Source organism: Delphinus delphis, chromosome 12 (assembly GCF_949987515.2).
Source record: "Delphinus delphis chromosome 12, mDelDel1.2, whole genome shotgun sequence".
Lineage (NCBI taxonomy): Eukaryota > Metazoa > Chordata > Mammalia > Artiodactyla > Delphinidae > Delphinus > Delphinus delphis.
This window is the reverse complement of record NC_082694.2, coordinates 27,082,481-27,150,619: the sequence shown is the minus strand read 5'-3', so window position 1 is coordinate 27,150,619 and position 68,139 is coordinate 27,082,481. Positions and strand designations below refer to the sequence as shown.

The following is a 68,139-nucleotide window of genomic DNA, read 5'->3' as shown; positions in this document are numbered from 1 at the left end:
GTCTGTATGACCCGGGAAAGCCCCAGGTTGGCTGTTGGTTTGGAAGGTCCTGAGTGTAACCCAGGTGATTCTGATGCTTGGCATGTATGAATCTCCTTGATGTGTGTTAAATAGACTCTTCCCCTCATCCCCCTTTGGTAGCAAAGCCATTAGATGAAAGAAGAAACCAATACAAGCTAAAAGCATGTGATGTCTGTCCCCCCAGCCCAAACAGCCTTCGGTTCATAAATTCTAGATCAGCAAATAGACTGCTGAGAAGCGAGTCAAGAGGCAGTCTCCATTGGACGTCCCCATGCCCTTCAGAACGGTGTTTCAGAAATTAGGTGGTGCTGTTGCCATGCTCAAGCCCATGCTGATTTTTACACACTACATGTATAACCTACCTCAAATCTCAGTCATTAAATTAGCATGCTTTAGACGTATGTTTAAAAAGTAACTATGCACAGCTCTTTATCGCCCCCCCCTTGCTGCTGAAGGTTTCTTAAAGAGAAAAATCAAATTTTTATTTTTTACTGGCACTATCATTTTTTAAGTCCTAAAGATGATTAACAGACATTTTTATCATGAGAAGAAAAATAAAGCCATTGCAACTAAAGAACCTAACAACATGATCAAGTTTTAATAATAGTATAGCAGCGGAAATGATGGAGTCTTAAGAGTCATCCCCCAGTGTGCCCTGTCCACAGACGCCATCCACATGCAGTGCAGACATTTGGTTCTTCTTTTCTTCTGTTTTCCCTGCCTTTTGCTTGCAAGGAAAGTACTTGCAAAGTTTTGTGCTAAGAGGTTTTTAAAATAAAAATCGCTTTGCGGCAGGTTCTCGCAAAATAACTGGTGCTAGCTCAAGAAACCGTTATCTAACCATCAGAAATCTTGAGTAAGGTGTTTCATGGATTTTGAGGTTTCTTGTTTTTGTTGTTGTTTGGTGTGTTTTTTGGCAGGGCCTAGGTTTCCCACGCTTTGGCTTCGTGGGTACTGCTTTGCTGTCTCACTGAGATGACAGGTATGCATGGAAAGAGATCATACCCACCCCTCTTGGTCCTTTCACCAGCCTCTTTTGGAAACAGTAGTTTGCAGAACAAGGGACTTTTAAAGTGCTAAAGTAAGGAAAGAAAGAGCAGATCTTAATTGCTTTGTACCAGACAGCAGTGGGTGTGCGAGGACGGGTGACAGTGAGTAAGTAGATGGTAACCTGATTCCACTGAGAGAACCCGGCCAGGCTTCATGAAGTTAACCACCGCCAGATCTCACACCAAGGCAGTGCTGTGGAAAATTAAAATGATAGCCCTGACGTGCCTCAACCAATCTCTCTTTCCTTTTGTTACTGAAGTGTGTTTTATGGACTAGGAAGCATTTTTATGAATTGAAATAGTATAAATAAAATGGTGCTATGGTGTTTTAATGTGACTGTCCCTGATCCTGTCCTGCTGAGGTGCTATCAAGGTTCTGAAACCACAACCAACCAAAAACAAGGTGGGCTCCAGTCTCTCTTGGCTTCTCCCCCCCCTCCCCCCTTTTGGTGCTGTCTCCTTAGACCTCTGTTTACGTGCTAGAACCTGCTCTGAGCAGTTTTTCTGTTTTGTTTTATTCTTCCCTTGCTGGCCAAATAGAAAGGCAAGTCTCGAAGGCAGCCAGCCCCCTTACTACGACAGGGGAATGGGCCTTCCTGGCTTGGAGGTGGCGGGGCGCTCTCGTTTCACATCTGTCCTCTTAGGCCTGATAAGAAAGGAGGTGTGAAGGGCTTTTCTTTTTTCTTTTTTTTTTTTTGGAGGAAGGGGAGTTGGGTACTCCTGCCTCTTCTAACGTGGCAGGCATTCTCATAGCCAACACACGTTTTCCTCCTGCAGTCCAGGGTGCCAAGTAGATGTCTCTGAGGGTTCCAAAGGTGCTCTGCATACCAAGGTGGGCCAGATGGGCCTCCTTCCTCACCTAGCACTGGCCAGGACCATGGTGGGCGGGGGTCTCATTCCTTTGCTCCCCACAGCCTTTGCCCCAGCAATGCTTCTGCTTCTCATTGGGAACCCCTCATGTTCAAACTTAAAGGAAGGAGCTTTCTTTGCTCACTCAGTGCCACTGAGGCTCTTTTTAGTTGGTGCTATTCTAAATTTCTTCTTGGGTCCACAAAAGTTGATATTTTAAAAACTCAACAGGAAGCTCCATTTTGTGTCATCCACTGTCACAATAATTTTTTTAAATACCTCAACAACGGGACATCGTGACAACTTTGGTAAAGTAGATTCCGTGAGGGTCTGATACATACAGGTGGTCCATTTGGTGACATACCTGACCTTGAAGAATCTGGGGTCATTTTGTGTTTCATTCTTCAGTTCAAATGGCAGAATGCCTAAAGGAATGACTGTGGTTGACTTTATTTCATTTCCTTTTTTTGCTTTTGAATAAAATGTGAATTTCCCATGCCCATCTCATTGAGCTTTTTCAGTCATCGTTGCTGTCATTTGAAATGACTCCCTCAAAACCTAGTTTTATTAGCCAGTTGCATCTGCTGTAGTACATGGCCAGCTTCAACATACCCTGGACCAAAATGAACATTTTTGGGGGTGCATACCCCCAACATAGGTTATACAGTCCCACACCCACATGTGCAAAGAGTTTTTCCATGTGTGAGGCCCCTGTCTTGGCACTCCCAGCCCTTCCTTCTGCAGAGCTGCCGACAAGAGCAAAGCAATAGGCTTCTTCCCTGAGCAGAGACTGCAGCACAGAAATGCAAAGTCTAAAGTTGCTTTTTGCCTAAGAATCAGTGAGAATTGGCCTACTTCCTTGTTTGCTTCTATTCTGATATCAGGGATGCTTTTTGTAGTGGTATTGTTTGCGCTCTTTTCTCATTTTGACTACCTGTCATTCAGGGATAACTCATCATTATTCACGTGAGGATTTAAAAAATACTATTTGGCTCATTTGAACATCCAAATTTTCTTGGTTCCAGTACTTTTTTTTCTTTTGAGGGGAAAAAGGAGGAGAAAAACAGGAGCGATGTAATTTCTTTTTCACGTATTCTAATTTTAAAAAAAAAGAAACAAGGACAGGTCATATTGTGGCATATTAATGCATTAGACTTCATCTAGAACCCCTGTAGCTTTTTGGTGTGTTTTATTTCTTCTCTCTTTGAATTCCTGTTTGGTTACTTGGCTTCCAATGGAGGTGAACTTAACAACCATACTTGAATATTCCGTCTTGACTTTGTAACTGTGGCTACTTGAAATGAAGTTTATCTGGGGTTGATGGATGAATGGTAGATTTTTGCAATGTCTCAAGGCAATAGGATGTGTATTATTAAACTGTAGATATTCTTAGTACAGTAAATTTATGCTGATAATTTTATTTTGTATAATTTTTACTTTTTTGTTAATATTTTTTCCTCCCACTTTATTGGTTTGCCTCCTGAGCTACCCTCCTTGCCTTCCCTTCTCCCCCAGTGTTTCAGCAGATTTAATTTAGGGTGCCTAGAAATTGCAAGTATGTATCCTTTTTTGATTTGTATTTTATTATAATTTACACAAACAACTGGGTTTGTGAACTGTATTACTCCTGGTATCTTTAAAATATTGTGGGTGTTTTAATAAATTTTATATTTATTTTTTGCACTCAAATTCTGTGTGGCTTCTTCCCCCACCCCACCCACCCCCTTGAATTGGGCCCAGATTGCAGTATTTAAGATTCCCTGTAATCCCACCCTCCCCCTGCAGGTTGTAGGTACACAAAGGAAGCCCTGACTAATAGCCTGTTCCCCTTCCACCTCCCGCATAAGGTGATGTTCAAAGACTGGAAGCTGTTAAAGCTGCTATAAAGGGGGAAAGTAGATGTGGCCTTTTACTCATCTGTTTCTCCTTTTGTTTGTTTTCCCCCTTTGATCTTTTTGTCCCCTCTTTCCATTCAGTTTGGAGACTCCCACCCCCCGCCCCCATTAAGACTGTTCACTTCTGATGTACTGTTTGCTAAGGATTGTTGCATCCTGCTCCATTCTGATGGCCTCAGCAGCACATCCAGTATGAAGGGCCTATCTTTGGAGAGATGAGCTTTCCCATAAGGTCCCATGCCTGGGGCTACCTCTTTTCATTCAGATTGCCAATTCTGTTGATGGCTGAAAAGGGAACTATAAGTTGAAGAAAGGAAAAGACAGAAGGGCAAATGGGAGGAGGAGAAACCATCCCTTCTGCTTGAAGCATCGGACTAAAATGCATTCAGCATCTCTGAGGGACAGCCAACCCCGCAGTCCATTACTCTCTCCAGTTGATGCCAGTATCCCGTTAGGTCACTAGATAGGAAAGCTCCTCTCTGAGGACATTTGCGTGAAAACCCCATCATTGCAATAGGGGTGCCAGATGACAGCCTTGGGGGTTTTCTTCTCTGTTTCAGTTGCAAAGGAACCCTCTGGAAATGCCTGGGCACACCAGGGTCACCAGAGCTTCTCACAGATGTTCGTGTGTTTTATGAAAGCGGAGTCACACTGTGTCTGGTAACCTGCTTTCCACTTGACATCTTTGAGTTGAAAGAGACCTAGTGTCCCCTTTCCCAGCCCCTGTTGTGTTGGCCCCATTTCCAGACCCTGAGGTGAGGGGCTAGGAGATTACTGCTTCAGCAGGGACTGACTCACTACTGGGTAATATAAATATGCTTTCATCTCTTCTTATACAAATTCCGTATTAAATATAGAAAAATTAGAAGACAGGAGTTTTAAAAAATTATTTGAAATCCCACTACAAGAGAACCACATATTATTGGTCGCAAACATTTTCTGACTATTTAAATATAACCATATGTGTGTGTATATATATATATTTTTTTAATGGAATAAAACAATAATACCATGTTGTGATCTTTTTTCACTGAACATATCTTCAAGTATCAGTAATACAGAACTAATACAGAACTATAGTTGACGCTTGAACAACGCGGTGGTTAGGCGCACCAACCCTCTGCACAAAGAGCCCCAGATTAATTACTAGTCCACCCTCTGTATCTGCAGCTCCTTGGTATCTGAGGTTCCACGTCTACCCACTCAACCAACTTGGATCCTGTAGGACTGTAGTATCTACTATTGAAAACGATCTGCATTGGGACTTCCCTGATGGTGCAGTGGTTAAGAATCCACCTGCCAATGCAGGGGACATGCGTTCGATCCCTGGTCCGGGAGGATCCCACATACCACAGAGCAACTAAGCCTGGGTGCCACAACTACTGAGGCCACGTGCCGAGAGCCCGTGCTCTGCAACAAGAGAAGCCACCGAAATGAGAAGCCGGAGCACTGCAATGAAGAGTAGCCCCCACTCGCCCCAACTAGAGAAAGCCCATGTGCAGCAACGAAGACCCAGTGCAGCCAAAAATAAATTTTTAAAGATTAAAAAAAAAAAATCGGCGTATAAGTGAACCTGTGCAGCTCAAACCCGTGTTGTTCAAGGGTCAACTGTACATCTTTTTAAAGAGTTGCCTAGTATTTCATTGTGTGGATTTACTCATTCACACATTACTATTGAACTCTAAGATTCCAACTTGTTGCAGTTATAAACTGAACTAATCTAAATCTGCCTCCATCATATTTCCACTAAATTTCTTTGTACTCCAAGAAGCATCTCAATTCATCCCTCTGAGCCACATGACTGCATCCTTAATTCCCTGAACCTTCTTGTGACCCTATACTACCCCCACCATATCCCTGTTCACACCTAGAGCATCCTTCATTACAGTGGGATCTCTAGAAATGACCAATGTCCCAGATGGGATCTGGCTGGCCTAAACCAAGCACACAGACACCACGGAGTCCCACAACCTGGACACGCCATTTTTATTAACACACACCAAAGTTTATTAGCTTTTTAAGCAGCTGAGTTACACTGAGGGCTGTGTGGCTCAGTGGAAAGAACATGGCTCCCTCACTTCCCAGTTGTGTGACGTGAGATGAGCTGTTTCATCTCCCTGTGTCCTTTTCTTTGTCTGTAAAGCAGGCTAATAACACCACATAATATGGATATGAGGATCAAGAAGAAATACTAGAGGAGTAAAAGTACCAGCCATCTGAGATGTGGCAGGTATAGAAGCTATCGTTATCACTCTGGGCATATACAAAGCTTTAAGTCACTAAAGAGTCCAAGACTCAGTTATGGACCACAGAGCGACCTCTTATGTGAACGACTGCCAAGTCAGGCTACCGAGCTCCAGCCTTTATGCAATTCATCTTGTGTTTTTACTTCTACACACGGCACTTGAACCTTAACCATCCTAAATGGGCTGTTGAACCCATCCTCCCCGCCAGTGTTGAATCTTAATTTTGTCCATATTGTTTAACCCTACATAGCTAGCTATGCAAACTTGTTCAACAACCTTATCACAAGTTCTGCTGATGCTCTTGTAGGCTGCTTAACCTAGGAGAGCTGTTAGTCATTTTATGTCTCCCATTGTACTCTGAAAATAACAGGCACCCATTGTCCTGTAAGAAGAAATGAATTGATACCCTTAGGGAGCGGGGGATCAGCTGAAATACATTAAACACATGTAACAGTGCACGTTCCCGTCAGAGCACACCACAGAAGACACAAGAGGACCACACATAGAAGACATCATAGAAGACATAATCAAAGCTTCATCAAAATCTAGATCCAGGGCTTCCCTGGTGGTGCAGTGGTTGGGAGTCTGCCTGCCAATGCAAGGGACACAGGTTTGAGCCCTGGTCTGGGAAGATCCCACATGCCACGGAGCAACTAGGCCCGTGAGCCACAACTACTGAGCCTGCGTGTCTGGAGCCTGTGCTCCGCAACAAGAGAGGCCGCGATAGTGAGAGGCCCGCGCGCCACGATGAAGAGTGGCCCCCGCTTGCCGCAACTAGAGAAAGCCCTCGCACAGAAACGAAGACCCAACACAGCCAAAAATGAATGAATTAATAAACTCCTACCCCCAACATCTCCTTAAAAAAAAAAAAATCTAGATGCTTCCAATGCTACCCTGACTCCCACCTGCAGAAGCCTTGACAGATACCTGCTCTCTTCCTCTGCCAGCAAGCCCAAACCCAGGCCCAATACCCCTTCCCTACCCTTCAAACATCTTCCCTATTTTGTCTCTTTTCTTCGCACACATTGACTCCTACTCCTTGGGACTACTCCCCTCCCCCCGGACATTTTCTCTTGATTTGCACCCTTTGCTTCCCCTCTGACATGCCTCATCAACTATCCTCTTTCTGCAGCTCCTCCCCTCACCGTGCTCTCAGGACTGTCGGCCTGATCCTGCTCTGCCCTCAAGCTCACCGCCTTTCTCCCTGCTTCCTATCACCACCACGTTTCTGCAGGTGTAGACAACCTCCTGGCTTCAACATCCACACTACTCACTCACTGTGTCTTTGTTCCTCCAGAAAGAACTGTCTTCTAGGCAAATGATTCTGTCTTCACTGATCTCTCAAAACCCTCTACTCCTGGGATGTACCACCAGTGACGTCCCATTATCCCAGAACCTTAAAGCCCTCTGCTCTTCTCATGGCCCCTTTTTGCCCTCATGTCCATTAAACACATATGCCCCCCAGGAGAATAGGCTCAATCCTCACCATGACCTATAGGCTTTCCCTCAGAGGCCTTGCTCAGCCACCAGGCCTCAACCATGACCCTGATGCCAGTGATTTCCAAAGCTGTGTCAAGCCCTGAGACCCTCATGAGTTTGGGCTGCTGGATAGCTCTGGATGGCTGTTTGGCAGGGCCAAAGTCTTAACACACCTAAAATTGACCTCTCAAGTCTCTGCCATATTTTCCTCTGGCTGTTGATGGCCCAATCATTCTACTGGTCACATCCTGACACCAGCCAAGGCTGGATTTTACCCCCTTAGTGTCCTCAATCCTGCCTCCTCTTTTCACTATTATTAGCAGTCCACACTGGGCAGTTGCACAGGATGTGCACTGCACAAGTCTGGGGGGCATCATTCACATAGACTAACATGTGGGCCTTGATCATTGGCATAGATTCCCTGTGGGCAGGAGAGGACCACAGCAGGGCCTTCTAAAGCCAGGGGCCCAGGGAAGAGGCCTCTCATACTTTGGTCTAAAAATGAGAACTTTCTGAAAGATTAAGTGACTTGCCTATGACCATCATCTAGGAAGTGGCAGAATCCGGACTCAAACCAGGTGTGTCTGACACCGAAGCCTGAGCCCTGTCCAAATATACCCCTGCTTCTTCTGCACCTTAAGAGCCATGCATCCAAGGGATACACATTGTTCTCACTGGCAGGAATCTACCCACAAGCTGAGCTTAAGGTATGGCTGGCAGCCTGCAGGTCTATGAGTACAAGAGGCATAGGACAAGGTGGCTCTGCAGGAAGACTTGTGCTTTTTAGAGCTTTTCAAAAGTAACAATATTGGAAAGTCTGCATTCTAGCCCCCATTTTGTCTCTCTGCTCACCTCACCAAAGCTGATCTCCTTACCTAGATAATCTTCCTTAAACCAAAGAGGATGATACTATTTCCCGGTAATACTCCTCACTGCTCTCCATTTGGCACAGCTCTCAGGGTAAGGTGCAACTCCCTAACTCCGTCCGAAGGCCCTGCAGGACATGGCCCCAGTTCACAGCCCATTCGGTGTCCTTGTCCGATGATCTCCTCAGTGCCTGCCCCCACCCCGGCCAGGTGGCTTCTCACATATGAAAGTGCTCTCAGGCTAATGGTAGTGCAAATAATACCCCCAAGAACTCACTCCTTTTAAAATCCATTAAAATATTTACATAAACTATAAAACTACTCCAAATAAATTATCAATAAGAACAAAAAGATCAACAAGATTTTACTCAAGGAAGTATGAATAAACAGGAAGTCGAGTTTTCTGAAACCAAAGAAAAACTTTTACTGCACAAAGAACCTCAAACATTAATTCAGAGACTAGCAATGAATCCTTTGCAAGAAATACAGAAGGTTAGACAGTGATTGCAATCTATTCTCAAAAGAAAAAAGCTACAAGTGTATATTGTACAACACAGGGAATATAGCCAATATTTCATAATAGCTATAAATGGAGTATAACCTTTAAAAATTGTGAATCACTGTACTGTAACCTGTAACTTATATAATATTGTACATCAACTACACTTCAATAATAAATAAATAAATGAATAGATAAATAAAAAGAATATCTCACTCAACAAAAGCAAGATTCCTCGATAATAGACTAAATAGTATCGATGCTGAAAGCACGACTGATATGCTGAGAACAGAATAACTAAGGTATATCAGGAAACAGCTATTTAACACAAAAGATTACATAGGGAGATGCACAAGCCCATAAAAGACTATGAGAACAGAGCAGTGAAATGCCTCTTGAAAATACAGAATTCCCAACATCATTAATCATTAGAGAAATGCAAATCAAAACTACATTCATCTCACACCAGTCAGAATGGCCATCATCAAAAAATCTAGAAACAATAAATGCTGGAGAGGGTGTAGAGAAAAGGGAACACTCTTGCACTACTGGTAGGAATGTGAATTGGTACAGCCACTATGGAGAAGAGTATGGAGGTTCCTTAAAAAACTACAAATAGAACTACCATATGACCCAGCAATCCCACTACTGGGCATATACCCTGAGAAAACCATAATTCAAAAAGAGTTATGTACCAAAATGTTCACTGCAGCTCTATTTACAATAGCCAGGACATGGAAGCAACCTAAGTGTCCATCCACAGATGAATGGATAGAGAAGATGTGGCACATATATACAATGGAATATTACTCAACCATAAAAAGAAATGAAATTGAGCTATTTGTAATGAGGTGAGTAGACCTAGAGTTTGTCATACAGAGTGAAGTAAGTCAGAAAGAGAAAGACAAATACCGTATGCTAACACATATATATGGAATTTAAGAAAAAAAAGTCATGAAGAACCTAGGGGTAAGACAGGAATAAAGACACAGTCCTACTAGAGAATGGACTTGAGGATGTGGAGAGGGGGAAGGGTAAGCTGTGACAAAGCGAGAGAGAGGCATGGACATATATACATTACCAAACGTAAAATAGATAGCTAGTGGGAAGCAGCCGCATAGCACAGGGAGATCAGCTCGGTCCTTTGTGACCGCCTGGAGGGGTGGGATAGGGAGGGTGGGAGGGAGGGAGACGCAAGAGGGAAGAGATATGGGAACATATGTATATGTATAACTGATTCATTTTGTTATAAAGCAGAAACTAACATACCATTATAAAGCAATTATACCCCAATAAAGATGTAAAAAAAAAAATAATACGGAGTTCCCAATAAAGGACACAGAATAAACGGTTCTGAATCAGTAATCAAAGGTCTATGGGAAGGGCTTCCCTGGTGGCGCAGTGGTTGAGAGTCCGCCTGCCGATGCAGGGGACACAGGTTCGTGCCCAGGTCCGGGAAGATCCCACATGCCGCGGAGCGGCGGAGCCCGTGAGCCATGGCCGCTGAGCCTGCGCGTCCAGAGCCTGTGCTCCGCAACGGGAGAGGCCACAACAGTGAGAGGCCCTCGTACCGCGCAAAAAAAAAAAAAGGTCTATGGGAAGAAAAATGTTCTGAATGAGGTCAGGTGGAATTGCTACCTTCAAGGCATTGCAGGCTCATTTGATCAAGAAGTCCAAGTTCTGGAGATTAACCTCCTCCTCATTGGCTGAGGAATCACTTCTGCAAAAACATTTCAACTCTTCAGCCATGTTTACATTCGGAACCCTGAGCAAAAGCTGTAGGCCCACAGCCCACAAGTCTCAGATCCACTCAGTCCATAGCCAGCACCGAACGCCTTGCTCTCAGCAGCTACTGTGCTGGGTGCTGGGCACACACCGCCAGGCCCAGACATCCAAGCAGTTCAGAGCAGAGGACCTCACTGGAGACTAAAATGTCCGGCTGGTTTTTACTGTCCCTATGCATTGGCAATTCTAAACAATGTCATTGCTAAGGCAATAAATGAGGTAAATATTACGGTACAAAAAAGGAAAAGTGAAATAATGCTTTGTTTTAAATTAATAAACTTTATTTGTAGGGCAGTTTTAGGTTTACAGAAAAATTTATTAGTAAGTAGAGAGTTCCCCTATACCCACCCCATCCTCCCCAATTTCCCCTATTACTAACATCTTGCATTAGTGTGGTACATTTGTTATGATAGGTGAGTCAATATTGATACAAAATAATGAACCAAAGTCTATAGTTTACATTAGGGATCACTCTTTGTATTGTACACTCTATGGGTTTTAACAAACGTGTGATGACATGTATCCACCATTGCAGCATCCTACGGAATAGTTTCACTGCCTTAAAAATCCTGTGTGCCACCTTGTTCATCCCTTCCTCCCCTCCAACCCCTGCCAACACTGATCTTTTTTCACTGCCTCCATAGTTCTGCCTTTTCCAGAATGTCATATAGTTGGAATCCCACAGCGTGCAGCCTTTTCGGATTGGCTTCTTTCACTTACAATATTCATTTGAGTTTCCTCATGTGTTTTCGTGGCTTGATAGCTCGTTTCTTTTTATTGCTGGAATTGACACTTTAATTGCATTAACGTGTGTTTTGTCTGCTGGGTGAGCACTGAGAAGCGCAGTGGAGAAACTTCACATCATAGGCGGCCTGGAGTCCCCAGGCTGGGTCTTTGCTTTCAGCGGGCGCTTGCAGATGGCCTCCCCAAGGAGCCCACGTTGTGGGTCTAACAGTTGTTGTGGTTACTGTTTTAACAATAAAGAACCTTCAGATTAGCACTTTTTTTTTAATTATTTTTTTTGATGTTAACATTTCATGTTTTTTTTTAACATCTTTATTGGAGTATAATTGCTTTACAATGGTGTGTCAGTTTCTGCTGTATAACAAAGTGAATCAGCTGTACATATACATATATCCCCATATCTCTTCCCTCTTGCCTCTCCCTCCCAACCTCCCTATCCCACCCCTCTAGGTGGTCACAAAGCACCAAGCTGATCTCCCTGCAGATTAGCACATTTAAAAATTACTCTTTAATAAACATTACATTCTGCAGGTAAATTAGTACCAAGTCAGCCCCTGACACGCAGACTCAGCAGCATGCTTTTTTTTTTTTTAATTATTACTATTATTTGGGTTAAAGTGAGTTTTCCCCTTGGTTTCTGTTTACTTAGCAATTTTTCCAATTTATTTTTTATTGTAAAATGTACATCAAATAAAGTTTACTATTTTAACTATTTACACGTTTACAGTTCAGTGTCATTAATTACATTCACATTGTTGTGCAGTCTCCACCATCCATCCCCAGAACTTTTTCATCATCCCAAACAAAAACTCTGTGCCCACTAAGCAATAACTCCTCATCCTCCCCTCCCGGCCCCTGGCAACCATCTTTTTACTTTCCCTCTCTATGAATTTGACTACCTAGGTACCTCATAGAAGTGGAATCATACAATAGTTGTCCTTCTGCGTCTGGCTTAATTCACTTTGCATTAATGTCTTCAAGATCCATCCATGGAATAGAATGTGTCAAAATTTCACTCCTTTTTTTTTTTTTTTTTTTCCGCCGTACGTGGGCCTCTCACTGTTGTGGCCTCTCCCGTTGCGGAGCACAGGCTCCGGACGCGCAGGCTCAGCGGCCATGGCTCACGGGCCTAGCCGCTCTGCGGCATGTGGGATCTTCCCGGACCGGAGCACGAACCCGTGTCCCCTGCATCGGCAGGCGGACTCTCAACCACTGCACCACCAGGGAAGCCCTTCACTGCTTTTTAAGGCCAAATAATATTCCACTGTATATTTTAAGTTCACATTTCATTAGCCGCCATGTTTTAAGAGTGAATTTGTAAAGGTTCTGAATCTTTGGTTCTGGCTTTTAGCTCCTTAATGCCTCTAATTACTCCCTCCCGCCATACCCTGCTTTAAATTGTACATTTGAAATACAGTCCCCACAATAAAATGTAAGGATGAAGAAATAGACATATTATTTCAATTCCATCATTCTGTGTGGCCACTTTGAATTGTATGTTTAAAACTTTTAACTTGGAGACAAATCAAACCCACTAGAATCAGTCTTGAAAAAAAAAGACAGACATAATTGCAATTTCTGGAATTCATTGTGAAAAGACACTTTTATGAATCTCTGCTGCACTTTGCCTTTTTTTTTTTTTTTTTGGCTGCGTTGGGTCTTCATTGCTGCATGCAGGCTTTCTCTAGTTGTGGTGAGCGGAGGCTACTGTTTGCTGCAGTGCGCGGGCTTCTCATTGGGGTGGCTTCTCTTGTTGTGGAGCACGGACTCTAGGCACGCGGGCTTCAGTAGTTGTGGCACGCGGGCTCAGTAGTTGTGGCTTGCGGGCTCTAGAGCACAGGCTCAGTAGCTGGGGCACATGGGCTTTGTTGCTCTGCGGCATGTGAGATCTTCCCAGACCAGGGCTCGAACCTGTGTCCTCTGCATTGGCAGGTGGATTCTTAACCACTGTGCCACCAGGGAAGTCCTCCATTGATTCTTGTGCGAATCACCTATTAACCATGGTTGTTACAAAAATGGTAATTTTCCAATGTTATAATTCCTACATTTATTGGTTGGCATTCTTCTATTTTAAAAAAGCACTTTTCCTTCTCCCTCCTTTTGTATTATTCGTAGTAATATTAGTAGTACTATGAACTCGTAGATTCTTATTTATAATTGCATGTTTTTAAACTATTCATTTTTGATACACAAGTTGTCTCTACTTTAACCAGTGGCGCCCCTCAAGCTCATGCCTGTGACCTTTGATATGTCCTCATCATTCAAGTGTTTTCTTGTTTTCTGTCACACAATATATTCCAGGCTTATCTCACACTTTCCCTGCCCCAGTCCTGGAATCAGCCATTTCTCCAAGAAGCCCTGGTTCTTTTAAAATGGAAAATATTTAGAAATCAAAATCTGGGAGATATTCATGTCCAGTGCTACTTGGAGTATCGCTTCCCAGCCCTTTCAGTTGACAGATTTAGGAGATACATGAACACATTTTTTTAAAAAATCATGAGCTCAAATAGATAACCCTAATTCCCCTCTAACACCACAGGGCTTTTCCTCTCCATTCTGTGTTCCACATCTGTATTGTAAATTTCCTTCATCAGCTAAAGGCCACCAGGAGCACACCTACAGTTAAACGAAGTTAGATTTATGACCTGTTGCAACAGGGAAACTGCTCAACTTGAGGAGCCATGCGACGTCCCAGGGGGAGGGTGTCAGAAAGGACTTAGCAGGATTTGGGCTTGTGTTGGGTGATTATGGAGGAAGGTTTGAGGGAGTGCACATTGCTCTGGATATGGCTGTAAGGAGGCAGGGCTAACTCTATGGGCAGGTATCTTAATTCTTTTCTAGAAAGAGAGAAGCATGGGAACAAGGCTACCAATCACAGGGTTAGGCCATTTTTGTGGTTTTAAACAATGTTCAAGTTTTTGTCTGTGTTTGGACACGATTATGAGGTGGCCCTCTTTTTATTTGGATCCATCACCATCACAGAGTGGCCTTCCCTGACGTTGGTGTTCTGTGAAATTTTTACTTTTAATAAACACCACAGCCTACCTCCGGTGCCAGGTCAGCTCCCAGCTGTCAGGGGCTAATTCTCTCTCTCAATATCTCTTTTTCCACAGTGAAAACATTCACTCCCAACATTATTGATGTATTTAGTCATTTGCTCAATCCTACAATACACACAAAATAGTTTCAGAGTTGTTACACTTATACCACTACCAACAACAAAAATATCAAGTAAAAGTCAAGATTTCTTTGTAGATTTTTTCTTATTCTCAGAATATGTCCAATTAAAAGGACGGTGTTCAAAGTTACTTGAACTAATCATATTTTTTTCTTCTGTATAAATGAGTTTGTTATCAATTTGACTTTCAACTAGGTTCATTTTTAAATGTTAAGTATTTTCCCCATCCTCATCGATTTATTTTTTGAATATGTAAAATATTAACAGTTAAAAAGTCAACACTATATGAAAAAGATGTATTCAGAAAAGTCTCATTCTTTTCTCTCTTCCTCTCTCTCCATTCCCACCTAGCCCCTCTAGGTAAGCCAGTTTCATTAAATTTCTGGTTTATCTTTCCAATCTTTCCTTTTACAAAAATAAGCAGACACAATATAGACTTTTATTTCCCTTACTTACACAAAAGCCAGCATATGAAATATACTTTCAAACTTTTGTTTTTTAAAAGGAAGGTTTATTGAAGTATGATATATTCACTCCTTTTAAGTGTACAGTTTGATTGATGCTGGCTATCAAACTAGGTAACCACCACCAAAATCAAGATACAGAACATGTCCAGCACCCCAATAAGTTCCCTGTCCCTTTGCAGTCAATCTTCTTCTTCCACTCCCAGCCTCTGGCAAACACAGATTTAATTCCTCTCTCTATTATTTTACCTTTTCTAGACTATCATAGAAATGGAATCAGACAGTATTTAGCCCTTTGTATCATCTGGCCTCTTTCACTTAGCATAATGAAAGTGAGATTCATAACTGTTGTTAAAAGTACTACTTGTTCTTTTCCTTATTATTGTTGTGTACTATTTTGTTGTGTGGCTAGAAAAATTTGTTTATCCCTCTACTGGTTCATGGACATTTGGGTTGCTTCCAGTTGATTGCACTTTTATATCTTAACAACATAAACTGGAAATAATTCCTTATCAATTTATAGATTTCTTTCTTATTCCCTTACCTCCACTTTTATATGGGTTATAAAAGTTAACAGCTTTACTGAGATATAACTCACAAAGAGTAAGGCTCACCCTTTTAAAGTGTACAATTCAGTGGTTTTTAGTATATTCATAAAGTGTGTGTGGATCAACAGTATATAATTCCAGAATATTTTCATCACCTCAGAAAGAAACTCCATACCCATTAGCAGTCACATCTTATCCCTAACCCTATCTACTCTCTTTTTCTAAGAATTTGTCTACTCAGGAATTTTCATGTAAATGGAATCATATAATCTGTGTCTCTGGCTTCTTTCACTTGATAGAATGATTTCAAGGTTCATTCACATTGTCGCATGTATTAGTACTTCATTCATTTTTATGGCTTAATAGTATTCCATTGTATAAATATACCACATTTTGTTTACCCATTCATCAGTTGATGGACATTTGTATTGTTTCTACTTTTTAGCTATTATGAACAAAGCTATGAACATTCATGTACAAGATTTTGTGTCCACATATGTTTTTACTTCTCTTGGGTAGATACCTAGGAGTGGAATTGCTGGGTCATATGGTAACTCTATGTTTAACTGTTTGAGAAACTGTCAGACAGTTTTCCAAAGCAGCTGCACCACCAGCATGTATAAGAGTTCCAATGTCTCCACATTCTCTCCAAACTTGTTATTGTTCATGTTTTTTATTCTAGCAATGCTAGTGGGTGTGAAGTGCAATTTCATGGTAGTTTTGATATTCATTTTCTTAATGGCTAATTCTGCTGAGAATCTTTTCATGTGCTTTTGGCAATTTGTGTATCTTCTTTGGAGATATTCAAATCTTTTGCCTAGTTTTAAATTGGGTTATCTGTATTTATTGTTGGGTTGTATGAATTCTTTATATAAGCTTTCTTCTACTACTTGTGTGATTACATCTTTAACATTTAGACCTCTGATCGTTTGCATATTTTTCTTGTGTATGGTGTGAGACATAGGTCCAGGTCCTTTATTTACAACTTTTTTCTCCCACTTTTGAATTGTATTTTCACTTTCTTGATGGTGTCTTTGAAGCACAAAAGTTTTTCATTTTGATGGATTCCAATTTATTTTTCTTTTCTCACTTGCATTTAGTGTCATATATCAGAAGGCTTTGTCTAACCTAAGGTCACAGAAATTTACTTCCATGTTTTCTTCTAAGAGTTTTATAATTTTAGCTCTTACACTTAGGTCTATGATAGATTTTGAATTAATTTTTCTGTACAGGGTGAGGAAGGGGTCCAACTTTATTATTGTACATCTGGATATCCAGTTGTCCCAGCGATATTTGTTGAAAAGACTATTCTTTCCACCTTGAATTGTCTTGGCACCTTTGCTGAAAATCAAATGACCATAAATGTAAAGGTTTGTTTCTGAACTTTCAATTCTATTCCATTAATCTCTATTTCTATCCTTATACCAGTACCTCATTGTCTTGATTACTGTAGCCTTGTAGTAAGTTTTGAAATTGGGAAGTACAAATTCTCCAACTTATTTTTCAATACTGTTTTGGCTAATCTAGGCCCCTTACATTTCCATATGAATTTTAGAATCAGCTCGTCAATTTCTGCAAAAAAAGGCAGCTGGAATTCTGATAGAGATTGTGTTGCATCTATAGATCAATTTGGAGAGTATTGCCATCTTAACAATATTCTAATCCATGGTGTCTTTCCATTTGTTTAGAACTTCTTCAGTTTCTTTCAATAATGTTTTGTGGTTTTCAGTGTACAAATCCTAAACTCATTTTGGGAAATTTATTCTTAAGTATTTTATTCTTTTTATGCTATTGTATGTGGAATTGTTCTAATTTTATTTTCAGATTATTCACTGTCAGTGTATAGAAGTACAATTGATTTTTGTATATTGATCTTGTATCCTGCAACCTTGCTGAACTCATTTACTAGTTCTAATAGTTCTTTGTGGATCCCTTAGGATTTTTAAAACAGGTTTAATTTTATTAATTAATTTATATTAATTGATATACTTGCTTTGCAAAAGGATTTGGCTATTTCCTTTCATCTTTTAGTTCCTGGAATAATTTGTGTAGTATTAGGCTTGTCTGGTGTTTAAGGATTTGATAGAATTCTCCTATATATGGTGTACTTATTTGATAAATTTCTCTATTATTTTATGGAGATTGGTCTGTTAATGTTTTCTCTCTCCATGAGGGTCAATTTTGGGAAACTGTATTCTCCTCTGAAATTATTGATTTCATCTGTAGTTTGAAATTTATTTGCATAAAGTTGGACAAAGTAGTCTCATATATTTTTTTAGTTTCCTCTGTTTCAATGGTTAATTCCCCTATGCCCCTTTATATTTTGTATTTTTGTGCTTTCTTCCCTTTTTTCTCAATTAGTTTAGCTACTGGTTTGTTGATCTTGTTAATTTTTTCCAAAAGAACCAGCATTTTGATTTATTATTTTCACTATCTTTTGTTTCCTACCTCATTAATTTATGCTTTTATGGTTATCATTTCCTTCCGTGTTCTTTATTTGGTTAATTTTGTAGTTCTTTTTCTGGCTTTTTGAGGAAGCTAAAATTTTAAACAAAAGATAGCTTATAGTCTGCCAACTAATTTTTAGCAAAAAACAAAGGGTTTTTAAAATGTCTATTCAAGCTATGACTCCTAGGAACAAAGTTCCTTCTAGAAAATTTTACTGAAAAATCTCCGTCGTGAATTAAAGTTAATGATAATGATGCAATAGCATGACATGAACATAAACATTTTTTTCATTCCACAAATGTGTAATATAAGGACCACAGGAACGATCTAAGCCTGACACATCTGAGATGTTGTCTGTACAACCCAGTATATAATTTTAAGTTTTTTAGTTGAATTTTTAACCATAAAACATCAGATTACTGACGTTAATTATCTCTGAAGTTAATTCTCAGATGATGGCATTCCATTTTATGCTTGGCTTTGGCTTTGGTCCACCTCTAGCAGAAGAGGGCGAGCAGGTTGGGCGGTACAGTCTGGTTTATGGGTGGTCGAGAGAGAATGGAATGAGGAGGCAGAGGTAAGTCTGGCTTGAGGTGCCAGCGGGAAGACCCAAAAGTGTTCCAGGGGCCCTGTTACCAGAAGCGCTCTGGGACCACCCACGGGCCAACTCCTTTCTTACATGAGAGGGCCTCTTGGACCTCCGGGCTCCTCCCAGGATGCTGCATCCCAGAGACTCGTCGGACCTCCCTCTGGAGCGCTCCATCCTGCTAGGTCCAGGGCCAGGGTAGCGTTGACAGGCGACGTCCGTACCCCTCGGTCTTTCCCTCCGGGCCCGTGCGCCATTCGCCCGGACAAAGCTTGAGCGCGCGCTTCCGGACTCGGGAGAACATCCGGGTCATTTACAAGCTAAAGCACACAAGAGGCCTCGGCGGGCGGTGGGTGGAGCGATCTTAGTGCGGATCTACCCGGGGCGGGGCGGGGCGGGGCGGGGGGGCCGTGGGGGAGACCCAGCAGGACGCGGGCGGCGCGCCCGCCGCGGGGAGCCTCTAACCGCCCCTGCGCCCGGACTGGGGCACCGAGCTCGGGGATCCGTTCGACTTAGGAAAACACAAGCAGTGAGGAGTTGGTATTCTTGAGAAATACATCACATTTGTCAGGGAAACGACAGACTGAACTCAGCTTTACAAAGCAACTCAGGAATCTTTTGAAGAAATACCAACCTAAAAAGAACTGGAAGGAGGAAGAATACAAGTATATTCGTCATGTAAAGCGTTCCTTCCCACCCTGTGAGCGAAATGAGCGGTCACGCTGGGCAACCATGCATTTACCTTGGAGAACTTGACCTCACAGGTCACCGTGGAGTTAGCGGGCTGTGTTCAAGACCAGAGCAGGAGTGGATATCGCACTTTTCGTGATGCACAAAAGAGAGCCACCGATAGACACTTGCTGGAAGCAACGTAAATCAAGTAAACGACGGTATGTGTGAGATTCCAAAAGACTGACAGAACACAGCAGTATTTTGGAAAAAAAAAAAATCACGCTGACATGAGTGTTTAAAAGGTAGGTGTTGAAAAGGCACACCAACAAACTCAAAAGTATCACCAATAGCAGAGGACAGCAAAGCAGATTACTCACCAAGTCTTCAAGAAACTGGACCAGGACCTGCATGCATATTACCATCCTCATATATCCAACATCCTTCAGAAAATACAAGAGATGGAAGAAAGAAGGACAGTGAGAATTGGAGGATCAATGAAGACATGCAGATGTTGATCAACAGGCAATAGTAATCAGTGGGAAATGCTTGGATACCATAGTTAAGTCAGCTGAATCAATGATCAGATAAATGTCATAGTTGGTAACAGAAACTTTCAAGTCAGAGTTTGAGCCTCCTGGAGACATCTGAGGAAGACACTCAGCCAATGAAGTGTACTGTGTCTGATCATCGTGTTTAAAATTCCAGAGTAGACAAAACAGAGGTCAAATCTGATAGCAAATCCAAAGGAAAGTTATGGCTGTTCATAAAAATAAATGTTTCCCACACAGTAAAGGGTACTCATTGCTTCAATGAGTTCATGATCTTCAAACCCCAAATTCACTTTAAAAACCTAAAGCGTGGTGGGGGGGGGCAACACCAGAGGGTTTCAGCAATCTTTCATCTCAACAAAGAAGGAAAAAGCTATATAAAGAAAGTCAATGAATTAAATAAAGAAATCCAGATGGAAATGGATCAGAGATGGTATAACAAAGATGAAGAGTGACTGTCTAATGAATCCTCAAATGGGAGATCCAGCCAGTTTGGGTCACAAATTAACTATATATATATATATAGAGAGAGAGAGAGAGAGAGAGAGAGAGAGAGAGAGAGCGAGAGAGAGAGAGAGAGAGAGAGAGTTTCATATACATATATACATATACGTAGGAAAACTGTGACGAGAGGCCCAGAAACTTGAAGTCTGGCTAGCTGAGGTTGAAGGCAGGCTCTCAGCACCAAGTGAAGAGGCCTGACAACAGAGTGTAATGCATAAAAATCTCAGTCCCAAATAACTGTGCACAAGACTGGAAGAATACAGACACCAGTTACACAGAGGAGCAAAGTCAGGAGAGTGAGGTGCAGGTCTGGTCATGACTTTTAATAATAAATTCGATGACAAGGAACATATTCCCCCCCACAGGGACTTGTAAAATTCTCTACATATTTGAAGGTCAGAATGAAGGAATTCTTTCAGCAGTTGAAGCAGAAACATTGTATGTTATAGAGGAAAATGAAGGTGATTCTGCATTTGGAGAAATGAAGATGAAAAGGGTTATATTCATACTTTATTTGTCAAAGTCTATTTGGACAAAAATGCCAAAGGTGCTAAGATGTATACAGGCATACCCTGGAGACATTGCAAGTTTGGTTCCAGACCACTGCAATAAAGCGAATATGATAATAAAGTCACACGATTTTCTCTGGTTTCCCAGTGCATATAAAAGTTATGTTTACGGGGCTTCCCTGATGGCGCAGTGGTTGAGAGTCCGCCTGCTGATGCAGGGGACACGGGTTCGTGCCCCGGTCCGAGAAGATCCCACATGCCGCAGAGCGGCTGGGCCCGTGAGCCATGGCCGCTGAGCCTGCGCATCCGGAGCCTGTGCTCCGCAATGGGAGAGGCCACAACAGTGAGAGGCCCGCGTACCGCACAAATGAAAAAAAAAAAAGTTATGTTTACGTTATACTATAGTAAGTGTGCAATAGCATTATGTCTGAAAGAACAACATATATAACTTAATTTTTTTTTTTTTTTTGGCTGCCCTGCATGGGATGTGGGATCTTAGTTCCCCAACCAGGGCTCGAACCCCCGCCCCCTGCATTGGAAGCGCAGAGTCTTAACCACTGGACTGCCAGGGAAGTCCCACACCTTTTTTTTTTGTTTCCTCCATGAAAGTCTTGAACCCCTCAAAGTCACCTGTGAGGGTTGGGATCAACTTCTTCCAAACTCCCGTTAATATTGATATTTTGACCTCTTCCCATGAATCATGAATGTTCTTAATGGCATCTAGAATGGTGAATCCTTTCCAATTCAGAGGGTTTTCAACTGACTTCGCCCAGATCCATCAGAGGAATCACTATCTATGGCAGCTATAGCCTTACAAAATGTAATCCTCTTTTTCTATCTGAATTTTAATTTTAATAGCTATTACCAGGTTTCTCTTGTTTAGTTAAAATCAACTATGCCTAACAAAATCCAAAATGTATTTCTTAAGTACTAACACTTGAGAGTCAAAATTACCCCTTGATCCATGGACTGCAGAATGGATGTTGTGTTAGCAGGCATGAAAAAAGCATTAATCTCATTGTACATCTCCCTCAGAGTTCTTGGGTGACCACGTGCATTGTCAATGAATAATAATATTTTGAAAGGAATCTATTTTTTTTAATAGCAGTTGATTTCAACAGTGGGCCTAAAATATTCAGGAAACCATGTAGTAAGTAGCTGTGCTGTCATTCAGGCTTTATTGTTCCACTTGCAGAGCACAGGCAGAGTAGATCTAGCATAATTCTTAAGGACCCTAGGATTTTCAGAATGGTAAATGAGCATTGGTTTCACCATAAAGCCACCAGATACATTAGCCCCTAGCAAGAGAGCTCTGAAACTAGGCATTGATTTCTCCTCTCTAGCTATGGAAGTCCTAAATGGCATCTTCTTCCAATATAAGACTGTTTCATTTACATTGAAAATCTGTTGTTTGGTGTAGCCACCTTCATGAATTAGCTAGATCTGGATAACTTGCTGTAGCTTCTACATCAGCACTTGCTGCTTCCCCTTGCACTTTTATATTATGGAGATGATTTCTTTCCTTAAACCTCCTGAACCAACCTCTGCTAGCTTCAAACTTTTCTTCTGCAGCTTCCTCACTTCTCTCAGCTTTCATAGAATTGAAGACGGTTAGGGCCTTGCTCTGGATTAGGCTTTGGCTTAAGGGAATGTTGTGGCTGGTTTGATCTTCTATCCAGACCACTAGAAGTTTCTCCATATCAGAATAAGTATGTTTCACTTTCTTATCATTTGTGTGTTCACTGGAGTAGCACTTTCAATTTCCTTCAAGAACTTTGCCTTTGCATTCACAACTTGGCTAACTGGCACAAGAGGCCCAGCCTTCAGCCTGTCTTGGGTTTTGACATGTCTTCCTCACTAAACTTAATCATTTCTAGCTTTTGATTTAAAGTGAGAAATGTGTGACTCTGCCTTTCACTTGAACACTTAGAGGCCACCGGAGGGTTATTAACTGGTCTAATTTCAATATTGTTGTGTCTCGGAATAGGGAGGCCCAAGGAGAGGGAGAGAGACAGGGAACAGCTGGTAGGTGGAGCAGTCAGAAGATACACAACATTTAGTTTTTTTAGTTTGCTGTCTTAAATGGGTGCAGTTTGTGGCTCCCCAAAGCAATTACAATAGTAACATCAACTCAACCATAAAAAAGAATGAAATAATGTCATTTGCAGCAACATGGATGGATCTAGAGATTGTCATACTGAGTGAAGTAAGTCAGAAAACCAAATATCATATGATATCGCTTATATGTAGAATCTAAAAAAAAGTGTACAAATGAACTTATTTACAAAACAGAAGTCGAGTAATGGATGTAGAAAACAAACTTATGGTTACCAGGAGGGAAAGGGGGGAGGGATAAATTGGGAGATTGTGATTGAAATACACATACTACTATATAAAATAGATAACTAATAAGGACATACTGTACAGCACAGGGAACTCTTCTCAATACTCTGTAATGACCTATATTGGAAAAGAATTTTTAAAAGAGTGGATATATGTATATCTATAGCTGATTCACTTTGCTGCACAGCAGAAGCTAACACAATATTTTAAATCAACTATAGTCCCAATAAAAATTTTTAAAAAATAGTAACATCAAGGATCACAGTGATCACAGGTCAGCATAACAAATATAGTAATAATGAAAAATTTGAAATATTGCAAGAACTACTAAAATGTGACACAGAGACACAAAGTGAGCAAATGCTGTTAGGGAAATCGTGCCTATAGATTTTCTCAATGCAGGGTTGCCACAAACCTTCAATTTGCTAATAATGCAGTATCTGTGAAGCACAATGAAGTGAAGAGAGATAAAACAAGGTATGCCTGTATTTAATATTACTTTAAAAACTTAAAATAAAAACACCTCAACAACACTGGAGTTTGTTGAAACACAGTTGTTTCTACCCACAACTGTGACTATTACAGGAAGTTCTTCAAAATACTGGATGGTTGGATAGCACCACAATACATATTTTTATACAGCCACATAGTGAGCTTTTAGGCATCATACCCCGAATTTTCCTTGACTTTCCTTTCCTTGAGTTTTGACTTAGTCAAGTTTCTCCTGCTAAGTTGAAGTTTTACATTCAAAGCTGCCAACTACCAATTTACAACTTACAATATTTGAAATCTGATAAACATTTCTTCCTTGGGCAACATCTATAAATAACAAAAAATTTGGATTCTACCTTCTAACCATTATTTCTGAATCAAAAAGCACAGCATCTTGGGGGTGCTTCTGCTCTCTCCTGATCTCTTCTTTTAATTAATTAATTAATTTATTTATTTATTTATTTATTTATTTTGGCTGCGTTGGGTCTTAGTTGCTGCGCGTGGGCTTTTCTCTAGTTGTGGTGAGCGGGGGCTACTTTTCATTGTGGTGTGCGGGCTTCTCATTGCCGGGGTTTCTCTTGCTGTGGAGCACGGGCTCTAGGCACGTGGGCTTCAGTAGTTGTGGCTCGCGGGCTCTAGAGTGCAGGCTCAGTAGTTGTGGCGCACGGGTTTAGTTGCTCCGCGGCATGTGGGATCTTCCCGGACCAGGGCTTGAACCCATGTCCTCTGCATTGGCAGGCGGATTCTCAACCACTGTGCCACCAGGGAAGCCCTGATCTCTTCTTTATATACAGTGTCTGCCACAAATTGAAGCATATTCTAATGTTACATTTTGTAACTTAATAAATTGAACTATGCTAGTTTGTTAAACTTTACCACTATTCACTTAGAGGAAATCATGAACAAAATAAAATCTCACCCTACTTGAGTAAAGAAGTAAAGAAAATACTTACATTGGTACTAAACGCTTAAATGTGGTTAAGATCATGGCTAGTTCATCATGATTATCCCAGCCTGTCTATTTGATCCCAAACCACTAATTGAAATCTATAAAAGTTTGGTCAATTAACCTGTTGATTTTTACATACGGCACCAGCTGAGCTCTCCACCAATTGCAGATCAGATATTCTAGTGCTGTACAGACACACTTACATGAAAACAGCACATGTCCACTTCTCAGTCACCTAGGTTCTGTTTCAGCTGGAGGTTTGGTGGCAGGAGAAGCTGTGTTCAGCTCACACTTCCCCAGGCCGGGCTATAATTTGAATGCAGTGTGGTGATAACTACAGTCATACACAGACTAAGAACGCAGCACACTGTTTCCAAAGGGTAGATTTTTAAATCATTCCCATCTTTAAATCATTCCCATTTTTAAATCATTTCATCTTTACTGAAATTTTTAAAAAGTAGTAAATGTAAGGGCCCACTTCAGAAAATGTGATTAACTTTAGCCAGAATAAAATAAACATTTCTCACCATCTTTAAAGAAATCTGGCCACATAGGATTTGCATTCTTAAATTGGCACTGAAGCGGGAGGATGGATAGTGAAACTGGTCACACGCATAGTCAGCCACCAAATCGAGTGTTTGATTACCCTCAATAAAGACCCAGCTATAAATGGGTCAGAAGGAAGGTGTCAGGTTGAGACATACCCTTTTTTTTTTTTGGCTTTGAAAAATATTTATTCATGTCTTTCCTACATTTAGATAGGAAAATTAGCTTCTTGCCTCTACTTTATGGGCTCATTTCATAAGTTCATATCAGAGGACCAGAAAATGGCAGGAGGGACTCATACTTGTTGCTCTGGATGGCCTGCCTGTGTTTCAAGGTAAGTTAGCTGCAGTCAGCTTACATTTTATACTGGCTACCAAAGTGAGATATAGCAGACTGTACTTAATGACAGCCCAACTTACAACTACATATATAATTTTTTAAATTTTATAATTAAAATTTCTTTTGCATTATTATGCCTTTACTGACATGATATTGATAAAGCCACCTGTCTTGATCCAGACCGCTTCAGGGGATTGTTTCCTTCAGTTCTCCTTTTCAAGTATTGCATCAAGAAAATCAGCTGACCCTTAAGTGAGGGAGATTTGTTTTAATGAGCCGTAATGCTCATTAAACTAGTGGACTAACTGCTTCTGGCATTTAACCAAATGAATGGGAGACCAAAGGTATTATAATCTGACCTTCTCATGTCAGATTATGAGCTCACTTCCAAATTGTTAACTACCAGAAAAAGCCTAGAACAGGCCAAGTCAACATTAGTTTTTAAAAAGCCTGCCTTGAAAAACATCCTGTTTTTTGAAGTTTTTTTATTCTTTAGGACTGTGCAGATTTGATTCAGAAAATAGCTCGATTTGTTTGTATAGAGCAAGTGTTGTGTGCATAAACTTATGATCATTATTTTAAGCCATTGCCTCCACACCAAAAACAGATGGAGATATGGGACATTGACTAAAGAGTTCAAGATATTTTGTAGCTGCAGTTCCTTTAGTCAGTGCCTGAAGTATTAGGAAAGGTATTGAACAATTTCCAAAGCAACAGGAATTTCCTTTTCCACCCAAGATATTCTTTTCTTCCAACAGTTCTCTGTTAAATAAAAGAAGAAGAATCTCAGCCTGATTATAAAGTTTTCTTCCTTTATTTTACAGGTTAATAATAACACACTTATGATAGGGACAGAGTGAAGGGACAAAGTAGGTGATTAAATAGTTAATCCCACTAGGAGACTGTAAGTAGAAAAAAAAAGTATGGGAGACCCCTGTAAGTTAATGATCACTGAAGAAGGCAGGCTTGCTTAGCAACAAAACCATGCAACAGAAGCATGAGACATGCCCCCAAACAATAAAACAATGATGAACTGAGACCCACATCCTGCCCAGTGAGGTCAGTAAGTTAATGATTCCTAGGACATGCTCCTCTGAGCATATTAAAAACAAAAATACAGGGAAAAGATGACATTATACTGAAACCTGAGATGATTTACCATACTTTAGTATATGTTACTGCCTTTTTGCCCATTTCCATTGTGCCATGACAGTCCCAGTTTGACCATGACCATGTAGGGACAAGAAAACTCCCCCGCCTGACATGGAGGAGGAACTGATGACAGAAGCTTGACATCTACTGAAGAATGAGGAAGAAGGTGGTCTTCTTTCTCTCCCCGCTTTTCCTTTGATTATAAAAATGTAGCCCGCCTAGCTTTCGGCGCAGCACTCCCTTGCCTGCCTGCTTGTACCCCTCACAAGGGTCCTAGTCTAATAAACTCTTTCCTTACCTGTCATTCTGCCTCTCACTGAATTCTTTCTGCGTGGAGACAGAAGAACCTATGCTCTACTAAGCCCCGAAGCATGTTCTGCAGTTTCACTTACAGGTTAATAATGTGTGTGTTGAAGTCTTTCCTCCCTAAACTTGTTTATAAATCTACCAAACCTCACCCCAGACAATGCATTTCTTTAAACTCCTCCTGTTTGGGTGAAGCTGTTACTTCCTGAGGTCCAAAACTCAGGGCACTTGTTTTCTTTTTAATAATGCTAGGGCACTTTTTCGGTGTGGTGTCTAACATGTGATTATTTAATGGTTGCCAATATGTTTAGAATAACTTTCAATTGGCCAATTGGGTTATGACTCCTTTTGTGGTTTTGTTTTTGTTTTTAAAAATGCTTTCAATCAAACACATCTATAATTCACCACACAGAATATACTGCTGTTTAAAGAGTCACCAAAAACAAGGAAATTATGAGAAACTGTTTTGAGGGAGAGGGGAGCCTAAGGCGACTGTACGACTAAAAGTAATGTGGTGCTGTGGAGGGGATACCTGGGTAAGACATTATGGAAAACGATGGAAATGTGACTAAACTTTGGGCTTTAATTTGTAATACTGTATCAGTATCGGGGTTTACTAACAAATGTACCATAATAATGTAAGCTGTTAATAATAGGGGAAACTGGGGTACAGAGGAACTCTCCATACTATCTCATTTTTTTCTGTAAATCTAAAGCTGTTCTAAAAACACTTATATTCAATATAAACTGTTCTAAAAACTGCTTATAAAAAACAAAAACCTAAAGTGATTACCGGAACTTCAGTTGTTTTAACTTTTTACTCTTTTATCCATTTGTTTAGCTGATTATTCTCCTCCCTAACGACCTTTTTATTTTCATAACTGCCGGAGAGGCTGCCTGCTGGATGAGACACATGAGACTACTATAGACACTTGGGTTCTGAATAAACTGTGTTTGAATAAAGATCAACATGATTGTTTGTTTTTATTCTTATTCTAAAAGAAATGAAACCATCTGGCACCTTTTACTTGTACCCTCTTATCTGCCTCTTTTATAAGTATTATATTTTCCTCAAAAAATTAAAGTGCATAAATGTTCTTTTAAATTCACAGTGTGCAGTGGTTGAGAATCCGCCTGCCAACGTAGGGGACACATGTTCGAGCCCTGGACCGGGAAGATCCCACATGCCGCGGAGCAACTAAGCCCGTGCGCCACAACTACTGAGCCTGCGCTCTAGAGCCCGGGAGCCACAACTACTGAAGCCCGCGCGCCTAGAGTCCGTGCTCCGCAACGAGAGAAGCCACAGCAATGAGAAGCCCGCGCAGCGCAATGAAGAGTAGCCCTGACTCGCTGCAACTAGAGAAAGCCCAAGCCCGCGCGCAGCAACGAAGACCCAATGCAGCCGAAAATAAATAATTTAAAAAAATAAATCCACAGTGTCAGGGTATTTTACCACAGCCTAAGAGCTCACTTCCGTGAAATGAGGTGCCTAACGGCAGACTTCACCCCCACAACAAATGCAAATAAAAAGGCGTCCAAAGCGTGGCTCGGCGGGCGAGCAGCAGAGACCCCGCCGGCCGGGCGAGGGGCGCCGGGAGCCCCGCAGAGGTTGGGGTGGAGGGAGCTGGGTCTTCGGCGGCGCGGAGCCGTGGCCACGGACCCCAGCCCGAGTCTCCGCCGCGCGCCGGCCGGCGTGTCTGAGTCGTCGCAAGGAAGCGCAGGGCGGGAAGGCGGCCGGCTCTGCTCCCCCGAGACCGTCGCGGCTGGTGGAGGCCCTGCTCTTTGGCCTGGTTCCCGGGTCGGATCCCGCCCAGGGCAGCGTGCCCTCGGCCCAGGTTAGGTCGGAGCTGCACCTGGCTGGGGGGCGTCGCGCACTGCCACGCTTTACTCTGCGCAATTAGGGGCCTGGGGGTGGCTCCCCCTAGACGGTGGGGGCGGAGGTGAGCTGGCCACCTGCCCTCTGTGCAGCAGCTCCCTAGAGGGAAAAGGGGCTGGGCAGGGCAGGCCTCACCCGTCTGGGGGGCAGAGGTGAGGGATCTAGGGTAGGGGGTGGGTCCCGACTCCTGGGCCACTAAGGGAGTCTGTCTTAAACTTGGGCTCTGGAATCCACTCTCCCCACCCCTCGCTAGCTGGTCTCTTAGACCTGGCAGGGACCAGGTATGGGGATTTTTAAAATACCCGAGGTAGTTGTGACTTGCAGTAGGTTGAGAATCGCTGTCTTTATTTCCTAGTGTTGACTTTCTCTTAACTTGGACTTGCCACTGCCCCTCATGACAGCTCCCAGGCCGGTTTTTTTTCAACTTCCGCTTCTCCTTGACTGATTCTCTCCGTATTTCCAGATTTGAACCAGATTTGTTTTCCCAGAGCTTTCCACCAACCATTATCTGTCCTTTGGTCATTTACCCTTTCCAGTTTGGATTCCCATGAAAGGAAATTGAATCTATTGATCCCCTGCCACTGCCATTGTCTGGGTGGGGCTTTGTGGCCCTAATCCCCTCCCAGGTTGCAGGCCAGCTTGTCCCACAACTGCTAGTTGGGTGCTCTCATCAGGGGTGAGAGGGGCACCACAGGAACCCATGGAACAAAACAGGCCTGGGACCCGGCAGTGTCTCTTACTTAGGTTGACTTGCCTAGCTAGCAATCACCTACCCTAGGACACTTTGGATTTTCCACTGGAAAACTGCACACTGTCTTCAAAAGGACCCTTGACTCAGAAAATGTCTCAGGTTAATTCAGCAGTTTCCGTAAGTAGCACTTAAACTCTAGGAGTTGGCTGTATCAGATGCAATGTATATACTGTGGCTGCTAACATGAAACAATTTCTTCTTATTCAGTCAACTAAAAAAGAAACCCAGTCATTCCTCTCCCAACTTGCCTTCTAATTTGTGGGTAAGAACAACTGTGTATGTGTGTGTGTTTGACGGGGGGCGGGGGGGGTACATTAAAAAGTTCTTGCCATATTTGGGAGCAGACATGTGAGGTGGTAGGACTGACACATTTCACTGGGTCTGAAGAGTCCTCGGGGGTGGGGGTGTGATGAAGCAGAGGCAAGAGTCCCAGTTTCTCTAGTGTCTCCACACTCCTATGAGGTCTTTTCTTCCTGTTCTCCCACTCACCTTTTCCTCCAGTTGAGAATTCCTGTTGTTTCGTCCCCAGTCTCTGCTTTGGAGAATAGAACCTCTACTTCTTTTGGCAGTTGTTCCTCCCTCCACTCCAAACCCGAGTCCAGAGAGAGGCTGCAGTGTACTGTGACTCCCGGACTCCAGGTGGCTCCTGATTCATGACAGGCTGATCAAAGGCCCTCCCTGGCATCCTTTGAAGTGGAAGTTGGAAGGACAGTCTGTCTTTCTCATGATCTGCACATTAAGATATAAAAATTAAGAGCTACTGGCAGTAGAGTCGGTTGTATACTGGCAGCATGTGGTAGATGCTGATTTACAGTAGGAGACAATAAAGCTGATCTGCAGAGAGAAGCAGACAGGAGAGGCAAGGAGCCCCAGTGGCGGTGGTGTTCCTGTTCCTGACATTTAGCTGTAACCCTGTCCTTTCTGAGGTTTGGCTGTTCAACCCTTCCTTCAATATGTGTAATCCCCAGTGTCCTCCTAGTAATGCACAAGTGTATCAGTTATCTATTGCTGCATAAACATTCACCCCGGGATTCCATGGCTGGAAACAACAAACATTTATTATCTCAGTTTCTATTGGTCAGGAATTGAGGAGTAGCCTAGCTGAGTGGTTCCAGCTGTTTGCAGTCAAGGTGTCAGCTGGGGCTACAGTTTTCTGAAGGCTTGGCTGTGACAGACTTGGAAGGATCCACTTCCAAGATGAATGGCTCTTGTCTTGGCAGAAGGCTCAGTTCTCTATGGGCTGCTGGCAGGCCTACTTCATTGGCTGTTGGTAAGAGACCTTGGCTCCTCACCACATGGACCTCTCCACAGGCTGCTTGAGTGTCCTCACAACATGGCAGCTACCTTCCCCCAGAGCAAGCAATCCAAGAGAGCAAGGAGGAAGCCACAGTGCCCTTTATGACCTAGTGTCTGAAGCTGCAGTCACTTCCACTTTAATCTGTTCTTTAGAAGCAGATCACTACGTCCAGCCCACCCTCAGGAGGAGGACACTTACGCTCCACACAAGTAATCAACATGTATCTAATTCTGTGGTCTTTCTGTTCTCACTGACCACTGCCTTCTTCTTGCCTCTGGGACTTGGGTGTTCCCTCACTATACCACCTAAAAGCTGTCCTGTGGGGTGTCTAGGTCTTTTGGAGGTGCCCTGGGCCCTCAGGAGTTGTTTTATCCTGTCTTTTCAAATCTGATACAACTTAGTGAATCTATTCCATGTAAAAGGCAGTTCTGCCTTGGCAGGACACCAATCCCTCCCCCAGACTGTGGGGTTAGAGAATAATTTTAAACCAAAAATGAGGGCACTGTATGTGAACAGAATATTTAAAATTTGTGCTGCTCCAAAGCTCTGGGGCTTAAGGTTGTTTTACCTACATACTTTTATTTCTTAGGGAGGTAAGAGGGATCTTAAGAACTGATAGTGACCAGTGATTTCTCTGGTGGTCAGTTCCATGAAACACAAAGGAGGCGTTTGAGGAAGGAGTGGATGGTCAACCTGCAATCGCTATGGCGACAGGTCATGTGGAGGACTGAGAGAGGCAGTGGATGTGATTTCTCATAAAGCTGTCCAGTGGAGAGATGGGAGCAGGAGGGCAGGAGCCACACTGCGAGGGGCGGGTGAACCCATCAGAGCTCTCGGTTGTAAGCAACAGATACTGACCAGGCCGATGTGAGCAGAAAAGAATTCAGTGAAAGGATATGGGGATAATCATAGAATTTCTGGGAACATTGATGAAGCAGCTTCTGAAAATGGGCCGGAAGAGGAAAACTGGCCAGAGCCCAGATCATATTGCAGACACAGTGACTACCACCATGGACTCCAGAGACAGCGGCCTATAACACCGACACCTCCCAGAACACTGGACATTGCTGCCACAGCTGCCAAAATGGACACGCCACTGCCCCGCTTCTCAGCGTCACTTGCTCCCAACGCAAAGTTCAAGGCAGATCCATCTGGCTGAGTCTAGATCATCTGCCTGTGCCGTGTTTGCCAAGGAGCTAGGAAAGCAAGCCTTTTTAGCTTCTGACACTGGAGGCGGGCTCAACCTCCCACCAAGATGCAAAGGGTGGGAGATCTTCAAACGTGAAGAAGACCCTGATCCAGGCAGCCCACACTCCTCAGAGTTCACTCCAGGAAGTAAGAAACTTGAGGGTCCAAGATCATTCTTGTAAGAAGTTTGGAAGGAAAGGGAAACAGAGTGGTGAACTAAGGGAAGAGCAAAACCAAAGGGTCTTTCCTTTTCTTTTTGGTAAAATTAAGGGACCTGAGCAGTTTCACAGAGGAGGAGAAACAAAGTTTCTTGACAAGACAAGGAAGCTGGCACCCCATTCTGCCTCTAGCATCAGGACAGAACTGTTCAAAGACAAGACCACTTTGAACAAAAGGACATGCTTCTGAAGCAAAGGGACTAAAAGCATTACTCATGACTGTTCAAAAATTTCATATAGTCTTTCTTGGTCTGCTTCTTATTAATTACATTATCCCCATATTAAGAATGTTGCCAGGACTTCCCTGGTGGCGCAGCGGATAAGACTTCTCGCTCCCAATGCAGGGGGCCTGGGTTCAATCCCTGGTTGGGGAACTAGATCCCACATGCATACCACAACTAAGAGTTCGCATGCCACAACTAAGGAGCCCTCAAGCTGCAACTAAGGCGCCCACGTGGCGCAACTAAGGAGCAGGTGAGCTACAACTAAGGAGCCCCTGTGCTGCAACTAAGACCCAGCACAAATAAATAAATATTAAAAAAAAAAAAAAGAAGAATGTTGCCTAGCACAGAGCAGGATTAAATAAATATTTTTGTAATGAAAAAATTTTTAGTTGTCTGTTGCCTTTAATTAACATCTAAATAGATATCATATTCTTCTATAATTACAATATGGAAATGTCCATGAACAAAATAGATAAATTTTTTGTCATATGCCTAGGAAAGAATGGTGGCAATAAGATACATCCAAGGTTTCAGCAGCAACATCTACGCAGCCAAGGCGTGGTCAGTGTTTGGGGACAGAGGTAAATATCCGCAGTCCGTGCATACCTTTGATTTCTTCTTTTAGTGCCTAAGGAAGCAGAAGAGCATCATCATTGTTTTGTATTTGACACTGATTACAATAAGTCTCTATGGGAGTATTTTTATATAGCTCTATCTCTGTAGGAAACTTTGCACACACTTTCTTTAACAATGTTTCCTTTTTATTTTTGGAATCAGTATTTAAGCTGGCTCAAAAATCAAAAGGCATAAAAGGCATGCAGTAAAGTCTCCCTCCCACACCTGTCCCCCAGTTTCCACCTCCAAACCAAATAGAGAACTGTTGGTATTTTCATGTGCATCTTTGCAAGAATTTAAAAATGCATATTCAAACTAATATTAATATATATTCCATGCCAATACCTTTTTAAAACACAAATGATAGTATTTCAAACACAGTTCTGCACTCTCTTTTCCCCTAACACTGGGGATCTTTCCACATCAGGCACAAAGCATGCCCTCATTCTTTTTTGTATCAGCATAGCATTCCATTATATGTATCGTAACTTTTTAGCCTGTCCCCTAATGAAGAACTTTCAGGCTGTTTTTTGTGTTTTGCTATTTTGAGCAAAGAACAGCTGTTCTTTAAAACCACACTGGGAGTCCCCTGGTGGTCTAGTGGATAGGATTCCACGCTTTCACTGCAGAGGCCTGGGTTCAATCCCTGGTTGGGGAACTGAGATTCCACAAGCTGAGTAGCACAGCCAAAATTTTAAAAAATTACTTGAATAAAAGAAAATATATAGCTTCATGTAAAAAAATTTTTTTTTAAATAAAAAGATAAAACCACACTAATCAGCACCAATTCCCCAATTTTACTCTAAATCAGAAAATAAAATTGTAAATTACGAGATTTGTTTAAGGTTACAAATGATGTCAGGGCCCAAGTGTAAATGGGCAACCACAATCAAATAGATATTTAGCTCTTGCAGTACCAGGAGACACACTACAGGACCTGAATGAGGCATGAGAGTCTAAGTCCTTTTATACTAGGCCCAAGACATCACAGTGGGGTAGACATTTTTTTCCAGTCTATCCAGCAATCTCCCTTCTCCCTTTCCACTTTAATTGTGTACTGCTGGTGGGACTACCAGTTGACCTGTACTGAGGTAGCTATGTGCCCCTGGACCAGCCTGACTGGTCCAGGGGAGGCACATGACTCAAACTGGGCCAATCAGAGTCTTCCCTGGGATTTTTCAGTGTAGAGCCTTCTCTCTTGGTCACCACAGATATACCCTGTCTTATTGCACTTTGCTTTACTACATTTTGCAGATATTGTGTTTTTTCACAAACTAAAGGTTTGTGGCATCCCTGTATTATCAGATGATGATTAGAATTTTTTAGCAAAGTATTTTAAAATTAAGATATATAGTTTTTTTTTTTAGACATAATGCTACTGCACACTTGATAGATACAATATAGTGTAAGCATAACTTTTATATACACTGGGAAACCAAAAAAATTCATGTGCTTGATTTATCCTCATGGTCTGGAACCAAGCCTGCAATATCCCTGAGGTATGCCTGCATACTGGAATACTGTCACTTGGAGGCAACTTGGAGTCCTGTTCCCCACCAAGAAGAGAAAGCCCATCTCCAGTAGGAGAAAATGAGGCCAACATACAGAAACTGGAAGCTCAGAAAAAGACAATATGAAAGAACAAGCAGATGAACTTAAGACCCTGAATCTAGATAATTTCATTACATGGGCCAATTAATTACCTTTGTTTGCTAATGCTCGTTTTAACTTTGTCTCTGCCACTTACAACAAAGAGAATACTAACACATGCGGTCAAGTTTATTGAGTCAGAAGGATCCTTAGAGATAATCTAGTCCTATCTCCATCTTTGATAAAAAAAAGAAATAGAGTTTATCCCTTGTCCAACGTCAGCACGTGAGTAACAGCAAGTGAGATAGAACCTGAACCCAGGGAATCCTGACATCCTGGCCACCCCTGATGCCAGGAGCTGTGGTTGTGTTGGGAGCCAATGAGCTGCCCCACCATCTCCATATTCACAAGTAAGCCCCTCAGCTCTGCAGATAAGCAGAAATGCCCCTGGAAAAAGCCTCATGTCACTGCTGCGAGAGGGAAACACAGCGCCCTGAGCCACATGCTCTCTGCTTTCTGCAGGCATGGAATGTTCCCTAGAGGCTGTCCCTGTGTCTCGGCCACAATTCTTAAAGCCTCTGTGGCTAGATGAGGGCCCAGTCACAGCTTCACATGAAAGACCCTGGACAGAGAAACCATCCAGGCTTTGATCCCTAAGCCCTGTGCACTTCCCCTTCCAGGGCCTTCTCCCCACTCTCTTGCAGCCCTCAGAGGGCTCCCCAACACAGGTCACAGGATCTTACAGCTACAGAGGGCCTTAGAGATCACTTGGGTCACTTTAAATAGGTCAGGAAACTGAGGCCCTAGTAGGGAAATGACTTGGCCAAAGTCCCACAGTTTATAAGATGTACAGTAGGTAAACATTTTTCAGCACCCACTGTGCCCATGGCATTATGCTGGGTGCTGGGGACACAAATGAAAAAGGCATGGGAAAATGATAAAAAAGGTAAGGAAAGTAACTCAAGCCCATAAGAAATGGATTCAGCACAGACTGTGATGGATGCTGCCAGACCACAAGCCAGCTCAGCGCTGCTGCGGGTACTGTTAGGAAGAAGCATTTGCTACCGCACTGGCCGTTTGTGCAGGAGGTAGCCCAGGAGCGGGACGGCCGGAGGTGCAGCAGGCACAGGGCCCAGAAGAGCAGGTGAGGAAAGGCTGGGAACCTGCTGCAATTCACCAGGAAAAGCCTGGCTTTGAGTCAGGCCCATGGAGGGGAGACTGAGGCCGACCACAAAGAGGATCAGAAATCCCAGATGAGGGTGGGACGGGCTCCATGGGCAACCAGGGTGCCCAGCGAAGGGTTCTGAGTAGGGGAGCAAGGGCAGAGGCACCCTTTGGGGAGGATGATGGACAACAGACAGGAAAGAGGGCAGAGAAAGGGAGAGGGCAACTGCTATTTACCAAACGCCCTTCCCATGCCAGCACAAGGCGGGCACGTGTGGCCAGCACCTCACGTGGTCTTCACCAACGAGGAATCTGAAGCTCTAGTTGCACTGTAACGTGCGGAGCTGGGATGGACCAGCTCGCCCGACACAGAGGGAACACGGCGCTTGCTCTCCTCTGTGTGGCTGCTCCCCAGGGCAGGGGCAGGATGGATGGGGAAGGAATCCTCATCATCCTGCCATCACTGGGGCCTGGCCCAAAGCATATGGTGGTGACGCCCTCTGCCACTGCCTCCTGCCTCACCCACCCCACGGCAAGCAGTGCTTGGCCCAGCAAAGCGGCTGCTATGGTAACCCAGGCAGTAGCTGCTCCAGGTTAAAAGTACACCAATGCCAGGAGGTGAATTCTCTGAAGTGGAAAGCCTTTCAGGCATTAAACATTTAATTTCTCTGTAAATCAATTAGAAAACCCAGGCCAGCTCTCCTTACTCTCTATAAACGCTCAAAAAACACTGATTGAGCTGTTTTATGTACCAGGTCCTTTGTTAGGTGTTGGGGACACAGCAGTGAAGAAAACAGACCTGGGTTGTATAAGTGAATCACTCTGCTGTACACCTAAAACTAATACAACATTGTTAATAAACTATGCTCCCATATAAAATAAAAATTACAAAAAAAAAAAAAGAAGAAAAGAAAAAGAAAACAGACCTGGACCTGGCCTGCATAGTCTGCTTCCAGGGCAATGACAGACAAACGAGCAAGGTTCTCCAGCAAGGACGGGGCCAGGGAAGGTACATGTTCAGTAGGGGCCCAAAGGAAGCCTTGAGCCCAAGATGATGTAGGTGACATTCTCCCAAGCAGAGGAAAACTGCTGCCCCCTGAACTTGTGGCAGGTTCCTCACAGCATTTATAGGTAACAGTGATGATGATGGTGACAGCAGCTGACATTTATGAAGGACTTAGCATGTGTCAGACACTGTTCTCAGTGCTTTACATGACTTTACCACTAATCCTCAAAAGAGCCCTTTGAGGCAAATCCTATTACTCTCCCTGTTACAGATTAGGAAACTGAGGCACAGGGAGATTAAGTAACTTGCTCAAGGTCACACAGCAGAAAGTAGCAGAGCCCAGATTTGAAATGTGGGCAGTCCAACTCCAGAACCTGCATCCCTGTAACCATGGCTTCAGGCCAGGGGATGTGCTGTACTTAACAGCACCCCCAGGTGCCCAGTTGCACTAGGCAGCCTGAGTAGTTTTGATAACAAAGTCCTACCAGTTGGGGATGATCTGGGCCAGTTGGGTCTTCCCTGCCTTGTCTTCTACCTCGGCTCCAATCCCTGGGATCACATGGGGCTAGAAGTGCTTCTGGAGGACAGAAGTGGTTGCTGTTCCACCCCAGATTGCCCAGTCAGACCACCAGCACGCCTTAGGGCTGTATGTGCCCGCATCCAAGTGAAGGTGGACTCCACGAGGAATCCAAAGATGGATCCAACAAGAAACCAGACCACAAAAGGCCCTCGCAGGGCCAAGGGATGGAGGCAGGGACCTAAGTTTCCAGGACACAAGCCAGAAAAGCCTGGAGTCAGGCGGTGGAGGGCATTCATTCCCTGCCAGGCAGGTGGGAAGACAGCATTTGAGCCTGGCAGAGGAGTGAGGGAGGGGCAGCCCAGGTAGGAGGTCTGATCTGGACAAAGGTCCAGATGCATGGAGAGACCAATGGGCAGGGCTCAGAGGTAGACTCTAGGCCAAGAAGGGTGGGGAAAGGCCTGGAAGAGCAGTCTGGAACACCTGGACTCGACTTTCATGACCAGAGCTGTGCTTTACAAAAGTTAAACTAGTTCACAAAGTGCAACTTTCCAGAATGACGTCAAACACACTGGCTGAACAGGGTGAGTTTATAGACATAGGCCCAAGGGTCAAGGCTGGAATAAATTCCAAGTAAAATAAGCATAGAAAATGAATACGTTGGGCCTTAGTCTGGTTTAATCTGATGTTCCGGACCCCTGCTGTTGTCACTGGGTCCAGGGCAGCTGGAGCAATTCTCAATCAGGCCATCCTTCAATTTATCCAATTTAGGACTACTTTAGTAGTCCTAAAAGAGGCTTAAAAAAATATTCAAATCTACAAAAACATATATATTTTAGTACTCCTGTGTTTACAAATACTATTCAATATGCAACAATAACAGTACACAGTAAACATCGGTAGCACTATACAGGGAAATGCAAAATAACTATTGGGTGGCTTGTTTTCAATTTTGAATAAAATTCATATCTGCCTACAATCCAATCCCAGATAGTTTGTTTATGTTTTTCTCAGATCCTGAGTCCTGTTCACATGATTGTGGTATTGCATTATTCTTTCCTAGGACTGGTGGTACAATACCATCCCCACTTGCAGGCCCTTTCAGATGCGGAGACCAGTGGCAAGGCCTCTACTGACCTGATTTACCATCTGGTGCTGCTGGACAGTTCTCTTCTCCTTAAATTCTTCTGATTCAATTTGAATTTCATACATGGCCCCACAGCCTCCTGAAATAAATGTGATTTGAAAATGTTTCAATTATTAAGTTACAGCAGCCACAGTTCCTTATGTCCTTGAAGTAAGTACCACACAATCCAAAGGAGGTCTGAATGTTATCATTCTGTAGAAAGCTGCTAAGATTGTTAGAGGATCATGGCTTACAATCTGACCATGTCCTCCTCCTGGCAGGCTGCCTCAATCCAAAACATGCTCTTCCTTTTGTAAGGCACTTGCACTGCCCAGAATTTTGCTTTTGGGGTAGGAAAGATAAGGCACAAAACATGTAAAGCCTAGGAAATGTAGGTTTTCCTACTATTTCCTTTTATTAAGCCAGCAAATGCCATGGAAGCAGGTGGGAGGGACTGAATTTCAGTGCTCCACCTCCCAAAGGACTAGCAATTGGTATTTTTAAAAATGCAAAAACACACTAAAATGTGATTCAAAAACCACGTGCAATACTATCCAAAATAAAAGGAACAAGGAAGCGTGAGAGACAGGGACACAGCATTACAATAAACAGTGAAAACATGCTGGTCACGGAGCTGGGCTCTCCAGCGCCCCTGCTCTACAAGCAGCATTAAGGGTTTCCCCCTGGGCTGCGGCAGGGAGTGGGTGGCTGTCTGGGGATGCTCTCAAGGCAGAGCTTGTGTGGACCCATCCACCCCCAACCCGAGCTTTGTCTCCACATGGCTGGAAAGCTAGTGCTGATGACTGATGATAATAAAATGTGCTGCTCCAGCATGACACAAAGCGGCAAGAAAGAACTCAATAGGCTTTGTTAAGCTTTTTTCATGGGTTCTAGGAGGCTAAGCTTTAGCTAAACCAAGATTCCTAGCCTTGATCCCCTTTCTGCACTCTACCCAGGGCTGGGCAGAGTGAGACTGGAGGTCAAGTTCCAGCTCTCCCCTAACTGGGCCTGAGGCAGGTACAAGACTGGTGACAACAAGACCTCAGCACTGGGACTTCCCTGGTGGCACAGTGGTTAAGAATCCGCCCGCCAATGCAGGGGACACGGGTTCGAGCCCTGGTCCGGGAAGGTCCCACATGCCGCAGAGCAACTAAGCCTGTGCTCCACAACTACTGAGCCTGCGCTCTAGAGCCCACAAGCCACAACTACTGAAGCCCACGCGCCTAGAGCCCATGCTCCGCAACAGGAGAAGCCACCACAATGAGAAGCCCGCCCACTGCAACGAACAGTAGCCTGCGCTCGCTGCAACTAAAGAAAGCCCGCGCACAGCAATGAAGACCCAACGCAGCCAAAAATAAATTAAATTAAATAAATAAATTTTTTTAAAAAAAAGACCTCAGCATTGCCCTGGGACCCCTGCAGAGGGCTCACCCAACCTACCATTCCAACAGATCTTTAGATGGGTTAATTTCCTATAGTGTCCAGAGTAAAACTACTTTCTAAACTTTCTCCCTATCCTTGTAAATGTTATGTTCCCAGAGAAGCCAGTGAGCCCTCGAGCAATGCAGAGTGACAAAGACTGGGTCTGGGTGTGGGAGATGCCACCCCTGGCCAGCTCTTCCACATGTGTGTCTAGATAAAGGCCTTATCTTCCCCATCTGGTGTGGGCAGAAGTTGATATCCCAGCCTGCTCCTAACTCACAGTCAGCCTGAACTTTGAGGTGCCAGCGGCCATCTGAGAAAGGCAGGGCCTGTCTGGGGCTGGTCACTGGGCTCAGGACAGAGTCTGCCCTGGGTTCTGGCTCTGCCACCTATGCCCTGTGAAGGGCTAGGCAGGTTCTTAGACCTCTCTGGGCTCGTCTTCCTGGAGTCTGTTCTAGCTCTGGCATTCTAGGGTGTCAGAAGAATGTGGGGAAATTAAAGTCTGGCTCATCTCAAAGTCAAATTAAAGGCTGTGGACCGGAGCCCCAGGGTGACTGAGAGAGACCTAAATCTGAGCTGCGCCAAGCCTGCAACCACAAGTCCTCGCAGCTCCACGCCAATGTTTCTGCATCCCCACCTCCACCCTTGCAGCGGGAGAGGCCAAGGTCTATGTGTCTAAAAGCCACATGTATTGAGAAGCCACTGATGGCGAGTTCCATTCAAGCCTCCTGCCCTCTACCCCTCCAGCGGGTAAAATCTTACCAAACTCTGTGGGAAAGATGAGAGAAAACCTTACCTGAAATGTCAGTGACTTTGATAGCTGTAGCTTGAGGAAATTTTTCTTTGAGAATTTGGGTCACTTTGAGCTCCCCCTCAGTCTGCGAGGCAAACATACGCTGGGCACAGTGGAGAAGAGGAAGCTGCCACAGAACAGAGGAGAGTCACTGTGCAGGCCCCCCCTGCCCTCCCCTGCAAGGCAGGGCCCTGAGCTAAGTCAGGGGGACTGCATGGTGTCTGATGTCCATTTAAGCTCTCCAGGATGCAGAATAAACTTCTTTTGAGGGGGGAGTGGAGTTGTAAATAACTCACTTTGACTCTAGAGATAACAAGGGCCCCAACTTAACTCAACAAGTGTTTAACTCCTCATGACAGTGAGACACTAACATGATGACGGTTTAATAAGTGAGGCACCTGAAGCACTAAGTAATATGCCAAGGTTGGATCCCTTAATAAGATGCAGAGTCAGGAGAGGCCGGGCAGCAGCCTGGCTCAGGCATGCTCTGCTTAGGCCAGCATGCCACTGACCATGTACTGATGGGGCCAAATGCCACCCACCCTTTAAGCCTGATTAACATTCTACATTCTCTCCAGTGGGGTGTAACCCTGTGACCTACTGCTCAATAAGCCAGCTACCCTTTGCAATTCTTACTGGGAGAAGAAACAGAATTCTATTAAAGGACCTGAAGTCAGAACATTTTTAGATTATTTACCACTGACAGTAACACTCCCCCCTCCCCCAATGGCTACCCTAAGGACCCAGTGCTCCTGATGGGAATGTGTCTCAACTCTTATGGATGAAAGAGCACAAAACCATGTCAGCAGCCCCTTGGCTGGGCTGAGCACATGCTGAAAGGGGAGACTGAAAATAGAGCATGGCAGGCCTTCAGTGTCAGGCCAAAGATTTTGGACTTTGTTAGACAGGCTTCTTGGTGCCAAAGTACCAGTGCCTTTTGAAGTAAGTCAGGAAAGATTCCCAGATAATGGTATCATTACAAAGGGAGTAGTACCAGGCATCCCTGACTGGAGGAGGAAGGCAGGTGGAGGGAGCGCTGTTCATCAAGTGCTGGTGCTGAAGGTAACATCCCTTCTTCTCCTCAGTCCTGCCCAACCTCAGGCCTTTTCTGACGGCCCAGAGCAGGGTCCTGGGTTATAGAACCTCAGAGCGCCTCCTTTAAAATGCCCTGTGCATTGACTCTTTCACCAATTGGTCTTAGAGGCCAAGACTAGGTCTGTCTTGTTACTGCAGTCTTCTAGAGCTGACCCAGGGCAGGCCCTCAGGAGGACTTGGGTTATGGATGAATGAGTGAATGAATGAATGAGCAGGGGAAGAACCACACGATTCAAGGCATATGTACTGGGCACCTGCAAAGAAGTCCTGATTCTAGCAGGCAACTGAAATGCAGGTCAGGAGAAAGATCTGGAGGGAGGCTGTCTGAGTGATGTATACAGGGACAGAATCTTAAGTTGTGGGCCTGGGTAAGACTGGGGGGGCAGGGGGGAATGGGACCTCCTCTGAAGACAGTGCCCTGGGGGGCAAAGGCAGAGGGTAGCCAGGTGGCACGCAGAAGCGGCAATCACTAAGGAGTAAGGGTGGTTAGCACTGCTGACTCCTTGGGAGAAGCCTTTTCCTCATCTCAGCTGATCTGCAGGCAGCGGCCTTTAAACCAGTAATCTACTGACAAAATCCCCGGAAAGCCGACTGTCCACTCTGAGAATCACCAGCAGAAGTGTCCTTCATGCCTGGGGGAGGCAGGTCCAAGAGAAGGAGGAATGTGAGAGGAAAGCGAAAGAAGTGGATGAAGTGAGGAAAGAATGAATCAGAAACGGCGGAGAGAAAATTAGCAGGGCGCGTGGTGAGTGCCCTCTGCTGGCTTCCTACCCCGGGAGTATGGGATTTGGGGAGGGTCAAGGTCACAGAAGCCAGGCGGACTTTCCGGAGCCCTGACCCAGCCAACAGTCCCCGGCACGCACGCCGCGACTCCGGGCTATGAGTCCCATGTCTTCGGCTCAGTAAATCAACATTGCTTTTTCCGTGCCCGCTGTATTATGACTACCTATTCCTCTCGGCCTTAACCCCCACTCCGTTCGGGAGCTCCCCCAGCACGCGCCGGGCCTGACACTTCTCCCAGTGCCCGTAGCCGGGCCCACTAAATGAACGAACCAACGAGGGAGTGAATAAGAGAAATGAAGGGTAGGCCCTGGGCCCAGCGCGCCTCCCTCGGTGGACCACTTCCGCGGCCGCGGCCGGCCCCGCGGTCCCAGCGCAGCCCCCGCCCAGGGGAGAGCAGCCCGGTCCCCGCCCGCGCTCACCCGACGGGTTCCGCGGAGCAGAGGCGCTGCCGCGGCCGGGCTCCACGCCGCCATGCCCGGCCGACGCGGCCCGCCGTCTGAGGTCGCTTTGTCGCCCAAAAGACGCGGAGCCTGGGTCCAGGGCCGCCGCCGCCACGGGCTAGGCCGCCCCCTGCCGTCCGGAGGCCGCGAGCCGCCCCCGCACGCCCCGCCCACGCCGCCCCCCCACGCCCAGGGCCCTGTCTTCTGCCCTGGCTCTGGCACCGGCTTCCCCTGCCTCCCAAGGCTCTCCCCCAGCGGGTCCTTCCTCCTCTGCCTAGAAGACGGTGCTAGGTGCTCGGTCCTGCAGGACTTTCCCTCGTCCCAAGGACCCTGGGGCCCTAGGTGGAACGCCTCCATTCCAACTCCCCACCCGAAAACTTGCTGCTAAACTGAGGAGCTTGGGTTTCTCCCTCCAGGAGGGAACCAGGAGAGGATTTTAAGCAGGGGAGTCGTTTTCAGATTCGCGTTTTAGAAAGATCACTCGCTCCTGCAAGGAGCGGGGACAGAAGGAGGCTGAAATTGGAGACGAGGACAGAAGTCCCAAGGCTATTGCAATGGTCCAAGTGAGACTTGAGGCCCGAACTACAGCAGCAGCAGCAGCAGCAGGGATGGGAGGAGTGGACTGAGACACCTGGGAGGTGAATGGACTGGAGTGACCCGATTGGTGGATGAGGGGATGAAGGTAGCAGGGAGGACCCTCAGGGTTCTGGCTTGGACAATGAAATGAGTTGAGGAGAACTAGGTTTGGGGTGAAGGGGGTCGACTAACTCAGTTTTGGATTCGTCTGAGTCTAAGATGCCTGCAGGACACGGCCCAGCAGAGATGCTGCTGGAAACACAGACCTTGGATTCTTCACAATGCAGTGGAAACTGACACCATCGGGGACCGGTATTGATAGGGACTGAGTAAAGGAACAAAGTAGGTGATTAAATAGTTAATCCCACTGAGGAATCATAAGTAAATAAAAAAGTATAGAAGACCCCTGTAAGTTAACGATCACCCAAGAAAGTAGGTTTGCTTAATCACAAATCCAAGCAGGCTTGCCTAGCAACAAAACCATGCAACAGAAGCATGAGACATGCCCCAAAACAATCAAACAATGGTGTAATGAGACCCACATCCTACCCAGTAAGTTCAGGAAGTTGATGATGCCTAAGACATACTTCTCTTCACGCATTGAAAACAGTAATATAAGGAAAAGGTGACATTATACTGAAAGCTGAGATGATTTATCACATTTTAGTATATGTTACTGCCTTTTTTTTTTTTGCGGTACGCGGGCCTCTCACTGTCGTGGCCTCTCCCGTTGCGGAGCACAGGCCCCGGATGCGCAGGCTCAGTGGCCATGGCTCACAGGCCCAGCTGCTCCCCGGCATGTGGGATCTTCCTGGACCGGGGCACGAACCCGTGTCCCCTGCATCGGCAGGTGGACTCTCAACCACTGCGCCACCAGGGAAGCCCTGTTACTGCCTTTTTGCTCATTTCCATTGTGCCACGGCAGTCCCAGTTTGACCATGTAGGGACAAGAAAACCCCCGCCTGACATGGAGGAGGAACTGATGACAGAAGCTTGACGTCTACTGAAGAATGAGGAAGGTGGTGGTCTTCTCCCCCTCCCCACTTCTCCTTTGATCACAGAACTGTAGCCCACTAAGCTCTCGAGGCAGCACCCTTCTTGCCGGTTGCTTGTAACCTCACAAGCATCCTATTCTAATAAATCACTTATCTATCACTTTGCCTCTTGCTGCATTCTTTCTGCGCTGAGCCATAAAGAACCAGAGCTCCTTGGAGCCCCGAGACACATTTCTGTGGTTTCAGTATGATTATCAGCAAATCTGCCCCACTGCTGGAATGCTTCAGATAGATATCAAAGCCAAAATTCAGCCAAGCCCTTTCTCTAGTAGGATATTTGCAGCATGTGGTCTGGTATACACTGAAGGATGTACCAGCTTTTTCGTATTGCATTCTGGCTTATACAATCAACATGTTCGGTGTTGCACTTGGATGGGTTGTGCAAGCAGATAGGGTAGGAGGTCCCCGGAGAAAGAGAATCAGGCATGGCTTTCTTGACATGAGCCATTTCTGGCCTAAGTCATTTTGTGATCTAAGCCTGGCCACAACACTTGCCCTTGAATAGGTCTCAGTAATTAATGATCTTAAGGAAATAAAAGAATGCAGGAACAAACGACTGTAACCCAGGAAGAGTAGTAACAATCGCAAAGATAATAAATCACTTATAAAGACTCCCAGTTCTGTTTCAACGGTAAAGATTAGCCTGGCACACACTCTTGAGTTGTTCTGCAGAATTCAAACACCATCCCCACCCGCCCTGAGAGCTCAGCCACCAGATCAACTGGAAGCTAAGAAATTATGTTGATCTTTCCTGACCCTTGTGACTTCAACTAAAACTTTGACTCTGTCCGCCTGTGCCCCAATTCTAGACTGAATTCTCCTCTGCTCAAGCCCCTTCATGAATATGCATGTACCCTTAGCTTAAAACTTCTCCAGTTTTGCTCTTGGGGAGATACTGCTTTGGGAAAGATCCCCAGTGTTATTACTTGCTGCAATAAATCCTCCCTTCTCCTCCTCTTTGACTTGGTTGTGTCATTTGGCTTGACACCCACCAAGAGGCAAACCCAGGTGTGGGGTAACAGTTGGACGTGAGACAGGAGACATTTACAGACAGCCTTCTGTTTACACTTCCAGATAGAAGTAACAAAAGGAACAGGGTAAATAGCTAGACTTTGCCTCCAGTGGACACTTTAAGATAACAGTAATGGCAGGGGCAGAGAGGAGCTGAGCCCTGACCACATAAGAGACAAAGAGACCACATATTTCTCATCCTTGACGTCAAGGAGACCTTCCCGACTACACATAGTAGATGATGTCAATCTACCCATAGGCCTCTTCACTAGAAGCCATCTTGGCTAAGAGATGCACGCACACAGGGAGGACCCTGCAATAAACCAAATACGGACTCAGAGCCAGGCAATGCTAGATGATTGGCCAGAAGAAACCCGGAAGAAATGCCCCATATTAAGTGATTCAAACCACCACGAGGGCATGACTCTTGAGTCCGCCTGTGTGTGTCTATTCACACATACTCTTTTTCCTCCTAATAAACACTTCATTTGTTTCACTACTTTCCATCTCCTTGTGGAAATTCATTTCTAAAAACCGACAGGCCAGGGCCTTGTCACTGGCCACTGTCTCTGGTGGTCTAGTGGCTAGGATTCACTGCCATGGCCTGACTTCAATCTCTGGCCAGGGAACCGAAATCTTGCTTCAAGCCGCTGCAGGCCAAGGCCACCTGATATCAGATGAACCTACATTTGTTGTTCAAAGTGATCAGCTAAAAGTATGCTCATTCATTCTAGTATTAGTTGAATGACTCCTATTATTTTTATTATTATTTTTTTTTTTTTGCGGTACACGGGCCTCTCACTGCCGTGGCCTCTCCCGCCGCGGAGCACTGGCTCTGGATGCGCAGGCCCAGCGGCCATGGCTCACGGGCCCAGCTGCTCCGCGGCATGTGGGATCCTCCTGGACCGGGGCACGAACCCGTGTCCCCTGCATCGGCAGGCAGACTCTCAACCACTGTGCCACCAGGGAAGCTCCGACTCCTATTATTAAAAAGAAAACCACAGGCCCCAAATGGGGTCACTTATGCCAGGCCACACCACCAAACTGGGGCTTAATACCTAACTTAATTAATTAAAGCTTTAGTATCCTCCTCTTACCCTCAGTTTTCCACACTGCTATCAGAGCCATCTGAAACGAAAATTTGTCCATTTATTTGCTTACTTAAAATCCTTCAGAGTCATCACCTACAGGTAAAAATCCAAGTGCTTTCATATGATCTAACCCCTACCTACCTGTCCAACTGAAATATACCCTTCACTAATACTGGACTGCTTATACCTCCCTATGCAAACCATGCAACAATTCTGGTTATTTGGTAACTACCCTTTTTTTTTTTTTTTTTTTTTTTTTTTTGCGCGGTACGCGGGCCTCTCACTGTTGTGGCCTCTTCCGTTGCAGAGCACAGGCTCCGGACACGCAGGGTCTGCAGCCATGGCTCACAGGCCCAGCTGCTCCGCGGCATGTGGGATCTTCCCGGACCGGGGCACAAACCCGTGTCCCCTGCATCGGCAGGCAGACTCTCAACCACTGTGCCACAAGGGAAGCCCCTACCCATCTTTTGAGCTCCTACTCACCTCTGACTGCCCCACAGTAAACTAAACCATAACTTCTGCATAACTTTTACTACACAAAATAGCCCTTTAGAACTATCAATTTATGTATATGTCTGTTTTTCGCACTGGTCCATAAACTCCGTGACAGGATCTTGCTTTAGTAACCTATGTCAAAGGCCCAGCATGGCATGGGACAAAAAGGGTATGCACGTGACTGACAGTGGTTTAACAATTCTAGCTCCACAGTATGAATCTGAACCTTTTTAGAAAAGGATTTTCAGAACAATCTCACGATCTTAGGCTTCCAAATTAGTTCCAACGTAACTTCACATAATTTTTTATAATAGAAGCAAATCAAAGGCCAGTTTTAGGACTTGGATGAAAAATGCAAAAGAAGAGGATTGGTGGCATAAAAAATAGAGTGAGGGACTTCCCTGGTGGTGCAGTGGCCAATGCAGGGGACACGGGTTTGAGCCCTGGTACGGGAAGATCCCACATGCCGCAGAGCAACTAAGCCCATGCGCCACAACTACTGAGCCCATGTGCCATAACTACTGAAACCCGCACGCCTAGAGCCCGTGCTCCGCCACAAGAGAAGCCACTGCAATTAGAAGCCCACACACTGCAACGAAGAGTAGCCCCTGCTCACCGCAACTAAAGCCCTCATGGAGCAACGAAGACCCAATGCAGCCAAGAATAAATAAATAAAATTATTTTTTTAAAAAAAGGCCAGTTTTACTTTATGATTAGAAGCATAATGCCTTTAGTCTCTAGAAATGGGTCTATCCCTTCTGCATTTACTCTTTTTGCCCTGAACTTGAGATTCTCTCCTCTTCACTTGTATCAGTCCATGATCACTCCCAGCTTTCATACTTATATCTGAGCTAACTGCAGAAAATTCCTTAAGTAGGATCTATTTGGATATATCTTTTTTTTTTTTACCTCATTGGGATGATTTTTTAATTGCAGTCATTTTATTTTACAGAGTCTCCTAGCACTCTTGAGTACACAGAACTTTTACAAATGCAAGCCAGAGAAGGAGACCCACCTCACTATGTATTCGAAGTCTGAGCTTTTGTGACATAGTCTAAAAAACACTGAAAAATTCCTAACATACCTCTCAACTGTCACCCCTTCAACAGATTGCTGTAAGGATTAAATGAGATAAACCTGCTAGAAGTCTCCCCTAAAACAGGTAGATTCCTCTAAGGAAGTGATATTCAAAATGCTGGTCAGCCACAAGACGAAGAGTTTGGTCAGAATCTGAATCAATAATCTACTTCCTTCAGTTAGCAAATCTGCTATAAAAAAATGTCAGCTGAGCTAAACAGTATACTCACATTTCACTATAATGTAAGTATACTTACATTATAGTGAAAACTCATCTTTTCACAGAACAGGAGCAAAAAGTTCACAGAACAGCAGCCTGTCCAAGCTTTTGGACCATCCAGGATTGTTCAACAATTTGCTATGAACTCTGAACCCCAAGTAAAATCCAGAAACTTTTTCCTAGCCCCTCTTGCAGCCAGAAGAGAGCTATGTGACCTAGGATCTGCCAATGGGAGCCACCATTTAAGCTTTTGATTAGGAAGAGACACGAAAGGAAGGAGGTGCTAGGTAAAATCCTTTATTCTGGTCAAGGCAGATGCATCTAGCTTTGGGGAGGAGGTAAGGCTCACTGACATCTAGTGGTCAGCAACAACAATGCAGGCTACAGTGTCCAAAACTACCTCAACAGCACTGGGGTATTTGCTAAAGAAGGCTCAAAGCATGGTTTGGACACTGTTTCTGGCTGTGCAGCTTCAAAGCCAGACTCTGGCTCTCCCAAATATTATTCGAGTTCTTCTACTCATTTATAAAGTTTAAAATAGCTTTCAAACTTAGCCATTAGACACCTTCACAAACTTAACACTTTTGCAACAGATTTTAAGTTTACTGAAATATAACCATCAAAAAAGAAAGTCCAAATTTTGATTACTAGCTTACCCATACCTTTATACAAAATGAGTGTTAACCCATATTATTTAGCCACATTCGTTAAGTTTTCATTAACTCTACTCAAAAAAAGGTCGGAACAATTCTAGCAATGATATTTTGAATGGAACTAAAATTAGGTATCTGTCATTTGAAACTCTAAAAATAATACTTCTCCTATAATAATGAAAAATGTGTTTGATGTGGGGAGGGGTGTCTTATGGATAAGCCGAGTACTAAATTTCAAGGTCAGAAAATTAGTAAGTCTAGTCTTTCCTCTTCCCTTTTCTCAATCTCACAACCAGGAATGTACAAAAAAGGTCAAGAGCTTGGTTAGCATGGTAAGAAGGAGACAACTTATTTTTTGTCTGGGACAGGTTTTAGCCACTGCATCCAGAGGCACAGTCTGTTCCTTGGGGGTGGGCCTGCTATTACAAGATGTTTAGTTCATTTAGGAACTTCCCTTTCTTCTAAGAGTTAAGAAAACATTTTTGCTACTAAATGATAAGCAAAGGTAACCTTCCACAGAACCTGCAAAAATCTCAAGTTTCACATTTAAATAGAAAAAAGTGTGTTGAGACATACTTTCATCAGTCCTTCCTTTCTTTCAATATATTTTATTCTGATGAAGTTACAAAAGTAGATACAAAATATATTTTTTTAAAAGTACAGTTAACTGACTTAGAAAAATAGATAAAGCCCCTAAAGGTTTAAAAATACAAAATAAATTTTCATGTAAAGAACATTTAAAAATATTTTAGATGATAACCAAGACTAACTTAAACTATTTTAAATGTAGACCAAACATAGAATGTTGTTCTATAATAAATCTATAGCACACTGGTAATCCATTTGGATTTACAGAATACTTGTTTGGAAAAAAACCTGATAATGAGAGAAAACCCAAGTGAATTTCAATGCAGTTGCTTCAATAAAATTACTGCTATCACAGGTAATATCAATAGCATCCCCCAAAGCCCTTTACAGTCTGAAATATCAAAATCTAATGCAAAACAAAGGAACACTGAGGAACTACTTATCTTCCCTCTTTGCCAGAATTGTACAATAGTAAAAAACCAAATCCAGTTACTGAACTGATATTAGGAGGAAATAATGTCCCTGTTGAAGCTGCTTAGTTTGGTGTACCAGCTGGTATTTTCAGGCCAGAATTCTAGACAGGAGAGACAGCCTCATACAACCAGGCAAGGGTAACAACAGCATCATGACTGGAGTTGCTTAGAAACAAATTTCTAGGACTTATACTCTTCAGTAATGATTTATTTATGCTTATAAGGTGATGATGTTATGTTTAGAAGCTTCTCCACTTCTAATGTGACCTCACTGCTCAGAGAGAAGGCCAAGAGTATAATCAAGAAACCTCAACAATATTTGAAAAATTAAAATCACCACCAGAATTGTTCCTTTTGCATTACTAGAAAAACCTTCCTCTTGCTGTTATCAATGTAATCATGAATACAGATGTGCATTTCTCAAGCAGCTACATGAGCTAGGGATCTACAAGTCTAAGATGAAAGGAAATACTTTGTTAGCTGGCAGCTCACTAAAAATCACTTTATTCACAGTTTGGAGAATAAAGGATACATCTGGCTGTCAATACAAAAACTGTAGTACAAGGAAGTTGCACTATTTAAACAAAAACCTGCACTAAAATCATGGGTTGGACAGTACTTGCTAAATTATGCAGTTAATCCTATGGTGCTTTAATTTCCAGGCCTTTAAAAAAAACTTTCCAGGCCAGAAGTTTTTTTTAAAGGCCTGGAAATTAAAGCACCATAGGATTAACTGCATAATTTAGCAAGTACTGTCCAACCCATGATTTTAGTCAGGTGTGAAGGGCAGTGATCAGACACTGAGAGATGACTTCTGATTAGGAGGAGCCAGGTGAATGAGTGTTACTCAGGGAGATAAATCAAGATTGAGAGGAGTGAAAGAGAGACTGATTTCTTCCAACTTTAATCAAAGGTTGGCCCTCCAGCCAAGTCAGAAAGGTGTCATCCTCTCCCTATTCTCTCCCCTTCCTCCAACTCTCCTGTTCTCAACTCCCTGGCCTTGTATGTAAACAAATAATGTTAACACCAATGTTTAGATGCATTGTTGGTTAAGCCAGATTAGCTTGGGAACCTAGTAATGCTTTTATTTTTTTTTAAAAAAAAAGGACATTCTGAATTACCTGAATTCCCAAATTACCAACAAATTTTAAAATTTATGTCCCATTATTAAGCTGCCTCTACTACTGTCCTAAATGTGGCCATCTTTAGTTAGTTTTTGGGCTGAGTCATGAAGAGAGAGAGGATTTCTACCACTGAAAATAAATGGAGAAAAGTGAGAATCCTTTTCTTTGATGATATGTGAAATATTAGAAATGATGAAAGTACAATCCTAGGTGAGAAATATTTCATTCCTTGCATACTTAAAGCCAACAATGTTCAAAGTCAAGAGTCAGTAACATTCTAGGTGGCATGTAAAAACCGTCTTTCTTGTTTGGAAATGATCAACATAAACATACAGAATGTGTGACAGGGACTTTGGATATTCTTAAAACATGGATTATGGAATGTTTCATAGAGGGCTTTTCTCTTTTTTTTCATAAGGGATTTTTCTACTCTTTATTTCCCAAAACAACGATGTACGGTTTCAGCCTAAATCAGATAAAATGTTTTGTTTCCTTTAAAATTCTACATATATTTAAGAATTTATTGAAATTGGATTATTACAAAAATGGAGTTTCTAAGCAATTCTTTTCTTTACATTCTAGTGGAATAATAAAAATAAAACCCTATCAAATTTAACCTTAACCAAAGGTATCAAGATGGAAGATGGTGAGTACTTTGCAAAAAAAAATCATAGCTCTGAAACGAAGAACATTGATGAAATTAAAGTGTTGCCAGTCTGGCAAGTCTTTAGTAATATGTGTGCCTCATTACATTTTAAACAGTCTAAATCTTAGAAACCTAAAGAAAATTAGATCTTTTCTTCCTTAAAGATTCTTTTTATCCCAATAGAAATAGAATAATTTCAAGTTTTAATACAGAAACAAAACAGAATAAAATCCCAATCCATCCTTTGACTATTAACAGATGAAGTTTTCTTTTTTTTTTTTTTAACTTATCCCATTTTGTCTCCTTTAAACATATTACTCCCCCTCGCCCAACACACACACACATTAAAGAACAGGCAGCACATCAAACTTTTAGCTGGGTTATAAAATGTGTACACCTTCAAGGTTTTTTATTGTGGTTTTCCTTACGTTTTATCCTTATTGGGATAAGGTTCGTGCATTTCTACACTACACTTAACTAAGTCTCAAGTCACAATAAAAACGTATAAAAGTAGTTTCTTTTTAAAGGAAAACTCAAAATAAAATAGTCAAGTACTCTGAGTACTTTCTTCCATTCTCCTATCCAAATTTTAAGGCCTCTGAAACAAACATGAATGAAAATAATGGTTTATGAGACCCAAATTTGTCATAATTTTTTGGAAGTTTTTCTTTTCTCAGCCAAAACCTACATATTAAATTAATCTGAATGAAGCATTTCAAAATAAAAATCTGCAAGACGATCCTTAGATGCCTTAAAAAAATTATTTGATACACACACACTAAAAATTTAGATAGGTTTATGTGAATAAAATCCCAAATAAAGATTAAAAAATAAAGTCCTTTTAGAAATGACTTTGGTTACTCCCATACCACATGTCATATGATGATTTAAACTGCAATCATGGATTTTGAAAAAATATACATATATATAATCTTACCTATAAAAACACTAGCATACAAACTTCAAACTACAAGGTTATCCAAAGTGACACAAATGTTCTAAATCTTAAGGAAATTTTAGAACACCTCTTCTATTTGTAAAATAAAAGCAGAATAAAACTGATCTGTGATTGCATTATTAGGAAATTTGTTCTGGAAACCTGTTAATAAATTATTGGAAATTCTTAATATCCATCGTGCTGTCACCTGAAACAGAGTCGATCATCTTCTTCAGTAAAAGAGTAAGTAAACTAATAAACTACAGGTTAGTCCTCACATTCTACAACCAAGTATGGCTCTATGGCAGTAACAGCAGTGGTCACACAGTGCCTCAGATTCAGCTGTGTCCTGAATTTCTCACTCTGAAGGTATTAGGCCAACCTACCTTTGGGACAATTTTATCAGTAGACACAGACAATAGGTGTCTTTTTATCTTGTTTTCTTAAAGTTTGTATCACTAGTCTATAACAGAAAGCAACGAGATAGCTCTAGCAGTAGATGAAGCAAGAGGGTAACTGTTCTAGAAGAAAAATTTATCTGTCTTTCGATCCAAGCTTCTCAATTAATTCCTGAAGAGGTGCCAACTCACGCCTATCAATCAGATTAAACTCCTAAAATAAAGAAGAAAAATAAAATTTAAAAACAGATCTAAAATTAAAACTCTATAAATGTCATTGAGAAGGGCTTCCCAACCCTAGCTTTCTGAAATCCAAAAGAATGATGAAATAATCTCTATGAACATTTTAAAATGGGGTCATTTTTACTCCCTGTTTTAAAATACAGGGGACTTAATAAGTAAGCAACCGTACATATTAGCATGATCCTGTGTAAAATCAAAATCGTAAAATGTTTGCATTTACACAGAAATTATCTGAAAACTATACACTGAACCATTGATAGTGGCCTCATCTGGGGCAGCAGACCTTTTACTTTCGTATATCTATATCTACACTCTATCTGTGCCATGCAATAATCTCAGAAGGAAAACAAAGAAGAGAGCACAGTACATTCTCCTTTGTGTGGTACATAGAATTGTGACATACAATATCTACTATAAAACTACCTGCTTTCCCTCCAAAATATCTAGAGAGACATATTTATATTTTACATATAGAATTATATATCTCGAAAGTTAGGTTAACGAGTCCCTATTCTTTGATATCTTTTTCAAACAGTGTGAATTATTTTGACTTTAAAAAGTTCTAATTCCAACTAAGGGCCCATAAGGAAATAGGCCACACCTCTGAAAAGGGTGGTTCTTTTTGAAGTTTCTAGCTGCTGGCTTTGTAAGATTTGGCCTGAAGTGGACTTCTGGAAACTTAACCCAAGATAGTAGCTAATGAGTTCTTCCAAAAGTTTCTCTTTTAGGCATAGACATCTCATGAAACAACCCAACCATAGATGTTTTCCCATGGCATCCCTTTACCCAGCGGTGGCGATGGAACAGGAGGGGATGGACAAGCTTTCTTGAGTGTTTGGTGCTTCTTGTCATATCTTAACCAGAGACCTGGGGCAGGTCTCTCCAGAGGCAAAAGGTCCAAAATGGGGGTAATGGTTTCTATGCTGCTACGCACATCAAAGAAATAAACATGGAAAAGGGAACAAAACACGAGAACCCTGCATGCTTAGCTCTACATCTATAAATAAGACTCTAAAAATTACTCTATATAAACTACCAATCCGGATATGTCCAGGTCAAAGGACACAAAAGTCAACGCAGTTCAACTTACCTGAACAAAGAAAATAAAGTGCTTAAAGGAGGTGTTGAGGTGGGCCTCCTCCTGCAGCTGCATCACAGAATCAAAGTGCTGGTGATAAATATGGGCATAAACCCTGAACAGACGCTTTAGAATGGTCTTTGCCACAGACATAAAGTTTTTAGGAAATGGGACACCTGTAATATAGGTATGTATCAATCAGTCTTTTATCAATTCAAGAAAAATAGCAGAAAAGTTTAGATGCTGAAATGAGCAACTCCAATACACAAATTCACAAATACAAGCCTATTTCCATTTTTTTTAAAAGGCAAGGGAAACCCCCCCCCCAAACCTAAGTATATGAGGTATCCTCACATACCACACTTTTCCTGACTGCCTCAGAATAGTAGACACAGGTATCAAGTTATGCAAGATGATGAGGAATCAAAAACAATTTTAGTTGTTTAATACAGGAGAGTTTCTTCCTAAAATTAAATGCAACCAGTTTTTTCTTCTTTTTGGCTGCACGTCGTGGCATGTTGGGATCTTAGTTCCCCAACCAGGGATTGAACCCACGCCCCCTGCACTGGAAGCACGGAGTCTTAACCACTGGACCACAAGGAAAGTCCTGGAGAATAAGTATTTTTGACTATAAATAGAAAATTTTTACTTTTTGCAATTTTTAACTCTAAAAAAATTTTTTTACACAAACACATACACACTCAACCAGGACTGGAAACTCTCCCGAGCAAAAAAAAAAAAGAAAGGCACACTTTGAGTCATTATTATCTACTGTCTACAAATAAAAAGTATTTCCTCGGGGCTTCCCTGGTGGCGCAGTGGTTTAGAGTCCGCCTGCCGATGCAGGGGACACGGGTTCGTGCCCCGGTCCAGGAAGATCCCACATGCCGCGGAGCAGCTGGGCCCGTGAGCCATGGCCGCTGAGCCTGCGCGTCTGGAGCCTGTGCTCCGCAACGGGAGAGGCCACGACAGTGAGAGGCCTGCGTACCGCAAAAAAAAAAAAAAAAAAAAAAAGGTATTTCCTCTTCTGAAGTACTCTGAAAAGCCAGTTTTCCTTCTTAAACTAGGAGTCCTCAACTTTTTATTTAATTTTTTAAAGTGCTATTTTCATTTTCCTATAGTCTAAGAAGGGGAATAATACTTTCTGTAAAGGGGAGGAATGGCACCTCCCTAGTTTTCAAAGAATATAAACACCTCCTTAGAAAAGAACTGGGAGAGGACTTAGTCATCTCTCTCCAAGCACTGCAGGTGGGGATGTGACTGGTTGCATTCCTGAGAATTTTGGTTGACAAGACCAATGTTTCTTAGAAAACAGGGACAGGAGAAAGACAATACAACTGGCACTGTGTGTAGCTAACAAACACATAAGAAGGCATCTGCTTCCAAAATAACCTAGATTAGTTGGCCTTAAAGGTCTGTTCCACTACACTACTCTTGAACATATTGTTTTCTCTAATCTTTCAGAAAACAAAGGCTGTCACTTTCTCCTTCCCTGCATTTTGTATTCTTTATTTCTCAACCAGTCCTTAATAGCTTGAAATTTAGTATAGTTTGCTCTTGTTAGCTGATATGTGTGTGTGTGTGTGTGTGTGTGTGTGTGTGTGTGTGTGTGTCCCCACCCCCCACCCTTAGTCTTGGTAACAACTTGCCTTTTCACACATTATTCTGGGGCTTATGGACATGTTTTTTCTGGACTTGGTCTTATATTCATGTACTGAAAAGATGGATTTAAGTCAAATCCTTTTTCTCTCAGAATTCGCAAATGGGCCCCATGCTATTAAAAAGAACATTAAGAATTTTAAAAAAAGAATTAAAAAAAACAAAGAAAAAAACATTAATAAGTTGGATATATTTGTTTAAAAATGAATAATAGACAGTTTTGTCTAATAAGAATAAATAATTAGCATAAGTAAGCTCTGGATAATAGCCTAATGAAGGGGGAAAGAATTCCAGAACATTAGGATAAAATACTGAAGAATTGGGAAGCCGAGGAAAGAGAATAATGACAAAAGTATTCTTTACCTCCATAAGAGGGAGACTTTAATAAAGAAATATACAAGTGATTTGTTTTAATCTAAGCAGCACTTTCCAAGCTGAATTTAACATTCAGGCACACCCTATACACAATAAAGGATCTATGAGAAAGGAAACAAAAGGTTTTATAGAAAGGAAAAGTTGACCAAAAACAAACAGACCAAACAACATGATATAAATTTTTCTCCTGAAAGAGCCTCTGATTAGACTTCAAAAAGGAATCTGCTATGTTCTGAATGTTTGTGTCTCCCTCAAAATCATGTTGAAATTCTAATCCCCTAGATGATGGTACTAAGAGGTGGGGCCTTTGGGGGTGATTAGGTCATAGGGCATCTGCCCTCATCAATAGGATTAGTGCCCTTATAAGAAAAAACTCAACAAAGATGATTTCCCTCTCTGCCATGTGCGGATACAACAAAAACACTGCTTTTTGCTATCTGTAAACCAGGAAGAGGACTTATGACAGAACCTGACCATGCTGGCTCCTGATCTTGGACTTGCAGACTTCAGAACTGTGAGAAATACATCTCTATTGCTTATAAGCCCTCCAGTCTCCAGTATTTTTTGTTATAACAGCCCGAACAGACAAGACAGAATCCAACAATATGTTGTTCATAAGATACCCTTATACTGAAAGTGACAAGGACCAATCACATCCATGAATACCAATGCCAAAATCTTAATCAAAATAGCAGAAATAAAAAAAATACTCTTGCAGCGGAACATTAAAAAAAAATGGAGAAAACCTTATGATCAACAACAGATACTAGAAGAGTATCTGATAAAACCCTATAACCAACTTGATTTTTAAAAATTCACATACCTCTAACCAAAAGCAAGATTCCTACTTAATGCTGAAATACTAGAAGCACTCACATAAAAGTATACAAGAAAAGGATGTTTGCCATCATCACCATTAATCAGTACTGCTCTGGCAGTACTAGTTATTGCAATTAGATAAGAGTTACACAAGCAGTATATTTATCAGAAAAGAAGAGGTGAAATTAATATTATCTTAGTATGATGTAACTATATACTTTAAAAACTCAAGAAAACCAATCCAAAAGAAACAATCAGAATAGTTTTCCTATATACTAAACAATAACCAGTTAGAAACCAGATTATCAATAAAAACATTAAGTGCCTAGGAATAAACTTAAGAAACCTGAAGGACTAGCATAAAGTAAAATACAGAATCTTACACGAGGAAATAAGAAATAATTAAAAGACATGAATAAATGAATATGAATTGTTCTTGGATAGGAAGACTCAGTATTGTCAAGAGAACGAGAATCCCTACATTAATCTACAAATTGAATGAAATCATAATAAAAATCTCAGTTTTTATTTTTTTACCTTGCAAAATGTTTCTAAATTCTTTGGAAGAACAAATTTTCCAGAATAGCTGTAAGTATTCTGAAAAAGAAGAGCAAGGAAGAGAGACTAGCCCTACAAGATGTTCAAAGATACATAGCCATGGTAATTAAAACAGTGTGGAATTTCTAAAACAATAGATAAAGAGATTAAAAGACTCCAAGATATATGTCAATTTGGTGTACACATATGATAATGAGGGGATAAAAGACACATGTATTCGATAAATGGTACTGGACAAACTAGCATTTATAGTTGGAAAAAAGTAAAGGGAGCACTGAGAAAAAATTCCTGACAGAACAAAGATTAAAATAAAATGCAAAAACAAAACCACAAAAGTACTAAATAAAAGCATGGACAAATATTTTATAATCTGTAAGTAGGAAAATCCCTTCTAATCATTGTATTAAAATCCAGACATCATAAAGGGAAAGATTAATAGGTCAAAATAAGAACATTATACATAGAAAAAAACCTCATAAACAAGACAATACGGCAACCCAGGGAAAAAATACACACAACATGCATGACAAAGAGCTAATAACCTTAACATAAAGAAATAGAAAAAGGATATAAACAGAAAACACACAAGGATCAATAAACCAAAAAATGCTCAATGTTATTGATATTTTTTAGAATGTACATTATACTAGAAATTTATTTACCCATATTAGAAAAGATGAAAAACTGAGTAACAACTAGTACTGATGAAGAAACACAGGCAGACACAAACATGGCTAGAAGGAGTATACATTCACAAACTTTTTGGAGAGGAATTTGGCAGTCTTTATTACATTTTTTTATAGTAACAGAGCATTAAAAAGACAATAACACACTTATCTTTTAAAAAGCAAATTAGTTCTACAACATTAACTCACCAATTTTAGAAGGAAAAAGAGTTTCATCATCAAGTTGATCCTGAACCCAAGTCATCAAATAGTCAATGTATTTTGGTGCAGAACATTTGATTGGCTTTTTAATATTAGTACCATCTGCCCAATGATATTCATATCTGGAGAGAAAAAAGTTTTAGTGATAAAGTTTTCAAAAACATGTTGCAACTTGTAATCAAAGTAGGTTCACAGTTTGTCAACAGAAGTTATATATATAGTACTATAGTATAGTATATATTTTTAGTAAATTACCTAAAGTTCTACTGAAGATTACTTGAGAGTTCCCTGTAGAAGTACAGTTGACGCTTGAACAATGTGGGTTTGAACCACACAAGGTCCACTTACAAACAGATATTTTTCAATAGTAAATACTACAAGATCCACGGTTGGTTGAATCTGTAGATGTAGAGAACCATGGATACGGATATTCTCTTTCCTCGGCTTCCCAATTACACTGTATTCTGAAATGTGATGGTAATAAATGGAAAAGAAAAGGAAGCCAGTGTGGCAGCTGGCTGTGCCAGAATCTGTTTTACAACACAGCCCTGAGAAAAACAAAGGAACTGCATTCCTGTCTGTTAAGACAGAGGGTGCTGAGGACTGGGTAAGGTGCTGATGGATCCACCACATTCTGAGCTTGTTGGCCATTAAGTAATCATCAACAGAGCCAAGATTATAAAACCCTGTTTCTTGGAGAGGGTTTTAAAGAAACAATCTTAGGCATGCGTCTTTTTCTACCTCACCTTTGCTGAGCTAGAATGATTAATAAGACTTAATCAAAACTTCACTGTGTGAAGCATTTAAGCCAAAGATAGTTTGAGGAATAAAACTTAACACTTCACAAAATAAAAAACATCTCTCCTAAAATAACATAATAAAAATAGGACTCAAATTAATTGGGGCCCTTCCTTTTTTTCCTTTACATCTATAGCAAATTCAGAAAGGACTATTTTTTCCCAAGAGGTAAATATCTTGCTACCATCTGTCATCACATAAAATCAATCATTTGTTATAGGAAAAAAGGCCGGAAGGACACACTAAAATGTTAATTCCATCACATCTTAACTTTATGGGTGATAAAGAGTTCCATCTCTTTCTCAACATTTCTAGAAATTTATGATAGTCAAAAAAATTTTAATCTAGCATTTTTAAGCCAGATAACTAAAGCAGCACAATTTGGAGGTAACTAACAGTAAAAAGCACAACAACAACAAAATCAAATATTAAAGGGTCAACTAAAAACTATTCCAAGAAATTAATTTAAAATCCAGAAACAGAACCATAAATATTAATAAAATTGAAAAAAATAACGTTTGTAAAAGCAAGATAAATCTAACTCAAATTTCTTTACTTTCAATCCTACTACTGAATATTCATACTTAATATAATGCAATTATAAAAAAATCAAAATACTGGGTACCACATACCGAACTATTTAATAACTAAAAGCTTATAGGTAAACTTTTTGTTTTCACAAGCAAATGGGTAAGAAAAACAAGTCTTTATTATTTAATTTATATCAATTGGTGATTAGCTTTATTTGGTAATAATTCAAATACCTATATAATAGCCAGTATATGTACCTTGGACCTGCAGACATGACTGGACAGCTTGCTTCAGTGCAGAATTCTGTGATAGTTCCATATAACATGTTGATCTGGTTGAAGAAATCCACAGCTGGAAAGATAATAGCAAAACTGTGTTAAAATGTCTGTGTAAACACAACAAAACATCAGACCTCTCAGTCGGAGGATTCAGCCAAGAATCCTCAGGAGATTCAACAATCCAGGGGCACATAAATTCTCAGTTTCTAAGTTGTTACACCTAAGTAAAGTTAACTTTTAATATACATTAACTTTTAATATACTAAGCTTTTAAACAGCCTGTAAGCAGGAAAATAAAATATTAGGGATAATTCTAACGTAATGGTGATTATTACATTAGAATATACAATTTGATCATATACAAGCAAATGAAAAAATCCATAGCTTCTTACCAATCTGGACCAGACAATATCATTTGTGTTGGGAAAGAGAAAAAAATCATTGCAGAATATACTGGGAGGGAGGTGTATCAGCTGTGTCGGGCATTTAAAAAATCTAGTTCATCATAAAAAATTGAGACCTAGTGCATATTGAGGACATAAAAAAGACAGGAGATAATGCCCCTTCCCCTAGAGTCTCCAGCTAACAAAAGGGACAAAATTAAAAGAGAGGAGTAATACAACATATAAGAAGATAGCATACAAAGGCCAACAATAAGTGCTAGAAGAGTTCAGAGAAAAGGCAACATCTCGAGGAGCTGAGATAGTCAAGGAGTACTTCCTAAAGGAGCTTCAGCTAGATCTGGAAGAAAACAGAAGAGGAAGGGGGTAAGAAATGAACTTAACTGAGTGAAACATATTACTCTGTGCAAAGAGAACCACATAAGCCTTGGCAAGCTTTTTAAAAAGTGTCTTAGTTCCCCATCTAAAAGACTACCTAAAAAATCAACTAGGGCTTTTCCAAGTTTCTTAGAAAACAAATCAATATTCCACCATGTCAAAAGGAATTTTATACAAAACTCCCTCACTTATAAACCTTCCTCTTAAATTAGTCATGTTTCTAAGAAAGTAATACTTAGGCATTCAATTCATTCAAAACAAAGAGTGTGCCCAGATGGTGTGCTGGTTTATTGATCTGTTCTCAAAATACGGTCCAGAGATCCCCTGTTTCAGAGGGGAATCTGTGAGGTCAGAAACATTGTAATTGCTCTGAATTTTCACTCTCTCTCAGGAGGCACAGTGGAGTTGTCCAGAGGCTCCATAATGTATGACATCACAACAGACTGAATGCAGAAGCAGATATGAGAATCCAGCCAACCTCCTATTAAGTCAGACATTAAATAAGATTTGCAAACCTGTAAAACAATGCCACACTTCTCACTAAAATTTATTTTGGAAAATAGTCATTTTTCATAAAAATATATTTATGTTAACATGTATTTTAAAATAAGTATTTAAACTTGCTCAGTTTTAATTTCTAACACAGTATCACTAAATATAACCCACATAATTAAAAGCCCTTTAAGGTTCTCAATAATTTTTAAGAGAATAAAGGGATCCTGGAACCAAAAGGTTTGAGAACAGTTGATTAGAGCATTAAGTCTCAAAGAAAAATTGAAAGCTGAAGGTCAACAGATGCCTTCAGAATAAAAGATGATATACAGATGGCCAACAGACACATGAAAAGATGCTCAACATTGCTAATTATTAGAGAAATGCGTATCAAAACTACAATGAGGTACCACCTCACACCAGTCAGAATGGCCATCATTAAAAAGTCAACAAATAACAAATGCTGGAGAGGATGTGGAGAAAAGGGAACCCTCCTACACCGTTGGTGGGAATGTACCAATAAATTGGTGCAGGCACTGTGGAAAACAGTATGGAGGTTCCTCAGAAAACTAAAAATAGAGTTACCACATGATCCAGCAATCCCACTCCTGGGCGTATATCTGGACAAAACTATAATTCAAAAACATACATGCACCCCTATGTTCATAGCAGCACTATTCACAATAGCCAAGACATCGAAACAACTTAAATGTCCATCAACAGATGAATGGATAAAGATGTGGTACATATATACAATGGAATATTACTCAGCCATAAAAAAAAGAACGAAATATGGGACTTCCCTGGTGGTCCAGTGGTTGAGACTCCACACTCTCAATGCAGGGGGCATGGGTTCAATCCCTGGTCAGGGAACTGAGATCCCACATGCCTCACAGTGCAACCAAAAAAAAAGAGAACAAAATAATGCCATTTGGACCTAGAGATTATAATGCTAAGTGAAGTAAATCAGAAAGAGAAAGACGAATACCATATGACATCACTTATATGTGGAATCTAAAATATGACACAGGGGCTTCCCTGGTGGTGCAATGGTTAAGAATCCACCTGCCCAGTGCAGCAGACATGGGTTCGATCCCTGGTCCAGGAAGATTCCACATGCCGCGGAGCAACTAAGCCCATGAGCCACAGCTACTGAGCCTGCGCTCTAGAGCCCACGAGCCACAACTACTGAGCCCACGTGCCACAACTAATGAAGCCCCCACGCCTAGAGCCTGTGCTTTGCAACAAGAGAAGCCACCAGGATGAGAAGCCCTCACACCGCATGTAGAGCAGCCCCCGCTCACTGCAACTAGAGAAAGCCCACACACAGCAACCAAATACCCAATGCAACCAAAAATAAATAATTAAAATCAATAAATTTTAAAAATAATAAAAATTTAAAAATAAAATAAAATATGACACAAATGAATCTATTTATGAATCAGAAACAGAATCATGGACATAGAGAACAGACTGGTGGTTGCCAAGGGGGAAGGGGTTGGGGGAGGGATGGAGTGGGGGGGCTGCGGTTAGCAGATGTAAGCTTTTATACATAGAATGGATAAACAAGGTCCTACTGTATAGCACAGAGAACTATATTCAATATCCTATGGTAAACCATAATGAAAAAGAACATAAAAAAAAGATGTATGTATATGTATAACTGAATCACTTTGCTGTATAGCAGTAATTAACACAACACTGTAAATCAACTGTACTTCAATTTAAGAGAAATCAAAAAAAAGAATGAAAGATAATAATTTGAATAAGGTTACAAAAAAGGGGTCTTTTCTGAATAGATAATATGTCACATGGTTCACATGCCAAAAGATAGATAAAAATATACAGTGAAAAATCTAAGTTCCAACCACTCCAACTTCCCCCCTACACACAGGTAACTACTATACTAATTTTTTTCTGTGTCGTGCCCCCTAAGTTTCTTTATCCCATCTAACACAAAAGATAACACATTACATAGTTCTACACCTGATTTTTTTTTCTCTTAGTAATATGAATAATGGCTTTTTAATGAGTTGAGAAAAATAAAATTTTTCTTAATGTGGCTACTAGAAAATTTTAAATTCCATTTGTAGCTCACAATGTATTTATTTCTATTGGACCACACTGACCAAGGCAATGATTATCAACAGTTGAATACCACATAAAAAGACAACTAGACACTATGTAAATATCTACACTGTTGGAAGTATACACCACCACCTACGAAGTAGTGTTAAACAAAATCAAACCTGAATCTGATCAAAGCTCCACATCTGTTCTAACATGGTGGCCACTAGACACACAGGGCAATTTACGTTAAAATGAAGTTAAATTTAAAATTCACTTCCAGTCACAGTAGCCACATTTCAAGTGCTAAATGGCCACAGTGACGATATACAACATTTGCCTAATCACAGAAAGTTCTCTTGGACAGTGCTGCTCTAGATTTAACATTTACAGGAAATAAAAGAACAAGATAATGGACGCCTTGGGGATGTTATCAGCAAAACTCATTCTGTAGAAAACAAACTGGTTTCTTCAACAACAACAAAAAGAGCAAGGAAAAATAACTGCAATGAAGGGCAACCTGTGAATTAAGAGATTCAAGAAACATATGTACAGGGCTTCCCTGGTGGCGCAGTGGTTGAGAGTCCGCCTGCCGATGCAGGGGACACGGGTTCGTGCCCCGGTCCGGGAAGATCCCACATGCCGCGGAGCGGCTGGGCCCGTGAGCCATGGCCGCTGGGCCTGCGCGTCCGGAGCCTGTGCTCCGCAACAGGAGAGGCCACAACAGTGAGAGGCCTGCGTACGGCAAAAAAAAAAAAAAAAAAATTTAAAGATTCCTGGAACAACTAAAATTCCTAATAGACTTAAACCCTATCATCCAGAACTGATCTCATCTCAGAAATGATAGACACTAATATTCAAACCTCTAGCCTCAGCATATCCTTCCATGTCATGCCCTTACTTCTTGAATTCAGAGTGACTTTCAGCTCATGGGTCCCTCTGTTTTCTCCCAATCTCTCAATTTTCTTCTGACTACTCCTAACTCACAATAATCAAGTGACTGACCATAACAACTGCACTTGACTTTTCTGTATACACAGGCAGATGAAAGCTGCTGGGAGTGGGGGCACAACTATGAAGATGGATTCCTACAAAGTCATGTCCACCACAGGTAGAATCTTTGTATTTATCAATCTTTCATTTGACCTTACTCAGCAATTCAGACCATTCTCCTCAGAGATAACCCCAAAGTACTTTTCATTTCTCCTCAGGTCTCTCTCTATTTAACCACACAAGCTACAATCAGGTATACTCTGAAGAGAACACACTTTGGATGTATTTGCACTTACATGTTTCTTTACAGATAATCTGTTTTACTAAGACAGCTACATCCATAAGAAAGTTCATTAACAAAAAGATTTTAGCAAAATCTTCTTATAAACCAGTAAAGTTGAAAGTTATTAAGAACTTACTGTTAACCGCAATCCATTCATTGAGGTCCTCTCCCTCTGGCAACATAACAGCTTGTCTCAGATTCCCACTTCCTAGAGTTGCTTCTGCATGTTTTAAGAGTTCATACTGATGAGATCCTTCAGGGATATTCTTCTTTGGTTTGAATGTTTTAGAAGAGCGGCTACTACTGTTAGGTTAAAAGTAAAAGTACATCAATTTTTAGGACCGGAAGCAGAATGACAATTTTAGGCATATAAATTGTTTTGAAATTTAAAAATATTCCCTGAAAAGTGCCAAGATGGGGGGTAGGGGAGGAGAGAATAAACACAATAAAAGAAAGAGTTATATTTTTTCCCCTACATAGAAACAGGATTAGCAGCACAATTTCACACAGAAGGCAATTTTGCTATGCCTCATGAAGCAGTCTGGTGTAACAGAAAGGGCACCTTAACCAAAAGAAGAAAAAACCTGGATTCTAGTTCTTGATCTGCCACTAACTCTGTGACTGCCTGAGAAACCTAACCTCCTTTGGCCTCAATTTTCACCTAATAGTGCTGTGAGGGTGTTAGCTTTAAGGTTCGTATAGCTCAAAAATCCAGTTTTCTGTATCAAAATATTTGTGATGCCATCAAAGCAAACCAGAGAAGTAGCACTAACATTTTAGAGTTTATAGCACAGAAAATAAATGAGACAACTGGTTTTGGGGGGGGAAAAACAAGTTTTTATTCCTAACTCACACCATTCATAAGGAAGGTCTTCCTAACATGACACAAAGCCCAGAAAAAATGGACAGCTTTCTAACGGTAACAATTAAAACTTCAGTAATTCAGAACAAGGAGACAAGTAGCCAAAAAAAGTACTTGCAACGTATATTAAAAATATTAACTAAATTATAAAGGGCTTTTATATTCTGTTAAGAAAAAGGCAAAGAATGCTTTAGAAAAATGGGCTAAGGAGATGAATACACAATTCAGAAAGAAAAACAGAATGACAAATGAACATATGAAAAGCTGTTCAATTAAAATTAGATTTATTTTTCCTTAACCTGTCAGAAATCAGAACAATTACATTAAGTGTGGGATAGGGTAGAGCGAAATTAGTACTTTAATTCACTAATGGTCAAAGTGCATTAACATTTTAAGAGGGCAACACGGCAATATCTATTAACACTGAAATGCTTCTCAATCCATCCCTTCTACTTCTAGGTGTCTCTCCTCGATATGGATAAGGATGTGTTTCCCAAGATTATTTTTAATAGCGAAAAACCTGGAAATGATCCTAGAGCTTACTGGTAGAGGAATGAATAACTATGATACATCTATATCATGGAATACCATACAGTAGTTAAGAATAACAAGATAGAGGTACTTGTATTCACACCGATAGATCTCAATACATGCTTAAACATATTACAGAATGAAATGTACAGCAGAAGCCCATTTTGTAAATGCATAGAAAGTGTCACCCATCAAACTGATCGTGGTGATTACTTCTAGGAAGGGGAAGGGAATAAAACTGAGGACTTTCACTTTACCTGGGTAATTTGAATTTTAAATAAGACTGATTATGAAGTAAAAAGGAGTTATGAAAACAATAAAAATCAAATATGGAAAGTTTGTGTTTAACATGATAAAGAGCTAAAGTTAATAAGGAAGTACTAAATTAGAGGGAATGGCCCTTTCAATAGAAACAAGTTGTGAATGACAGGTAGCTAAATATTTTCCGTACTTAGCAAGAAATGATGTCTCAAGGTTCAGTAAGATCTTCATCTAAATTAAGACTTTCGTGCTTCAAATGGCACCATCAAGACAGTGAAAAGAATCCACAAAGCAGGAGAAAATATTGCAAATCATAGATGTGATAAGGGACTTGTATCCAGGATAAAGAATTTTTACAACTTAAAACCAAAAAGACAACCCCATTTAAAAAATGGTCAAAGGATCTGAATAGACATTACTCCAAAGAAGATACACAAATGGCCAATAAGCACGCAAAAAGATGCTCAACATCATTAGTCATTAAGGAAATGCCAATTAAAATCACAATGAGAATACCATTTCATGTCCACTTAGGATGGCTATAATCAAAAATGCAATTAACAAGTGCTAGGGAGGGTGTGGGGAAATTGAAACTCATACAGTGCTGATGGGAAGGCAAAATGGTGCAGTGCTTTGAAGAAGTCTGGCAGTTCCTCAAAAGGTTAAACATAGTTACCATATAACCAGGCAATTCCCAAGAGAAAGGAACACACACGTACATCCAAGTTTATAGCAGTATTATTCATAATAACCAAAAGCAGAAACTCAAATGTCCATCAACAAAACAAAGTTTAAAAGAAATAAAGAGCCTCACATTTAGGTCCAAAAAGCAAATAAGAACTGTGCATCCACAAAACAGAAAAAAAGACTGGGGGGTGGGGGGAGGGTAGTGGTGGTTTCTAGTAATATGGAAATTTGCAATTAAAATATAAATCATAAAGATTTTTTAAATGCTAATCATACTCTGAAGACTATACGCTTAAAAAAATAATCCAAAGGAGGGGAAAAGCGATTTAGACTAAGATAGTCTCAGTAGTCCTATTTTATAATAGCAAAATACTAGAAAGAATCCAAACTTCTCACAATAAGAAACGGGGTAAACTCTGGTTATGAAACACTATTTTAGATGTCAAGTATGTGGGTGATGCCCATAACTGAAAATGGATTATTTATTCGCTC

The 68,139-nt window shown here is 41.8% G+C and overlaps 2 protein-coding genes and 1 pseudogene across 2 annotated transcripts in view; 1 reads left to right on the top strand and 2 right to left on the bottom strand.

Annotated features, from left to right (window-relative positions):
- Window positions 1-13,433: 13,433 nt before the first annotated feature.
- On the top strand, window positions 13,434-20,993 carry LOC132434793 (formin-binding protein 1-like; annotated as a pseudogene).
- Window positions 20,994-32,953: 11,960 nt separating this feature from the next.
- On the bottom strand, window positions 32,954-43,231 carry BOLA3 (bolA family member 3). Its single transcript, XM_060027500.1, has 4 exons — window positions 43,102-43,231; window positions 40,808-40,931; window positions 38,601-38,689; window positions 32,954-33,199 (listed from the first exon to the last, which is right to left on the bottom strand). Exons 1-4 carry the CDS (start codon window positions 43,153-43,155, stop codon window positions 33,134-33,136), a joined length of 333 nt encoding a protein of 110 aa, XP_059883483.1. The 5' UTR covers window positions 43,156-43,231; the 3' UTR covers window positions 32,954-33,133.
- An 8,760-nt stretch (window positions 43,232-51,991) lies between these two features.
- The window catches only part of MOB1A (MOB kinase activator 1A), a 17,073-nt gene continuing 925 nt past the window's right edge, over window positions 51,992-68,139 (bottom strand). The window contains exons 2-6 of the mRNA XM_060027499.1: window positions 65,443-65,609; window positions 60,672-60,765; window positions 59,074-59,207; window positions 54,800-54,963; window positions 51,992-53,680 (exon numbers count right to left, since the gene is read on the bottom strand). Coding sequence (XP_059883482.1) covers window positions 53,603-53,680; window positions 54,800-54,963; window positions 59,074-59,207; window positions 60,672-60,765; window positions 65,443-65,609 — 637 coding nt within the window. The 3' untranslated portion in view covers window positions 51,992-53,602. The remainder of the gene's footprint in view (window positions 53,681-54,799; window positions 54,964-59,073; window positions 59,208-60,671; window positions 60,766-65,442; window positions 65,610-68,139) is intronic.

Excerpts from the sequence above, each read along its gene's own strand:
- BOLA3 (XM_060027500.1), bottom strand. The coding sequence starts at position 43,155 with ATGGCGGCGTGGAGCCCGGCCGCGGCAGCGCCTCTGCTCCGCGGAACC. Across the intron at positions 40,932-43,101 it reads TGCTCCGCGGAACCCGTCGG|CTTCCTCTTCTCCACTGTGC; the intron begins GTGAGCGCGGGC and ends GTTCTGTGGCAG. Across the intron at positions 33,200-38,600 it reads AGCACCAGATGGTAAATCAG|GCACTAAAAGAAGAAATCAA; the intron begins GTCAGTAGAGGC and ends CTGCTTCCTTAG.